At 40.5% G+C, this 72,089-nt stretch overlaps 1 pseudogene; it reads right to left on the bottom strand.

The window, feature by feature from the left end:
- Nucleotides 1-45,596: 45,596 nt before the first annotated feature.
- Nucleotides 45,597-47,457, bottom strand: LOC145099741 (uncharacterized; annotated as a pseudogene).
- Between the last annotated feature and the right edge of the window lie 24,632 nt (nucleotides 47,458-72,089).

The following is a 72,089-nucleotide window of genomic DNA, read 5'->3' as shown; positions in this document are numbered from 1 at the left end:
TACTTCGGAGAAGGACGCTGACTCCTCTTCGGATAATATCCGAATTTTGAATTAAATAAATAATTAATTTATTTAATAAACTTCAAAAATCCATATCTTCTTCATACGAACTCCGTTTTCGATGGTCTTTATATCCACGCGTAGGTGAGACTACGATCTACAACTTTCGTTTAGACTCCGTTGGCAAATTCCAAAATTATTTTTATTATTTATTTTATAACTAATCGTTTTTAAGGAATTTCTTTGAAAAATCTTAACTTCCTCATGCGAAGTCAGATTTGGACGTTCTTTTTGTGTACGCTCACGGTTTAATGTTATCTATGACTTTCATTTAGATACCTAAGGCTAAATGTTATCGTATTGAAACTTTGCGTTTTTCGTTTGATCGGTGTTGTCGGTTTTGACAGAAATCTTAGAATGGTCATAGCTTCTTCGCCATAACCCAGATTTTAGTGTTTCTTTATTTATTTGGAACCTTTAAGACGATATCTACTACATAGCGTACTCCAAATCAGAGCTTTTGAACAATTCATTTATCGATGATATTCCCATTACATTCAAAAGGGGTTACAAGACTCGGTTTATAATGCCCGGGATAACGGGTTGTTACATCATCCCCCCGTTAAACGGGATTTCGTCCCGAAATTTAATACAAGGTAAGAGTTTTAGGGGCTGAGGAAGAGATGCGGATACTTCTGTAGCATTTGGTCTTCCCGTTCCCATGTGAATTCGGGTCCTCTCTTAGCATTCCATCGAACTTTTACTATTGAAATGCGACTCTGCTTGGTCCTTTTAACTTCCCTATCCATGATCTCGACGGGTTCTTCCACAAAGTTGAGATTTTCGTTTAACGCGATTTCATCGAGTGGAATTACAAGTGTTTCGTCGGACAAACACTTTTTCAGGTTCGACACGTGGAATACTGGATGCACTTTGTTAAGCTCGATTGGAAGTTGGAGTTTGTAGGCCACTGGACCAACTCTCGAAATGATTTCGTAGGGTCCAATGTACCTGGGATTTAGCTTTCCACGCTTCCCAAAGCGTATCACGCCTTTCCAGGGTGAGACCTTCAGTAGCACACGGTCGCCAATCTGGAATTCCAAGGGTTTACGTCTCCTGTCGGCATAGCTCTTTTGTCTATCCCTTGAGGACTTCAGTCGTTCTCGTATTTGCACGATCTTTTCGGTAGTTTCTCTGATGATCTCTGGACCAGTAAGGGTGCTTTTAGTGACTAGACCTTTTGCCAATTGGGTGTCGCCCACTTCTGTCCAGCACAGGGGTGATCTGCACTTACGGCCGTAAAGGGCTTCGAACGGAGCGGTCTTGATGCTAGTATGATAACTATTGTTATAAGAGAACTCGACCAAAGGCAAGTGAATATCCCATGCCTTGCCAAAGTCGATTACACATGCTCGCAACATGTCTTCCAAGGTTTGGATCGTCCTCTCACTCTGTCCGTCAGTTTGAGGGTGGTATGCTGTACTCATGTCCAACCTTGTTCCCATGGATTTTTGTAGTGATTGCCAAAATCTGGAAGTGAACCTGCTGTCTCTATCTGAGATGATGGACATTGGTACTCCATGAAGTCGTACGATCTCCCGGATGTAGGTTCTTGATAGTTTTTCCATCCTATCGGTTTCCTTGATAGGTAAGAAATGGGCTGACTTGGTTAATCTGTCGACGATTACCCAAATAGTATCTTGGCCACTCTGAGTTTTGGGCAGTTTGGTTATGAAGTCCATGGAAATCTGCTCCCATTTCCACTCAGGTATTTCAGGTTGTTGGAGTAGGCCTGAGGGTTTTTGGTGTTCTATTTTTATTTTGGCGCAAGTTAAACACTTGCCCACGTACGTAGCGATCTCCGCTTTCATGTTTGGCCACCAGTAGAGTTGCTTGAGATCTAGATACATCTTGTCTGACCCTGGGTGTACGGAGTATGGGGTCCTGTGTGCCTCGCTCATAACTACCTCTCTGAATCCCCCAAACTTTGGTGTCCAGATCCGGTTCATGAGGTAGCGTGCTCCGTCACTCTTGATTTCTAAGTTCTTGTCCATTCCCCTAAGGGCCTCACCTGCCACGTTTTCGGGTTTCAAGGCCTCTAATTGAGCTTCCTTGACTTGCGTTGATAGGTGCGAATGGATCGACATAGCTAATGACTTCACTCTCCGGCCTGAGTACTCCTTTCGACTAAGGGCATCGGCTACGACGTTTGCTTTTCCCGGATGATAGCGAATATCGCATTCGTAATCACTGAGTAGCTCGACCCATCGCCGTTGTCTCATGTTGAGCTCCTTCTGATCGAAAATGTGTTGTAAGCTCTTGTGGTCGGTAAAGATAGTGCTCTTCGTTCCATACAAGTAATGTCTCCAGATCTTCAGGGCAAACACTACTGCTCCTAGCTCAAGATCGTGGGTCGTGTAGTTAACCTCATGTGTTTTCAACTGTCTCGAGGCGTAGGCGATGACCTTACCTCGCTGCATCAGAACACATCCGAGTCCTTGGTTTGATGCATCGCAATAAACTACGAAGTCTTCTATTCCTTCGGGAAGGGATAGTATTGGTGCGGTGCACAAGGCTCGTTTGAGCGTTTGGAACGCTCTTTCTTGTTTCTCTTCCCAGTCAAAGGCCACACCTTTCTGGGTTAGGGTTGTAAGAGGCTTCGCTATTCGTGAGAAGTTCTGAATGAACCTGCGGTAGTAGCCAGCGAGACCTAGAAATTGGCGAATTTCTGTAGGAGTCTTCGGTGCTGACCAGTTCTCAATGGCCTTAATTTTGGATGGGTCCACGTGGATTCCCTCTTCGCTTACCACGTGTCCTAAGAATTCGACTCTTCGGATCCAAAATTCACATTTCGAGAACTTCGCATAAAGTTTCTCTTTTCGTAATATCCCTAGAACTTGTCGCAGATGATCGCCATGCTCTTTCTTACTTCGGGAGTAGATCAGGATGTCGTCAATGAAAACGATGACGAACTGATCCAAGTAAGGTCGGCATACTCTATTCATCAGATCCATGAAGACTGCGGGCGCATTGGTCAATCCGAATGGCATCACCACGAACTCGTAATGTCCGTAACGAGTTCGGAAGGCGGTCTTCGGCACATCCTCCTCTAGCACTCGTAACTGGTGATACCCGGACCTCAGATCAATCTTAGAAAAATAGTTCGCCCCTTGCAGTTGGTCGAATAGATCATCTATACGCGGTAGAGGATAACGATTCTTGACCGTCAGTTTGTTGAGTTCTCTGTAGTCGATGCACATTCTGAACGATCCATCTTTCTTTTTCACAAACAACACGGGTGCTCCCCATGGTGAGAAGCTCGGTCTGATGAATCCTTTTCCCAGTAGTTCATTCAGTTGACTGGATAGCTCCTGCATCTCTGCCGGGGCTAATCGATAGGGTGCTTTGGCTACTGGGGTAGCTCCGGGAATCAGATCGATTCTGAATTCGACTTGTCTTACGGGTGGTATCCCTGGAAGGTCCTCGGGAAATACATCGGGAAAATCGCATACGTCGGGCACATCCTTGATGTCCCGGACTTCGCGTTTCACGTCTACAACATGTGCAAGAAATGCGTGACACTCCTTTCGTAAGTGCTTCTGAGCTTGGATACTTGAGATGATTCTAAGAGTGGTACTAGGTTTGTCGCCCAAGACAAGGAAGGTTTCGCCGGTTGGCAGATTAAGGCGAACGGCCTTATCGTAACATAGAATGTCCGCACGATGTGAACTCAGCCAATCCATGCCAATGATGACATCGAAACTCTTAATCGAGACTGGCATGAGGTTGATTTGAAAGGGATTATCGTTTAGAGTTAGGGTGCAGTTTAAGTATATCTCTTTAGTGCCTTCAGTTTTCCCGTTGGCCATTTCTACTATGAACGGTTCACTTAATGATTGTGGTATTGGTTTTAGCATGCTTTTAAAGTCGTGACTCACAAAGCTCCTTTCTGCTCCACTATCAAACAAAATGCTTGCATACGAGTTATCGAGAAGAAACGTACCCGTAACAACAGTAGGGTCCGCAATGGCTTCATCTTGTCCCATTGCGAAAACTCGGCCTCTTCCGCCGGTATTCCTGTTGTTTGCCTTCGGGCAGTCCTTGCGGTAGTGCCCTGTGCTCCCGCACTCAAAGCAAGCGCGGCTTACTCCGGTATTAGCAGTGGGGGCGGATTGTTGGGTTGGCTCCTTGCAATAGCGGGCTGTATGACCCTTCTTATTGCACCTGGTGCATTGAAGGCCATGACAGAGACCGTGATGGTGGAAGTTGCACTGGTTACATTTCGGTAGCTTTCCATTGTATGAACTTGTGGGGGCAGAGTTGGTAGGTACAGTAATAGCGTGGGTCGCTATCACTTGTTGTTTCTTGGGGTTCTCCTGGAGGATTTGTCCCCTCCTCTTGTTCCAAGGCCTACTCTGTCCCTGAGCCTCCCTAGGTGGATTTGCGGCTGTTGTGATGGTACTCTGTTTCGCTCCGTGATCGATGAGTCGTTGCGCCAGGCGTTTAGCGCTGTTGTAGGTGATAGGGTTGGAGGCTAGGACATGCCCTTGAATCTGGGGTGACAACCCCCAAATGTACCTTTCGACCTTCTTTGATTCTGGGTTGACCATGGTAGGGCACAAAGCAGCGAGATCGTTGAACCTAGCTGTGTAAGTGACTAGGTCAGACCCGACCATTTTCAAATTCCAGAGTTCCTGCTCAAGCTTTTGCACTTCACCCCTTGGGCAGTATTCTTCCAGTAGTAGTACCTTCAGTTCTTCCCAACTCATGGCGTTAGCGACAGTGAGCGTCACTGAGTTCACATGGCTTTTCCACCAAGTGAGGGCTCGATCTATGAAGGTGCAAGCAGCGAACTTAACCTTGCTTGTTTCTTGGCACGAGCAGATCTCGAAGACCGTTTCGGTCTTTTCGAACCATTGCATTAGTGCAATGACTCCTCCTGTTCCATTAAAAGTTTTTGGTTTAGCGTTAGAGAACTCCTTGTAGGTACATTCTCTTCCTTGGCCATGACCAGTGCCATGATTTGGATGATTCGTGCTGCTTCCCGCCCCTCCATTCCCTTGGGAGTTTATTTGCGAGAGGGCTGCGGTTACCGCTGCTGTGATAGCAGCCTGAACCATGGCCGGATCATAAGCTGGTGGTGGAGGTGGTGCCGTGCCCGGCCTGGGCCTTAAGTTTGGACGAGGAGGCATCTTGCTGCCAAAAGAAAAATATGGAAGAAAATTATAAGTTTTGGCAGTTCAAAGTTGAATGATATTGAATGAACTTCTAACAGTTCTAGGAAGTTGAGTTTAATTGACACAATATTTTAAGCTTGAAGGTAAAGTTTGAATAGATGCACCAATGAATCGAACTATTTGCGCAAGATTAACAACGGTAAGAAAAGCGGTATACCCTTATATATTAAACATATAGTTGTGTTACAGCGGGGTCTAGACAAAATTCCTTGGCCTCTCTAAAGGCCTCCGGTTACGGAAAAATTTTAAAGAAAGTAATACTTTTATCCGAAGTCCTAGTTTATAACAAAATTTGAGAGTTGGGCAAGTACTACTTGCGGTGCGCCTTGCGTTTAGAGCTCGACTCTGTGTCGGACTGCTTCGACTCCATGAGGCGTCTGTCAAACGCAGCCTGTTGTTCTCTTAATTCTGCGAAGGCCGCGTTTGCTTGTGCTTGAAACGCTTCGGCGCGAATGTGGATGTCGTTCTGCATCAACTCTAGGCGGTTGATATCGGCCGTGTGAATTTGCACATCCACATTGATCTCTCGGATTCGGTTGGCTTGCACTCCAGATTGATAGCACTGGTTGGCGAGTTTGCCAACCATGACCGGAAGTGCGCGATCGGCTGATCCCCCGCCTCTCACGTCATAGAAGTCTCGGCACATGCCATAAGGAGGGCGTAAGCTTTGTTGTTGGCTCCAATGATGGAGGTGACTTCCCCACACTGGAGTGGGTCCTTGGAAATTTCTCACGTGGACAGGAGGTTGTAGAACTGGTGGATTTATAATTTCTGGCTCCGAATCCGTACCAGAGTCGTCCCCTGCCTCCACATTTATAGGCTCTTCGTCTTCTTCAGAATCTGCTTCGATCCATCCACCATTACCTTGGTTGGGGTAGTAGGGGTCATTGGGGTGATGGAATCCCGCCATTTAGACTGTACGAGAATAGGGTTAAAAGTTTACTATAAGTTAGAGCACGTGAAACTTACTCTCGAGTTTAATGGTTGACGGCACCCGAATACACCCTCAATATTCTTTATGCTTTTGGAAATTTTAAAAATTTGTTGTCCATTACAGACACTCCTTGGCATATGTTTAGTCGGCTCTTGGACAAATATAGTTGATCAGGCTATATCCTTCCCAGTTCCGATTACATGTCCCAAGGCATACCTGCACTGCACAACTGATATATAATACTTCAACGTTGTTTTAATTATGATACTGACCATGTTGTTGATGTGCAATGAATGCATGCCTACTTTACAAAAACTAAATAAAAATTTTATTTTTAAAAGTACGAATCTTACTCAGAGTGTTTTTACCCAGTTGAGTTTATAGTTGTATAACAAAAAGAAATGGTTTTGATATACTTAATTCCCTATAAACAATGCTCTGATACCAATCTGTCACACCCCCAAACCAGAACGGCGGAATCGTTCGGGGGCGGAGGACGTCATATTCAGTATCATAACAGTTCATAGAAAGGAAAGTACACACCACCATAATATAAATATGTTTGAAAAGTTTACATGATTGCAGGTGTTACATGTTTGCAAAAGAAATCAAATATAAAATGGCGATCCAAAATATGTTACTAACGCCAGTGCGTTAGTCTTCAGAAGTAGTTGCTACCTGACTAGCGGTTTCCTGTGAATACAAGTTATTTCAAAGAAAAAGTGTCAACATTTAAGTTGGTGAGTTCATAAGTAGTGTTTTGAGAAGATGTATGCCATTCGAAAGTGTTTGCATGTTTTCCAGAAAAAAAACCCTTATTTTCCCTATAAAAGTATGAGATGCATATGGATGTTCATGATGTAAATTGCAACTATTTGTACCGAGAAAATCCCTTATTTTCCTATTAGTTGTTTGTTTTGTATACAGGAAAAACCCTTATTTTCCTGACATAACTGGCAGTCTTGAAGACCGAAAATTGCAAGCAAGCGACGTGCTTGTAAGTCGTGTCATAGTTTTACATAGTAAAGCTATACGAAAATCACCCTTATTAAATGAAGAGTAGTTTTAATGACTACTTGTTCATAAAAGCATAATACCATAATAATTGTATATCCGATGAGTTTTATAACCATACTAAACATAATATGCCTGTAGCGACGTTCTTCAGGCGTCGTAGCGTTATGACAACTGTCACCCCAAAAGACGGACTGTAGCTAACAGTCAGGGCGCGGGATCATGACTTCCCGTATAGATCTATACACATTTGACACGTTCTCCGAACGGGAGACTCTGGTTATAGACAGGACTTGTAGCATTATTTTCTAATAAAGAAAGTAACGTTTGAAGATATACACGACTCATGGATTCTCAACTAAGTCCGTAATAAGGTAGTAGTTTGTATGCAAAGTTTAACCTCTTTCACAATGTTTGACAAAGCATAATCATAAGTTCTTTGAATGCATGAAATGACTTAGTAAAGAATGTTACCCTTGATATGATGTGTTTGTATGTAAACGTATAAATAAAACATATTTCTATTCATAAACATATTATATCCCAAAGAGGGTAAAGCTGTGTTGTGAGGGGTTTTGTATCATAATAACTTCACAAGATAGTTAAAACAACAGTATGAAAAGTATATCAAAAGGTTAATGTTTCACACGAATTTAGTCATGTGTTAACTTGTATTCCTCCCCAAAAAGAGTATAAAACATTTAAAATGTATTTAAAGAGTGTTCAAAGGGGATATGAACTCACTTGATAGTTTGAAGATTGTGAGGTGGAAAACCGAGCAGAGTTTCGTCTCGGGAAACTGATTTTTCTTGGGATTCTCGGGAATCTCGGGAGTAGAATCGGCCTTCGGGACTTGAGCCAAAAAGACCAGAGCTTCGGGTTTGAACGGACACGGAAAACGAGGAAATGCTGAGAGAGAGAGAAGAGAAATGAACCCTTTCTTTGGAAACCCTCGCATTCTATTTATAGGAAGGCAGGTCTGCCTCGGTACGCGGGGCGTACGCTCGTACGCGCTGCGTACGCGTACGTCATGCATGACCGAAGCCTCGACTGCCTCGGTTCGGATGGGACGGGTTCTTGGGTTCTCGGGTCGGATGGGACGGGTTGCTGGGGAGGAGGGTCGGATGGGACGTCGGGTCGGACGGGTCGGACGGGTCGGCTTCCTCGGATATGGCGACGTGGACGATCCGAGGCCAATCCTCTCGGTTACGCGGGGCGTACAGGAGTACGCAGCGTGTACTTCGGAGAAGGACGCTGACTCCTCTTCGGATAATATCCGAATTTTGAATTAAATAAATAATTAATTTATTTAATAAACTTCAAAAATCCATATCTTCTTCATACGAACTCCGTTTTCGATGGTCTTTATATCCACGCGTAGGTGAGACTACGATCTACAACTTTCGTTTAGACTCCGTTGGCAAATTCCAAAATTATTTTTATTATTTATTTTATAACTAATCGTTTTTAAGGAATTTCTTTGAAAAATCATAACTTCCTCATGCGAAGTCAGATTTGGACGTTCTTTTTGTGTACGCTCACGGTTTAATGTTATCTATGACTTTCATTTAGATACCTAAGGCTAAATGTTATCGTATTGAAACTTTGCGTTTTTCGTTTGATCGGTGTTGTCGGTTTTGACAGAAATCTTAGAATGGTCATAGCTTCTTCGCCATAACCCAGATTTTAGTGTTTCTTTATTTATTTGGAACCTTTAAGACGATATCTACTACATAGCGTACTCCAAATCAGAGCTTTTGAACAATTCATTTATCGATGATATTCCCATTACATTCAAAAGGGGTTACAAGACTCGGTTTATAATGCCCGGGATAACGGGTTGTTACATCATCCCCCCGTTAAACGGGATTTCGTCCCGAAATTTAATACAAGGTAAGAGTTTTAGGGGCTGAGGAAGAGATGCGGATACTTCTGTAGCATTTGGTCTTCCCGTTCCCATGTGAATTCGGGTCCTCTCTTAGCATTCCATCGAACTTTTACTATTGAAATGCGACTCTGCTTGGTCCTTTTAACTTCCCTATCCATGATCTCGACGGGTTCTTCCACAAAGTTGAGATTTTCGTTTAACGCGATTTCATCGAGTGGAATTACAAGTGTTTCGTCGGACAAACACTTTTTCAGGTTCGACACGTGGAATACTGGATGCACTTTGTTAAGCTCGATTGGAAGTTGGAGTTTGTAGGCAATATGGTTGAAGAACTTCATCGGTGATCTTGGAGTTGTACCTGCCATAAAGGAGCCCATAGAGATTTTCTGTGATAATGAAGGAGCGGTTGCCTTGACCAAGGAACCGAGGGATCATGGTAGATCTCGACATATCGACAGAAAATATCACTTTATTAGACATCGTGTAGAAGAAGGATAACTCGTAGTGAAGAGGATATCATCAGAAGATAACCCAACAGATCCGCTTACGAAGGGATTGAGTAGGGTTAAGCACTTGCAGCATGCTAGGAGTATTGGGCTGAAGGATGATATTAGTATAGATTAGATAGTAGTAGAAACGTGTAATAGATAAATGTAATTAACATTTGATGATTAAATAAAGGAGTATTATTTATGAGTAACGTTACTATCTTATGTTAATTGTTTAGCTATTGTTTCACTTTGCATGTTTTGACTTCCAGAATAATTGAGTTTTGTAACACCCAGATTTCCAGAAAATAAAATTTTCATTTAATTAATCAATTTAATATAAAATAACACTTGTTTAAAATCTTATTCACATTCAAATTACAAAACGTAGTTTCATTTTCGTTATAAAAGAAGACCAGGATCCTCCAAAACACAATTCTTTCTTCGGTGTGTACAATCGAACCGTTGCCATTCCGCGTTACTGTAAGAACCTGAAACAACGTAACATAAACAACGTAAGCACGAAGCTTAGTGAGTTCCCCAATATACCTTACGCACATACGCCTTCCGGCCCGGATCTTTCGATCCACATAATTTCTCCTTCCGGCCCGGATCTTTCGATCCACATAACTTTGCCTTCCGGCCCGGATCTTTCGATCCACATAACATCGCCTTCCGGCCCGGATCTTTCGATCCACATAACATTGCCTTCCGGCCCGGACCTTTCGGTCCACAAGATAATCGCCTTCCGGCCCGTACACATATATAACACATAATACAAATACTCTAACACATAAAGCACATATATCACATATCATACCTGACCTTTCTGTCACATAATACCTTGCCTTCCGGCCCATATATAAACATGTATATCACACGTAGCAGCTAACTTTCCATTCATAGCATATAAACAGAACACACAACATACTTGACCTTCCGGTCACACAATCAAACCATCATAAATCATACCTGACCTTTCTGTCACATAATACCTTGCCTTCCGGCCCATATATAAGCATGTATATCACGCGTAGCAGCTAACTTTCCATTTATAGCATATAACATAACACATAGCATACTTGACCTTCCGGTCACACAATCAAACCCTTCCGGGTGAGGTATAGTGAGAAGACTCACCTCACGGACACTGGAAGATAGCAACTCCTAAAATCCCTAGCACTTGATCCTCCGAGCTACAAGCTCCCTGTAACATCATATATCCCTTATTTAATACTTCTATCTTCCACGTTAACTGACCCTAAGAATCACACCAGTCAACTCTGGTCAACAGTCCAATGTCAGCTCGACTGGACTCGGCGAGTTCCATGGCGACTCGGCGAGTCTAGTCGTCCTTCAATCCTCTGAGATTCCCCTTCTACTCGTCGAGTATCCTCTTTGACTCGACGAGTCACTCCTGGAAGAATCGCGGGGCCACCCCGACTCCACTCGCCGAGTCTGAAGAACAACTCGGCGAGTCCCAGTGAATCTTCAAGCTACTCGCCGAGTCTGATCATCCGACTCGGCGAGTCCACGCCATGCAGTCGATCCAACTGCTTCCTGAGATACGTTTATTCCCGAAAAACACACCAATGGGACTTCTGGACCTCTAATCATTCTATTACTAGGGTATAAACTTTTGTATAACAACATAATAATCCATCAAATCACCAAATGGGTTTCATAAACCCTAATTCCATAACACATCAACATAGCAGAGGATAATTCGAAATATTACCTGAATAACACCCTCTCTGTGTCTCCAAACCTCAGAACTCGATCCCCATGCTCTTCCTTTGATCACCACCTAGCCTCTCCTTGCCTAACAACCTCTTTAAGCTTCCACTAGCCTTCACCCTTGCTCCAGATGCCCACAGCCGTTTAGGTTATCTTCAATCGGCCAAAAGACGAGACATGACGGCCCTAAAGACATTATATACGATCCAGAATCGAAACGGCTAGGGTTTCTGCTGAACAGCGTCGACTCGCCGAGTCCATACCTGGACTCGTCGAGTCCAGTCGCGAACCCACGATCAAATCTGCGACCCTACTCGGCGAGTCTGGCTCCAACTCGCCGAGTCTCCCCTTTAAAACACCCCCAAAATGCAATTTAGCAATACTTGAGATTTTGGGCTGTTACAAGTTTATTGAGAATAATCAAATTATTCAAACAGTCCACGATCGTTCATATGTTGGAAGTAGGTATGAATGAAGATTGTCATGAATTGGTGTGTAGATTGTCTAAATGGTATTAGACATAGCAAAGGTTTGCTGCAACGTTCATGAGTGCTTATGAACTAGTTTTGAGCATTGGAACAAACCCGCGCTTGCTGGAATCACCTTATGGAATGTGATAAAAAGGGTGATCGCAAGACGATAATATCATATGGTCTTAAAACCTAGATATATGGTTTGTTATTTGTTAATTGGTTGTACATTGATAATGCGAAACCGCATCAGTAACTTGATGTTATAAAACACATTGTTGTGTATAGTTGATTAATGAATAAGTAAATGCATTTAAGTTGAAGTTTATCTGTTACTTTTATCCTAAAAGGGTAAAAGCGATATCTCGGCCGCTCGATGATTTGATTTGACTTATGTGTCGGGCCCGGTCAGAACTGAATTGATGTGTTCGATTAAGTTCTATGTCAAATGAATCGGAGATCGAGAAACCAAATGCTAGACAAATTGTTCCATAGAATTGTCAGCATGATATCTGAACAGAGGACTGTACGATCCCTTATCTAAAAGACAAGATTGATTAGTTCAGAGTTTGATAGCGTCTTTGAGAGCTACGATTGCTAATCAGATTATACTTGTATATAGTTACTAGACTTATCCAAGTGGGAGACTATTGGAATAGTGTCTAAGGCTGCAACTATATTAGGCAAGTATTTGACCCGATTGTGCATGGTCCTTTTGGGTTGCCTTCACCATAGCAACTTGACAGGATGATTTATTATGAGAGAAGAAATATTATTAATATATTATGAGAATAATATAAGGAATAATAATATTATTATTTGATTAATATAAGTCATAAATTAATTAGGAATTAATTTGGTGACTTAAAGAGATTAATTGAATAAAGGGGCATAAACTGTCAATTGATTGATATTTATACTTTGGGCTATAAATCCCTTATGGATAATGGTGGACGATTTCTAGGGCTTTGGATAGGCTTAGATTTCGTCCAAGGCTTATCAATTAGGGTATTGGATTGCTTAGGGCCTAAGTTATCCAATTAGGGTTTAAGGGTGAAACCCTAGGAGCCTCATTAGCATAAATAGACCCTAGGGGTCAAGGGAAATCGGCACTTGTGCTTTAGAAAGAAACCCTGGCCGATTTTCACTTCCCTCTCCTCTCTCTCAAATCATCCTCTTGCTAGTTGGTGTTTGTAAGCCATTAGAGGAGTGACAATTGTGACTCTAAAGCTCCAAAAACAAGAAGATCAAGCAAGTGATTCAAGGTAAACTTCTAATTCTAATTTCATGTTGTTATTATAGTTTATTAGCCATTAGAAGTCTTGGATTGAATGCATGTTCAATTAGAGAAACCTAGATCCAAGCATTAGGGTTTGCATGTGCACATAGGAATGTTCATATGGATAAAAACCATCATATACTCATCAGGCCCCGCCCGATATACATATTGTAACACCTTAAGTTTTAGACCAATTTTTTTCATTTTTAATTTACCAAAATTAAGGTTTCACAAGCCAAGTTATGAAATACATAATTATCCAAAACAACCATTATCACAAAACATCAGAGTTCTCAAGTTTTCCCAATAGTAAATCTCCCAGCGAGTGTGTACAATCAAGCCTTTGCCTTCTTGCGGCCCTCAGAAGTACCTGCCACATATAAATCAACAACTGTAAGCACGAAGCTTAGTGAGTTCCCCAAAATACCACATACAAAACAACATAATAAACAACTATGGGTTATCAACAACCCTGGGGACTATCAACAGTCCTAGTGGGCTAACAACACGTCCTATGGGTTGTTAGCAACTTCGGAGACTATCTGCAGTCTCAATCACATATAAACATCATAACATAATAATAACAGCTAGACCTAACTGGTCATCACAGATATAACTATTCTACCACACAAGTGAGAATAAGTGAGGAGACTCACCTGATACTGACGACAAGTAAACCTCACATCCAAACTGTCGGAGCCAGACTCCGCCTAATCAACGGAATAATTAACCCTAATTAATAATTAAGTTTCAAAAGTCAACTCGCAAGTCCAAATCTTATAACTAAGTCCTCTAAGGGAAAAAAGACTATTTTTCCCTTCCCATTGTCCAAAACCCCAAATTTTGACCAAAGGTCAAAATTTAACTACCTAACGCGTACGCTGGGCGTACCTCTTCTTACGCGGGGAATACAACTCAAACAACATATGTTTGAGGTCGGAACCGGCTACGCGGGGTGTATCCAGAAGTATGCATGGCGTATTCCGTCTATCTCAACTTGTCAACTTTGTGTCTTAATCCATTAAAACATCTAACCCCAACTTAATATCTGACCATCCTAAGGTGTCTTATTCCATAAAGTCATCGACTTTAAGCCTTTGCATGGCTAGAAAAGTCCCAATGCAACAAAATTTAACTTCTAACACATTTAAGCTACTTTGCTCATGCATGAGCCAAAGGCATTGATTAAGCAATCACTTTTATGAATCTATAAGTCCTATAATGCATGAAAGGACAACTACAAGCCCATGGAGTGCTCCAAACTCATAAAGGTCCAATCTTGGGGACAAAAGTTCATAAAACTTCAACCATGTAGATTTAATGGAAAACTTATCTAGGTATAAACTTTATACTTGAAAATAATGCACCAAGAGGAAAAGGTTCCTGGATCTATAATCATGCTAGCACCCACTCCTTCTTCTCCATTCTCCTTCTTTAACTAGATGTACCAAAAACACCCAATAAGCTCACAAGACTCACACAAGCAACTTAAACTTGGAATTAGGGTTTAGGGAGAGAATGGTGGCTGATAAGGATGATCAAATGGGGACATAATGTTGTCTAAATAAGGAGAAACCATTAAGATTAGGGTTTGGAGTCTGGGCTAGTACGCCTGACGTACCTTACGTACGCCCCGTGTACTAGCGGATCACATGCGATTCTGTAACGACCAAAAATTTCAACCAAATTTAAAACATTTTCTTTCATTCAAAAACCATTAAGTTCATACATTTCGTTTTCAAAATAGTTTAAACATCAGAGCATCCGCAGAACCATATCACATAAATCATAAAACATGAGGAGCGGTACGATCACGCCTTCGCCTTGTCACGATCTCCTGAAGTACCTGAAACATAACACTACAACTGTAAGCCCGAAAGCTTAGTGAGTCACCCCCAAAATACCAACCACACATAACATACTCATATCATATCACAAATAGAACAACCGTTCACATCAGGTCTGTTGTGTGACTGGTCCGCCCGCACCGGGCCTTCAGTCCACCTGGTCCACCCTCCGAGTCTAGCCATATACATCGAGTCTACAGTGTGATTGGTCCGCCTGCACCGGGCCTTCAATCCACCTGGTCCACTCTCTGAGTCTACAGTATGACTGGTCCGCCCACTCTGGGCCTTCTGTCGGCCTGGTCCACTCTCCGAGCCTCAGCACGTCTGGTCCGCCCTCTTGGGGCCTTCAGCCTATCCGGACCGCTCGCTGGGCCTTCGAAATATCCGTTCCGCCCTGGGTATGTTGGCCTACAGCACTAAGCAGGACCCGCCTCAACCGAACCCCCGTCAAACAACCATGAGCACATAAAACAATCAATCACATAACAAATCTCTAACCAGACAAGCAGTCTAACAAATCACATAGCATATCAACATCCTAACCAGGATTCCGACCTAACCGGTCACTAGCATAACATTACCCTATATCTCGGGTACCGACCTTAACCAGGTCACTAACATAACACCATCCTAAATACCAGGATGCAGATATAGCAAAACAATAACGTAACAAACAATACTCGGATTTCCATCCGATAAAGGGCCGTCCTTGGTGCTGTAGACCCTGTCGATATAGTGAGGATAACTCACCTTGCAACTGTCGAAATCCTGCAAATCTCCGACCGCTGACTCCCCGGGACTCCCAACTCAAAAGGGCTCCAAAAGATGTGTTATTCCAGATCTATAAGCTCCAACTTCCCAAGTCCTTCTTTGACAACTTCCTCTTTTCCTCTTCCAAGCTTAAACCACCAAAATGAGCTTCCCAAGGTCAAGATCTCACAAAATGGAAGGATGAGGCATTCTAGGGTTTCTCTGAGGTTAGGGAGGCTGATAATGAGGCTAGGGTTTGAGCCATTATGTTCTTTATATAGTGGCTCACCCTCAAATTAGGGTTTAAGGACTCTGAGCATATGCTGGGCGTACGCATCCTTGCACCCGCGACCAACACATGTCCCAATTGCATGCATGGCCTACTTCGACAACTTTGTCCATTAAGGGCCATAAATGTCACTTTCTTTAAAATGTCATAACTCCTTCATTCTAAGTCCGGTTCCGACGAACTTTATATCCACGAAAAGGTGGTGAGAAGCCCTATGCTTCTAACGACACACCCCGGTCCGAAACCTTCTCGAATGAAACCCCTTGCCCACAAAAGACCGAAATGCCCTTTCTCTTGATCTCAGAAATTCATAAATGAGTACTTTTAGAACAAGGTGTTACAAATTCCAAGTTGCATGAATACGCTGCGCGTACTCTTAAGTACGCCCTGCTTATGACAAAAAATGCAAGCCTTTTTCCTCAAGGACCACTTATGCAAATTTTGATAAAAATAAAAGCATTTAAAAATACATGATATTAGGATGTTACAATTCTCCCCCACTAGAATCAGACTTTGGCCTCAAAGTCATCCTTAGGAAACAACTCAGGATATTGCTCACGCATCTCAGACTCGTGTTCCCATGTCGACTCTGAGCCTCTCCGATGTTGCCACTGAACTTTGACCAAGTTCACTACCTTGTTCCTCAAGGTCTTCTATTTCCGATCCATAATTGTCATAGGCTTCTCAATGTAGTTCAGACGATCATCAATTTGGATGTCCTCCAAAGGGGCCACAACTGTCTCATCACCTATACACTTCCTCGGCTGGGAAACATGGAAGGTATCATGAATCTGACTCAACGCCTCCGGTAGCTCCAATCGGTAAGCCACCTTCCCACACGGGTCAAAACTCGAAAAGAGCCAATGAATCTGGTGCCCAGCTTTCCCTACTTCCTGAAGCAGATAACCCCCTTCCAGGGTGACACATTCAGAAGCACTAAATCCCCCACCTGAAACTCTAGCTCCGAGCATCGCCGATCCGCATAACTCTTCTGGCGGCTCTAAGTTGTCAGCTATCTCTGTCTAACCTGCTGTATAAGCTCAGTCATCTTGAGCACTACCTTCGTGCTCCCCATGACTCTCTGTCCAAACTCGCCCCAATAAATAGGAGTCCGACATCTCCTTCCATATAGAAGATCGAAGGGGGGCATACCGATATTGGCATGATGGTTGTTGTTATAAGAAAACTTAGCTAACGAAATATAGGAGTCTCAACTCCCACCAAAATCAATGACACAAGCACCCAACATATCCTCGAGCATCTGAATAGTCTGCTCACTCTGCCCGTCTGTCTGTGGATGGTACACAATACTGAAATATAGTTGGGTCTCTAACTCATCATGAAATCTATTCTAGAACCTGGGAGTAAAATGCACATCCCGATCCGACACAATAGAAGTTGGAACCCCATGCCAAGCCACCACCACTCGAACATAAATCTCAGCCAACTTCTCTGCAGAAGAGCTTTCACTAATGGCTAAGAAGTGAGCACTCTTTGTCAAACGATCCACTATCACCTAGATAGTGTCAACACCCCTCATAGTCCTAAGCAACTTTGTAATAAAATCCATGGTGATTTGCTCCCACTTCCATAGGGGAACCTCTAGAGGCTGTAACTTTCCATGAGGGAACTGGTGCTCGGCCTTGACCTTCTAACAGGTCAAACATCGCTCTACAAACCACGTCACATCTCTCTTCATACATGGCCACCAATAATTATGCTTTAGGTTGAGATACATCTTGGTAGCTCCTGGATAAATGGAAAATATCGACTTGTGGCCCTCCTCCATCAGAACCTGTCGAGCCCCACCCGCATATGGTACCCATACCCTCCCATGAATTGTCAAAAGCCCTCGGCTGTTAATATCAAAAGATGAAATCTGGCCGATCACCCGCTCACTTATATGCTTTTCTTCTTTCATGGCCTCCAAATGTGCTTCTTTGATAATCTCTAAAACTGGAGTCATCACAATCATCCTCACGTACACATCTCGAATCGGGGCACTCACCGCCCTCCGGATCAGGCGTCAGCCACCATATTGGCCTTGCCCGGGTGATATAGAATCTCACAATCATAGTCTTTCACTACATCCAACCACCTTATTTGCCTCATATTCAGGTTAGGCTGATCCATAAGATATCCCAGGCTCTTATGGTCAGTTTAGATGGTACACCGAACACCATAGAGATAGTGACACTAAATCTTGAGGGAGAAAACCAACACCCCAACTCCAAATCATGTGTGGGATACTTCGCTTTGTGAGGCTTCAACTGCCTTGAAGTGCATGCTATCACATGCCCCCTATGCATCATAACAACACCCAACCCTAAAATGGATGCATCACATTAGACTAAAAAGTCCTCAACTCCCTCAGGGAGGGCAAGTACCGGCGCCTCACACAAGCTCTGGCGAAGAGTCTCAAATGATGCATGCTGCTCAGGCCCCAACTAAAGACTACACCATTCCTTGTCAACATGGTAATATGGACAGTAATCTTCGATAAGTCTCTAATGAATCTCCGATAATATCACGCCAATCTAAGGAAGCTCCAAATCTCATATGGAGATCTCAACACTTCCCACTGCATCACCGCCTTTATCTTGACCGGGTCGACCAAAATACCATTATGATTGATGAGGTGTCCCAAAAACTGAACCTCAGGCAACCAGAAGTCACACTTGGAGAATTTGGTGTAGATCCTCTCCATCCTTAAAACTCCAAGAACCTCATGTAAATGTTCCTCGTGCCACTCTCTGGTCTTCGAATAGACTAAAATGTCATCGATGAAGATGATCACTGATCGATCCAACATAGGCCTGCACACCTGGTTTATGAGATCCATGAATGCCACCAGTGCATTGGTGAGCCCAAAAGGCATCACCACAAAATCGTAATGACCATAACGAGTTCAGAAGGTCGTCTTCTACTTATCCTCCTCTCGCACCCTCATTTGATGATAGCCGGACCTCAAATCGATCTTGGAAAACCAAGATGCCCCCTAAAGCTTTTTGAAAAGATCATCAATCCTCGACAATGGGTAATGGTTTTTCACCGTCAACTTGTTCAACTCCAGGTAATCAATGCACATCCGACATGAACCATCCTTCTTTCTGATAAAAAGGATTGGTGCCCCCAAGGAGAACTGCTTGGCCATTAAACCTTTTTCCTAACAGCTCCTGCAAATGAGAGGATAACTGCTGCATCTCAGAAGGTGCAAGACGGTACGGTGCCTTGGCGATCGGCGGCGCACCTGAAATCAGATCTATTCGAAAATCCACTTGCCTCGCAAGAGGCACACCCAGTAACTCCTCGGGAAAAACATCAAGAAAATCATATACCACTAGAACATCAGAAATATAGGTTGATCCCTTCTCCTCAACCCGGGAATCCACTACATATGCCAGATAACCCATACACCCATGCTACAAACTTTGTCTTGCTCTGGCGGCAGAACATAAGGCTAATCCCGACCTAGTACCCTCGCCGTAGATGGTCAGAACTCCCCCTAGGGCTTCAAACCGTCACCAAATGACACTCACAGTCAATCAAAGCCGTGAACCGGCTCAACCAATCTATACCCATAATTACACAAACACCTCCCATCGCAATAGGGATAAGATCTATCGGATAACCAACACCGAAGATCTCCAATACACAACCCCGATAGATATTAGTAGTAAAGACTAGACACTCATCAGGTATCGATACTCTCAAGGGCATGCTCAAGACTTCTCGCATAATACTGAAACTGCGACAAAATGATGACGACACAAACGATCGACTCGCACCTGAGTCAAACAACACAAGCACATGCATATAATTCACAAGAAAAGTACATACACAACTGATAATATAAGCAACATAAATAAATCAACAGAAATATAAAGAACACGTACCAACCATGACGCCTGGAGTTGTACGAGCCTCCTCTGCTGTCAACTGAAATGATCTCCCTTGAGCCCTCGGTACCTCGACCTTCCCCTGCTGGCCATCATTGATACACAGGGTCACGAGGGCCAGAGTCTGAACCAACCTAGATGCAAACTGAGGACACTCCGCCCTCATCTGACCCATCTGGTTGCAATTGAAGCAAACCCAAAATCCATTGGGGAAATGGGTGTGATGGATCAAATATCTATCCCTCCCTAGCCAAATGCCCCTCCTTGCCACACAGGTAGCAAGCCGATCCTGATTGACAGGATCCCTCATGTCCCTTTCTGCACTTTCCGCAAGTGTGGCCCTTGTGGCCTCTAACTCTCTGATCAGCGGTCTTGGGACGCTTACTCGCCAACTGCAACTGTACTGGCCTCCTATCTCTCCCATAGGTCTCCCTCACTTCTCCAGCCTGGGTCTCCAACTCAATCTCTCTCATCCTAGCATTGGTCTATAGCTCATGCAATGTCCGATATGTGGTGTTCGCCACAAACTCACATATATTTCTCCTCAAAATACTCAAATACTGAATCACGTGGGCCTGCTCTATGGACACCTGCTCAGGGCAAAACAAGGCCCTCTCATGAAACATCCTGGTGATCTTAGTCACCGTGTCTGTCTTATGCTTGAGAGACAAGAAGTCTTGGGCCAAACTTTCCCGCTCAACCACAGGTACAAACTCATTCTTGCACATCTCAGTAAACCTCTCTCAAGTCACCGTAGTGTGCTCTGTAATAGTGTAATTAGATGTCACATACTTCCACCAATCCTTCTCCCCCAAACGAAGTAGGTTCAGTACGAAATGAACCCTCAGATTCTCCGAACAGGAGCAAGTATAAAAACATCCCTCAACGTAATAGATCCATACCATAATAGTAATCGGATCCTGGGTCCCATCAAACTCGGGTGGCTTCGTGCTGTTGAACTCTCGGTACCAAACGAATCACCCCCTGTGGTCTCACAGCAGCAACAACTGTACAACAACAACCTCAATGACAGCAACATAGCGCTCATCAAAAGTCTCAATCAGTGTGGTCTTGATAGACCCAAACATCTCTGGAATAGCCCATCTAATTGTTGCAGCCACCTCCGCGGCTATAATCATGTGGATCTCATCATCGCTGGCACTCGGCTTCTCGGGGTTGCTGGGGCCTAAACCTCGGGTAACCACCATACTGATACACACAAGAAAATCATTAGAAATCAGACTAAAGCCCATAACTGACACCCACACACTCTTATAAGCTCCTTAACTCCTTGAGGTTCCTCCTCGAGCTGCGTATGAATCCAGTGCTTCCAGTAGTATGGGCCCAATACTATCTTCTACACCAACCCGTATTTGTCTCAAGTCATCCCCTCCGGACCCTAAGTCATAAGGACTTTACTTCCTCAAATAAACTATTGACTCACCCTGCTGGTTCCCTAGAACCACGACTAAACATCTAGATACTAACTCTAGACTACTCTCCTACACTGCTCTGCCTCAAGAGATCTCCGATGTCATCGCCATTTGCTCCGTGTATGCCAATTGTACTTAATACGAGACTCAATAGACATTCGAATAAATGATCCAATCTCAAATCCACAACCAAGCAAGGAACAGGAAGAAAGGCTAAATCAGGCATTCTAAGGCTATAAAATTGTAACTATGTACAGTTATTTAGCTTACACTAAGCAAATAATAATGACAAATTCAATCTTATAAAAATGAACTCCTAGGCTAAGGCATCACAAACCAGGAAACATTACCACACCATTTCTACATGCTTCCTTAGCCTACCACTAACTAGCATGCAATTTTACTAGCTAATAATATATCTGCTCTGCACTACTCATAATATAGATTGGGGTATCTTGGAATCACCCAGAGGATCATCCAGATCCCTCAAACTAGGGCTCTGATACCAAATTGTAACACCTCAGATTTTAGACCATTTTTTTTCATTTTTATGTTAGCAAAATTAAGGTTTCACAAGCCAAGTAATCAAATACATAATTATCCAAAACAACCATTATCGCAAAATATTAGAGTTCACAAACTGTCCTAGTAGTAAATGTCCCAGCGAGTGTGTATAATGAGACCTTCACCTTCCCGTGGTCCTTAGAAGTACATGCTACATATAAATCAACAACTGTAAGCATGAAGCTTAGTGTGTAACATCCCAAAATTCAAAGCCAAAAATTTCATTTTTTAAATAAGTTATTACATAAATCCATCAGTATAAAAACATTCATAATAATGTCTCGTGTCAAACCAAAGTGTCAGTAATCAACATATTATCATAAAACCATATCAGAGTGTAATCCCAAGGATCTCATATGCGGAAAATATAGTGTGATGCGCTGCGATTGAGCCGACTCCTTTCCTTTGAAAACCAAGCGCCTGAAACCAAAACTACAAACCGTAAGCACGAAGCTTAGTGAGTTCCCCCATCATACCACATACAACATAATACCATCGGTATCTTTCAACCGGTAACTGCTATCGGTATCTTTCAACCGGTATCCGACATCGGTATATTTCAACCGGTATCCGCCATCGGTATCTTTCAACCAGTAACCGGGGACTATTTCACCCCTACCACCATCACATAATAATATATCATAAACATACTGTTCACATACTAATATCATAACATACTGATCACATACTAACATCATAACATATCGATCACATACTAACATCATAACATACCGATCACAACTAACATCATAACGTAAAGAAACAGATAAGCATTGCATGGGTTCTGTATACCCCTTCGGTATCTTTCAACCGGTAACTGCCATCGATATCTTTTAATTGGTAACTGCCATCGGTATCTTTCAACCGGTAATTGGGGACTATTTCACCCCTACCACTATCACATAATAACGTATCATGATCATACAGCTAGGCATGCATGGGTACTGCCTACCATTTTGGTATCTTTCAACCGGTAATTGGGGCTATAACACCCCTACTATTACTAACACCTGGCATCCTAGCATATAAGGCATATCTCATAAGCATATCACATAAGCATATCACATAAGCATACCAAGATAATTATCACAAAGACAATTATCTACCAACTACCCCTGTTGGTGGGCCGACATTGTGACCTTAGACCCACCCCTGCTGGAAGGTAACTCACCTCACCCTACTGACGTCCCGCAGACTCAATCCCACACTGCTGAAGTCCCGCAGACCCAGCCCCAGCTGCTGGATGACAGATTCCCGAACTTTCGACACCAAAATAACACCCAATTAATAATTGGGTCTTAACGCATAACCATAAATACATACTTGGATAATTACTACATTACCCCAAGGTTGGCTTTATTCAAGCCCAAGGCCCAATCCAAAGGCCCAAAAGTCAACTATGAGTCAAAGTCCCAACATATGGCCCAATTTTCCAAATTGGGCCCAAACCTTTATAAGGTCTTACCATAAGGCCCAACCAAAAGTCCAGTCCAACATTTGACCTTCTAATGGCCCAATATCACATAATCATAAAGGCCCAAACAATGGCCCATCCATGGCCCAATTTTCCAAATTGGGCCCAAACCCCTTACATGGGCCTTACCCTATGCCCATTAAATATTCTAGTCCATTTGCTTGACTTTGGATGGCCTATTAATGACGCAATCAGCAAGGCCCAACAATACACCCATGTGAAATTAGGGTTTCACATAAAATGACGATTAGGGTTAAGTGTTTCTCACTTAACCCATTAAGGACTTAATCCATTAAGGACTTAATCCATTAAGTCCATCATTCTTCTAAATAAATCATATGGTATGATTGGGCTTAATCACACAATTCCATTATTCCAATGGCCCACAAGTGGGTCTCAATAAGTCCAAGCCCATAAATCCAATATTAGGGTTTTCTAAACCCTAATTAGGGTTTCCAACCCCATTTTAGCCCAATAGGCCCAAAACCAAGTCCTTAAACCCATAAGGGTTTTCCTTAGGTCAATTTGGCTTATTACACCCATTAGTCACATGTTTGGGCTTTTGGGTCCATTAGGGCTTTATTGGGCCTATTAGGCCCACTAGAATATCATTGAGTCCATTAGAATTTGCATTGGGTCAATTTGAGTCCATTAGACCCATTAGGGCTTTCACTAAGCCCATTAAGGATTCTTTGGGCCCATATGAGCTTACAAGGCCCATTAGGGTTTCAAGCACCCTTCCCAAACGAATCAACTCACGAGGCAAACACACCGCCACCCGCCATGGCGGTCGGTGGCGGCAGCCACCACCCTATGGTGGTGGTTAGGGTTTCTTTCTCATTATTCCATTTCCAATTACATTTTACAAGGCTAAATCTGAAGATGACACACACACTTAACAAAATAAGCACACACATGGTGGCAGCCACCACCTTACGGTGGTGGTGGTGGCTATTCTTGGTATTCCAACATGACAAAACACACTCACATAAACTTCAGATTGCATCCAACACTCCAGCCACCCACCAGACGGCTCAAGGTGGCGGCAACAACACAAAAACGATAGCAGCAACAGCGGTTATGACGACAGCCACCACCTCACGGTGGTGGTGGTTTTTCTTCGTCCCTAGCCGAGCAAACGAACAACAACCACAGCCCACCCCCCAAGCTTGCAACCCACGAGCTGAAGCACACCAAAACTGCCTCTTCGGATTAGCAAATGATGACGGGCAGGGGAGGAGAAGAAGAACTAAGTGACGGCGGCGCTTCGATGGTCATGAAAATGGACGCAACAGCGACGCTTTCGATGGAGAAGAAGTGAAGACAGCAAGGTTGTGCATGTCAGCGCTCAACAACGTAAAAGGTGGGACGGCGGCGGTCGACTTGGACTCGTCAGATCAGAAAAGCACGAAGAAAGGGAGTGGCAACAATGTAACAGTGGGACGGTGGTGCTCCGATCCCGGCTTCTCTTCTCGTCGGAATGATAGCAGCGACCACAGCAAGGCGGCACGGCTGTGGTGGCAGATGAACTGAGCCATCGGACTCGGTGTAACAACCGACGACTGATGAGGGATGCATAAGGGTGGGTGACGGCTGCCTCTCATCTTAGGGTTAGGGTTTGATGACTAAAGGATTTATATACCCGATCCATACACATCTTTCCCATACTTACAATCTGGTCCCTCCCCTTGGGATCTTTTCAAATCTAATCCAATAATTAGCCTTTAGACCCCGACTTCTAAAATTCTTTTCATAATAAACCCCCAAAATTTCTAAACAGCCCCTAATATCGTAATTATGTCATATTCAGCCCCTCCACCTCTTTTCCTTTTTAATTATATCCAACTAATTACCATGGGGTCCCTGTCTTCATATATATTTATAAAATGAGTCCCAAACCCACGCTTTTAACCCCCTCAAACCCAACACATTGAATATATAATTATTTATTTTAGGCTACCATTCGTTCATTAATTTATTTATTTAACTAATAAATAAACAGGTGTTACGACTCTGCCCCACTTAAATTAGATTTCGTCCTCGAAATCATTCCTTATCTTTCCTTACACACCCAACCACTCTAGTATCATGTTCACCATTCTGGGCACACCCTAGCCTTCCCAGGGTAGCCATGGCCAACCCTCGTAAAGCCCTACAATCCGCAGGTGAATGAATTCCTTGCAACAAGGTAACATTTACTCGATCTGAATCTACTGTCTTGAGATGGTCTGAATCCCTGGCAGACCACTCATATTGAATCATTATCGTTGGAACCAGTCCACTTTATCCTTCAATCGGCTACTCAATTTACGATAACTCGAGGTTCCGATTATAAAATAGGATCACCGACCTAATTATCGCTGCAGATCACTTGTACCTGGCCAAGGCTTAGATACTCCTGCTGTGAGTGACTTATCATTCCGCAATAAACCAGCTATTCCGTGTGTACTTGTAACCTAAGACACAAGTACTAATACTGCCCAGACGCTGAAACTGCCCGAACACTGAAGTTCCTGAAGCAGTATGTTGCCAGACGGTTGTTTTCCAAAATCTAATGAGACCTCCCTGGTCCCCATTCGTTCACTAATTATCTGAAATATCGGGTTCCTGCCCGGCTGTGGAGCCAACGGACTCCCACTTAGTCGCCTTACACGACTTCTGAACGAAATCCTTCTCTGGAACTAGTTGCCACCAGTTATCATGCCACCGAGGCTCTAACAACCTCCTAATCTAACCAATCGGTTCCATGCGTCGCATCCTGTCATCATCCCATCCAAGTCTAAAAGTGATTGCTACCTAACCAATGGTAGACTCACATCACAAACGCCCTTAAGCAGTCCATTACTTCCCTGATCTCATAATTGTAGTGGCGTTCATACAGTCTTATCACTTGCTCAACCAGATCTAATCCATCTGAGTAATACCGAAATCCAATAGGTGGATTTCCATATCCTCACTACTACACCCGAACTGGTGTGTACTACTGTTCCTTCCGCGTTCTAACAACACGCTCATGCCATCTACCAACCTAGTGAATGCTACGGCTACACCCGCAGTCTCACGATACTATCACTATCTGACTGCTAGTGAATGCTACGGCTACCCCCGTAGTCTTACAACACTTCCCATGCTAACTAACCACTGGTGGATGCTACGGCTACCCCCATCGTCTTACAACACCTCCCATACTAACTGATCGCTAATGAATGCTACGGATACCCCCGTAGTCTTACAACACTTTCCATGCTACCTGATCGCTAGTGAATGCTACGGCTACCCCCACAGTCATACAACACGTTCCAAACCGGTTCGAACACGCACTCGACCTAACACACCACTACACTTGAGTCCTAACCAGAACTCTAACCTGGTTCCCAAAACCTGCTATCACGTGACCCCACTACATCAGTACCACACCCACTCCCGTGATCAAAGCGTCACAGTAAACCACAAAATCATCTACACCCTCTGGCCGGGTGAGAATCGGTGCCTCGCACAACCGCTGTCTGAGAGCCTCGAAGGCTGCCTGTTGTCCAGGCCCCCAGCGAAGGGCCACCGACATCTTAGTCAGTCAGGTCAAAGGACCCACAATCTCGGAGAAGTCCCGTAAAAACCTCAAATTATAACTCGCTAGACCCAGGAAACTCCGAATCTCGGTTGGAGACCTCGGAATCTCCCACTGCATAACTGCCTTTATCTCAGCTGGATCAACGAGAATGCCCTTCTGGTTGACAAGGTGCCCAAGAGATTGCACCTCGCGCAACCAGAACTCACAGTTAAAGAACTTTATAAAAAGTCTCTCCCCCACTTATATTCGACTAAGTCTTCACATTACATGAGAATTGAAGGATTTCCAATCCTCCTCGCTTTCTAATACCCCACTGATGACAACCTGTGCCTGCCCATGCTAGCGTTTAATCACCGATTAAACCTTGAGATCTCCCATCCTTGGAAATCTAGATGAGTACTCTTGAAATCTGATCCCCTTCTGCTGACATGACCAACCCTGCTACCGTGTAGCAGCCTAAACCCTTGGAGTGACAAACTCCCTCGTGTACCTTCTCGTACGTGTTGCACTCACTCAGGCCCTGCTGACCTTTCACCCGATGATCAGAAGTCATGGGTCTCTTCCCGGGACCCTCTATTATACGCACCTGGCACGCACCTCTCTTTCCAAGGTGCTCCCAAATCGATTCCGCATCTGCAACTCTTGGAAATCATATCCTTCAGGGTCTGACACCCTGTCCCGCTCACTAACTCGCTTGCCAATGGCTAAGCTGCAACAACTAGAACATCCTCTGTCCCCACACTGGGTCACAAACTCTTCCCTGAAGCTTCTTAGATTCTCCAAGACTCTCACTGATTCGAGTATGGATCCTGTGCTTTCAATAGTACGGGCCCAATACTACCTTCCACACCTATCCATACTTTCCTCAGCAATCCTCCCGAATCCTCCAAGTCACTTCCTCAACTGGTACACCTAAGTCTCACTGAACCTCACTACTAACCCACTAAGCATATCCTAGGCTTTCTTACGTTCCCGTACTCACCCAGTCCTCAGCTGCTAAAGACTTCCCATTAATGTCAACTACTTACCTCATGAATATAGCCATTCGCGACTTAGCATATTCACTTAGTAGCTAGCTCTCATTACTAAGAGTCCCTCAAAGCACCAAGCAAACAACTTTCAGACAATGGAAAATCTCACCAACATATTCCAATCAGATTAGTCTATCCTCTTGTTAGGGATCTATACTAGCATGTAACTACAAAGGCTCATACAATCAGGCATAACCTAAACAAGCTATCCTATCACTGACTGATCAGTACTATCATGTAATTCAACAAGCACATATAGCAGGCATATAAGGTATCTTCCTAGATCCTTAGCCCTAGTCTAGCATGCACTTCTCATAATCATATCATAACAGAACATTATAGGTATCTTGGGGAAAAACTTACTTGAGCTTGGCTGATTGCACGCATCACACACCTTGTTCTTTTCAAAGCTCTTTTCTCCGTCAAAATTCTTTTTATAAAATGATTTTCTTTTGACAAATTTAATACCAGGCCCTCAGTTTGAGTCCAGACACACCCGAGAGTGTGTCTGAATCCCTCAAACCAAGGCTCTGATACCAACTTGTAACATCCCAAAATTCAAGGCCAAAAATTTCATTTTTAAATAAGTTATTACATAAATCCATCAGTATAAAAACATTCATAATAATGTCTCGTGTCAAACCAAAGTGTCAGTAATCAACATATTATCATAAAACCATATCAGAGTGTAATCCCAAGGATCTCATATGCGGAAAATATAGTGTGATGCACTGCGATCGAGCTAACTCCTTTCCTTTGAAAACCAAGCGCCTGAAACCAAAACTGTAAACCATAAGCACGAAGCTTAGTGAGTTCCCCTATCATACCACATACCACATAATACCATCGGTATCTTTCAACCGGTAACTGCCATCGGTATCTTTCAACCGGTATCCGACATTGGTATCTTTCAACCGGTATCCGGGGACTATTTCACCCCTACCACCATCACATAATAATATATCATAAACATACTATTCACATACTAATATCATAACATACTGATCACATACTAACATCATAACATATCGATCACATACTAACATCATAACATACCGATCACATACTAACATCATAACGTAAACAAACAGATAAGCATTGCATGGGTTCTGTATACCCCTTCGGTATCTTTCAACCGGTAACTGCCATCAGTATCTTTCAACCGTTAACTGCCATCGGTATCTTTCAACCGGTAATCGGGGACTATTTCACCCCTACCACTATCACATAATAACGTATCATGATCATACAGCTAGGGATGCATGAGTACTGCATACCCTTTCGGTATCTTTCAACCGGTAATTGGGGCTATAACACCCCTACTATTACTAACACCTGGCATCCTAGCATATAAGGCATATCTCATAAGCATATCACATAAGCATACCAAGATAATTATCACAAAGACAATTATCTACCAACTACCCCTGTTGGTGGGCCGACATTGTGGCCTTAGACCCACCCCTGCTGGAAGGTAACTCACCTCACAGTGCTGACGTCCCGCAGACTCAATCCCACACTGCTGAAGTCCCGCAGACCCAACCCCAGCTGCTGGATGACAGATTCCCGAACTGTCGACACCAAAATAACACCCAATTAATAATTGGGTCCCAACGCATAACCATAAATACATACTTGGATAATTACTACATTACCCCAAGGTTGGCTTTATTCAAGCCCAAGGCCCAATCCAAAGGCCCAAAAGTCAACTATGAGTCAAAGTCCCAACATATGGCCCAATTTTCCAAATTGGGCCCAAACCTTTATAAGGTCTTACCATAAGGCCCAACCAAAAGTCCAGTCCAACATTTGACCTTCTAATGGCCCAATATCACATAATCATAAAGGGCCAAACTATGGCCCATCTATGGCCCAATTTTCCAAATTGGGCCCAAACCCCTTACATGGGCCTTACCCTAGGCCCATTAAATATTCTAGTCCATTTGCTTGACTTTGGATGGCCTATTAATGACGCAATCAGCAAGGCCCAACAATACACCCATGCAAAATTAGGGTTTCACATAAAATGATGATTAGGGTTAAGTGTTTCTCACTTAACCCATTAAGGAATTAATCCATTAAGTCCATCATTCTTCTAAATAAATCATATGGTATGATTGGGCTTAATCACACAATTCCATTATTCCAATGGCCCATAAGTGGGTCTCAATAAGTCCAAGCCCATAAATCCAATATTAGGGTTTTCTAAACCCTAATTAGGGTTTCCAACCCTATCTTAGCCCAATAGGCCCAAAACCAAGTCCTTAAACCCATAAGGGTTTTCCTTAGGTCAATTTGGCTTATTACACCCATTAGTCACATGTTTGGGCTTTTGGGTCCATTAGGGCTTTATTGGGCCTATTAGGCCCACTAGAATATCATTGAGTCCATTAGGATTTGCATTGGGTCAATTTGAGTCCATTAGACCCATTAGGGTTTTCACTAAGCCCATTAAGGCTTCTTTGGGCCTATATGAGCTTACAAGGCCCATTAGGGTTTCAAGCACCCTTCCCAAACAAATCAACTCACGAGGCAAACACACCGCCACTCGACATGGCAGTCGGTGGCAGCAGCCACCACCCTACGGTGGTGGTTAGGGTTTCTTTCTCATTATTCCGTTTTCAATTCCGTTTTACAAGGCTAAATCTCAAGATGACACACACACAAACTAAACAAAATAAGCACACACATGGTGGCAGCCACCACCTCACGGTGGTGGTGGTGGCTGTTCTTGGTATTCCAACTAGACAAAACACACGCTCATAAACTTCAGATTGCATCCAACACTACAGCCACCCACCTGAAGGCTCAAGGTGGCAGCAACAACGCAAAAACGGCAGCAGCAGTAGCAGCGGTTACGACGATAGCTACCACCTCACAGTGGTGGCAGTGGTTTTTCTTTGTCCCCAGCCGAGCAAACGAACAACAACAGCAACCCACCCCCAAGCTTGCAACCCACGAGCTGAAGCACACCAAAACTGTCTCTTCGGATTCGTAAGTGATGACGGGTACGGGCGGAGAAGAAGAACTAAGCGAAGGCGGCGCTTCGATGGTCACGAAAATGGACGCAGCAGCGACGCTTTCGGTGGAGAAGAAGTGAAGGCAACAAGGTTGTGCATGTCAGCGCTCAACAACGTAAAAGGTGGGACGGCGGCGGTCGAATCGGACTCGTCAGATCAGAAATACACGAAGAAATTGAGTGGCGGCAATGTAACAGTGGGATGTTGGTGCTCCGATCCTGGCTTCTCTTCTCGTCGGAATGATAGCAGCGACCACAGCAAGGCGGCACGACTGTGGTGGCGGATGAACTGAGCCATCGGACTCGGTGTAGCAGCCGACGGCTGATGAGGGAAGCATAAGGGTGGGTGACGGCTGCCTCTCATCTTAGGGTTAGGGTTTGATGACTAAAGGATTTATATACCCGATCCATACACATCTTTCCCATACTTACAATTCAGGTCCCTCCCCTTGGGATCTTTTCAAATCTAATCCAATAATTACCCTTTAAACCACGACTTCTAAAATCCTTTTCATAATAAACCCCCAAAATTTCTAAACAACCCCTAATATCATAATTATGACATATTCAGCCCCTCCACCTCTTTTCCTTTTTAATTTAAATCCAATTAATTACCATGGGGTCCCTGTCTTCATATATATTTATAAAATGAGTTCCAAACCCACACTTTTAACCCCCGACTTCTAAAAATGTGGCAATTAACTCCTCGAACCCAACACCCTGAATATATAATTATTTATTTTAGGCTACCATTCGTTCATTAATTTATTTATTTAACTAATATATAAACGGGTGTTACATAGTGAGTTCCCAAGATACCACATACATCACAACATAATAAATAGTTATGGGTTATTAGCAACCTTGGGGACTATCAACAATCCCAGTAGGCTAACAGTACCCCCTATGGGCTATCAACAACCCTGGAGACTATCAGCAATCCCAGTAGGCTAACAGTACGCCCTGTGGTCTATTAGCAACCCTGGGGACTATCAGCAATCCCATTATGATAACAAATAGATCCAACTAGTCATCGCAGATACAACTATTCTACCACACAAGTGATAATAAGTGAGGAGACTCAGCTGATACTGACGACATGTAAACCTCACACCTGAACTGTGGGAACTAGACTCCGCCTAATCAACGAAATAATTAACCCTAATTAATAATTAAGGTTCAAAACTCAACTCGCGAGTCCAAATCCCACAACTAAGTTCTCTAAGGGAAAAAGATCGTTTTTCCCTTCCCATGGTCCAAAACCCTAAATCTTAACCAAAGGTGAAAAGTCAACTGCCCAGTGCATACTCTGGGCGTACCTCTTCTTACACGGGGCGTACAAATGGAAAAACAAATGGTCGAGGTCGGAACCGGCTATGCGGGGCGTAGCCAGGAGTACACACGATGTACTCCGTCTGTCTCGACTTTTCAACTTTGTATCTCAATCCATTAAGACATCTAACCCCCAACTTCAGATCTAACCATCCTAAGGTGTCTTATTCCATAAAGTCATCGACTTTAAGCCTTTGCATGGCTAGAAAAGTCCTAATGTAACAAACTTAAGCTTCCAACACATTATAAGCTACTTTGGTTATGCATGAGCCATATGAATTGATCAAGCAATCTTGGGACAAAAGTTCATAAAACTTCAACCATGTAGATATAATGGAAAAATTATCAATGTATAAACTTTATACTTGAAAATGATGCACCAAGAGGAAAGGTTCCTTGATCTACAAGCTTGCTAGCACCCACTACTCCCTAGTCTCCTTCGTCAACTAGATCCACCAAAAACACTCAATAAGCTCACAAGACTCATACAAGCAACTTAAACTCAGAATTACGGTTTAAGGAGGGAATGGTGGCTGATAAGAATGATCAAATGGGGACATAATGTTGTTTAAATAGGGAACAACCCTTAAGATTTGGGTTTGGAGTATGGGCTAGTATGCTCTGTGTACGTTACGTACGCTCAACATACTAGTGGATCACCCGTGATTCCAAGTTGCATGAGTACGTTATGCATACTCTTAAGTACGCCCTGCCTACGACCACAAATGCAAGCTTTTTTCCTCAAGGGACTAATTGTGCAACTTATGATAAAGATAAAAGCAATACTAAAAATATCTGATATTGGGATGTTACACATATCATATAACATACATGCAAGAGTCACACAGATAACTAGCATCCTGATCGTAATAAGCCTTGTTTCGACATTGGTGCCTTCGACCCACCAAGCACAGTGAGGAAACTCGCCTCAAGCTGTTGAATATCTCAAATAAAAGCTCGGACCGTCGATCCGGAAAAATCCTTGTGCTAACCAATCAAATAAAATCCAATTAATAATTGGTCCATATCATATAAATGGAATCCATGTCCGATTGTCCAACACTCAGGGTAAAAGTACATTTTCCCTTTCCTCACTTGGCCCAAAATCTAAGGCCCAATTTAATAAAACCAAAAAGCCCAATATGGCCCAACTTCCTAATTGGGCCCAAAACCCATCATGGGCCTAATCCAAGAAGGGCTAATGACTAGAAATGGCCCAAAATTAGAAGGCTAATGGCCCAATAGCGCTCAAAACTCTTCTAGCCTAAAAGTGACCCAAACCGAAAAATCAATCGAAGCCAAGGCTGCTGAGTACCCCCGACATATTCAGGCTTACACCCCGTGTTCTACCTCGATGGCTAGTACACACAAAATACAAGTTGGGTACGCCCAACGTACGATGTAGTTGACAACCTTCATCATTAAGTGCTTAAATGATTAAGCCATTACGTCCAAGTCTCATATCTAGTCCCTAATGATGTCTTAACACGTAAAGTTGGCAACTTTACTCCCATGCATGATTTAATGGGTCCCATGTGACATATCCATTTTTACGGCCAGAAAGACCGATTTCGTTTATGCTTTTTTAATAAAAATCAGAGTAACTTCTTAAAAAAATGTTGCGGAATTTGTTCCCAAAACAAAATATGATATAAATTTATCAAAGCATTTCTTAAAGAAATGTATTTTCATTACATTAGAAAAACTTGGGATTTCAATCATCGATACAGACCATAATCATAAACCAAAAGAAATAAACATCTTAGGCCACAAAACATAATCTGGCCTCAAATCCATAATCACTCGTCAAGTCATCCAACTATGCTTTTTTCCACTACCTGTAATACAAGAAACTGAGTGGGTCAGGCTGGGGAGCCTGGTGAGCATATAGGGTTTTCAAACCACAAAATATAAGTTTATTATTTTCAATAATCATTAACCCGATTACCCGTTCCCGTTATCCTCACCTTACGTCCCTAAAGCATCTATCATAAGGGACCTATCCTAATGAATTTCATCGGGATGGACACTACTGCTAAGGGGATACCTCAACCATAAGTGTCCGTAAGGCAACCATGGGGGGGGGATGGAGTACACCGGTGAACACTTCGTTCACAAACACCTACAGGTTGCGAGCCTGCTAGCGTTCCACTAGACTTCCTAGAAAAGTCTGTGGTTGTCATCCATACTCCGCTAGATGACTAGAACAACGTCAACATTAAGGCCTCTCATCATTTTATTTCACCACACACCAACCATTTTATCTACCCATGTTCTACCCAACATTTTTGTAGATATAAAATACATACATGGTCCAGATCTGTAAAATAAAGCTTACATCTTTTATCCAGCATAACTTTTAAAGCATAAAATACATATATAGTCTAGATCTGAAAAACAATGTTTACATCCTTCATCCAACATAACTTTCAAAGCAAAAAATATTTATACGGTCCAGATCTGAAGAAAGAGTTCAGATCTGAAGGAAAGAAGTTCAGATCTTTCATCCAACATAGATCGCAAAGTATACAGTTTAGATCTGAAGAAGAAGTTAAGATTTGAGATGAAAAAGTGTAGATATGAAGGAAAAAGTTTCAGATCTGAAAGAAAGAAGTATATATCTTTCATCCAACAAACATCTCAGGTAAACAGTTAACATATATATATATATATATATATATATATATATATATATATATGTATGTATGTATATATATATACACATAACACATAATTTATATATAAATACTTCATATCTATGTGTAACATGAAAGTGACTATACACTCACTTGATACGGGGTGATTCGGACAACACTTTGCTTCTTAAAATAATCTTCTTTGACAAAACCGAGAAGTTTGCTTGAAAACCGGGCTCCGCACGGGAAGAGTTTCAATCCGAAAAACTCTTTTTCTCGGAGCCTTCGGGCTCTCTGAGGCCTTCTTTTATTGCTAGGAGGTTTACATAGGATTAGTAGGGGGTTAAGGAGGTAGTGAGAGAAAGTATTGAGAGAAAGGAGTGGTAAATTGGTGAAGAAATATGGCAGCCCTCGGCCTCCTTTTATATCCTGCGAGGCCTCGGTACGCTGGGCGTACCTTGGACCTACGTTGGGCGTAATGCTTGATCCGTACACACGTGGCAAGACTTCGGTGGGGCGACGTGGCTCGTTGTGGACCGAGGAAAAAGTCAATATGCGGGGCGTACCTCCTTCGTATGGGGGGCGTAGTGCGAACGCTGAGCATCCGAAGGTATGCTGGGCGTACCCCTTCGCACAACGTTCGTGATTTCCCACTCCGACTTCAAAAATTCATATCTTTCACGTACGAGCTCTGTTTTCGACATTCTTTATATCCATGCATAGGTGTGACCTTACTCTACAACTTTCGATTCGATTGCTAAGGCTAAAACTCGCTTTACCGTAAATTCACTTTTTACGTCTCCCGGTGTCGTGCCGGTTCCCTCGCGAAACTTCGACGGGTCATAACTTCTTCGTTATAACTTGGATTTCGGTGTGCTATATATCCCCATAATCCTTGTTTCGACCACTACAACATTATGTAAAGATATCTAGCCGATCTCGTACTTTAATTTTGACGCTTATTTTTATTCTTTATTAATTATACCTTTATAATTAACTATAAAACACATAAATTCACATAATTCACATAATACTCAAATATTTCATCCTTATTACTTCAAAAAGAGTTACAATAGTTGACCTAGACTATTACATCATCTAATAATGCTTAGCCCCGAAACATGGGCGTTATAATTCTATCCCCCTTAGGATGATTCCGTCCCAGAATCATGCATCAGTAAACAGATGCGGGTAGCGACTCCTTATGTCACTCTCCGTTTCCCAGGTGAGATTTGGCCCATTTGAATGTTTCCATTGCACAAGCACTAAGTTGACCATCTTGCGTCGCAACTTGTTTGTCTTTTGGCAACAATCGCTTTGGGATCTTCAATCAACCTCTTATTCTCATGCATTCTTAACTCTGAGATTGGAATTATGTTGGGAACTTCTCCCGTGAATTTCCTTAAATAACACACATGGAAGGTGTTATGAATACCTTCTAGTTCTTCGGGCAATTCGAGCTTGTAAGCTAAGGTTCCCAATCTTCTGAATAACTTTCAACTGTCCAGTAAATGATGGACTCAACTTTCCTCGTTTCCCAAATCTTATAAGTCCCTTCCATGGTGAGACTTTAAGCAAAACTGAATCCCCAACTTCGAATGTCACCAGTCATCTCTTCTTCTCAACATAGCTCTTCTGACGATCCTGAGCTGCTAACATCCTTTCCCTGATCACTTTCAGCTTTTTGGCAGTTTGATGGACTATCTCGGGGCCCATAAACTACTTTTCTCTGGCTTCAAGCCAACAAGACGGCGTAGGACACCTTTGTCCATATAAGGCTTGATAAGGTGCCATCTTGATGCTCGAATGGTAACTATTGTTGTAGGAAAACTCTACTAGAGGTAAGTGTTCATCCCAATTACCTTGGAACTCTAGGGTACACACTCTTAGCATATCCTCCAGCGTTTGAATCGTTCTTTCTCTCTGACCATCGATTTGCGGATGATAAGTTGTACTTAAACATAATTTCGTACCCAATTCCTCTTGTAGAGTCCTCCAGAATCTTGACGTGAAACGACTATCACGATCCGATACAATCGTAAGAGGAACACCGTGAAGTCTTACTACCTCCTTCACATAAGCATTTGCGAGCTTACCCATAAACCACTTCTCTTTGGATGCTATGAAGTGTGCACTCATAGTGAAACGATCCACAACCACCCAAATCACGTCGTGAACGTCCCTTGTCCTGGGCATTTTAGTGACAAAATCGATGGTAATGTCTTCCCATTTACCCATGGGTACAGGTAAAGTTTCTAAACTCCCATACGGTTTTTGATGTTGTGCCTTAACTCTCGCACATGTCACACACTCGGCCACATACTTCGCAACATCGAGCTTCATAGTCAGCCACCAGTAGTAGAGCTTTAGGTCCCTATACATTTTAGTACTACCAGGATGAATCGAGTACATGGTCTTGTGTGCTTCCTCCATCAGAAGATATCTTATTCCTCTCGTCTTAGGTACCCAAATCCTATCTTGGAATACCTTTAACCCTTGATTGTTTGTACCGAACACTAGCGTTTTTTCCCAAATGCTCTTCTTTCGGTCATTTTTCTCTAAAGCTTCTTCTTGAGCTTTCTTAATACTTTCCATGATCGTTGAGACAACTTCAATTCTTAACGCCCTTGGCCTTCTCCTTTCTAGGCTCACTTTTCAGCTCAAGGCATCTGCTATGACATTTGCTTTACCACGGTGGTAAAGTATCTCGCAATCGTGATCCTTAAGCAACTCTAGCCAACATCGTTGCCTCATATTCAACTCTTTTTGATCAAAGAGATACTGAAGACTCTTATGATCAGTGAAAAGCTTGCAGTTCGTGCCGTAAAGATAATGTCTCCATATCTTTAGTGCAAATACTACCGCCGCCAACTCTTAGATCATGAGTGGGTTAGTTCTTTTCGTGTCCTTTCAATTGCCTCGATGCATATGCTATCACCTTATCCCTTTGGGTTAGAACTCATCCCAACCCGACTCTCGACAGATCGCTATACACTGCGAAGTCTTCAACTCCATAGGGTAGAGAAAGAATCGTGCTTCACACAGCTTCTTCTTTAACTTCTCAAATGCTTCTCTGTGCTTCTACTCCAAGTATATGTTGCTCCTTTATGGGTCAAAGCTATCAATGGTGCACCTATCAAAGAAAAGCCTTGGATAAATCGTCGGTAATATCCGACTAATCCCAGAAAGCTTCGAATCTCCATGGGGCTTTTCGGTCGCTCCCACTTCATTACAACTTCAATCTTCGCTGGGTCAACCATGATACCTTCCTGGTTAACCACATGACCCAAGAATTGGACTTTTCGAATCCAAAAATCACATTTGGAGAACTTTGTGTAAAACTTCTCCTTCTTCAAAACTTCTAGCACTTCTCGTACATGCTTGCCGTGCTCCTGTTCGCCTTTTGAGTAAACCAGAATGTCATCTTTGAACACTATCACAGATTTATCGAGGAATGGTTTACAAACCCTGTTCATCAAATCCATGATTGCTGTTGGAGCATCGGTCAGTCCAAACGACATAACCAAGAGCTCATAGTGTCCATATCTTGTTCTGAACGCGGTTTTCTCAATATCTTGTTCTCGCACCTTCAACTGATGATACCCTGACCTAAGATCGATCTTGGAGAAATAACTCGAACCTTGCAGCTGATCGAGAAGGTCATCAATCCTCGGCAATGGGTACTTGTTCTTCACTGTTGCCTTGTTCAGCTCTGTGTAATCTATGCACATCCTCATGCTTCCATCTCTCTTCTTCACAAATAACACCGGAGCTCCCTAGGGTGATGAACTAGGTCTAATGAAACCATTGTCCAACAACTCCTGAAGTTGCGTCATAAGCTCCTTCATCTTCGTTGGTGCTAATCGGTATGGTGCTTTTGCTATTGGTATTGTTCCTGGTAACAAGTCTATTCGGAACTCCACCTGTCTATCAGGGGGCAATCCAGGAAGGTCTTCGGGAAAGACTTCTGGATAATCACACACCACTGGTATTTTTTGCATCTCCTTCTTCTCTTTCTTACCATCGATCACAAATGCCAAGTACGGTGCACATCCCTTGGACAAACATTTCCTGGCTTTCATCAGGGAGATGATTCCAGAATTCACTCTACATTTTTCCCCATAGACCACAAATGACTCTTTACTAGGCAGGTTCACTCTTAATATCTTCTTCTTGCACAAAATCTCGACATCGTTGACGCTAAGCCAATCCATTCCCAGTACGATGTCGAAACCATTCAGCTCAATAGGCAACGACTCCTCATGGAATTTGTTTCCGTTTAAGTCAATGATGATATTCCTAATGCAATCACTAACAGGTATGAATTTACCACTGGCAACTTCTATAACTAGAGCATCATCAAGTTTTTCTATAGGCAATCCTAGTCTTCCACTAAATTTATGTGATATAAAGGAGTAATTTGCTCCAGAATCAAACAATATATTGGCGGGAAATCCATTTACAAGAAAGGTACCTGAAGCGACATCCGCTGCTTCCTTTGCAACTTCCAATGTCATCTGGAAAGCTCTGGCTTTTGGCTTCGGTGGGACATTGGGCCTTGCCGCTTCCTTCTTCTTTGGGTAGTCCCTCAAAAGGTGCCCTTCCTCGTTACAACCATAACAAACTTTCTTGTTGAACGTACACTCGTTGGCTTAGTGCACAGGCTTCCCACATTTAAAACAAGTGATCTCCCCGTCACATTTCCCATGATGTTTCTTTTTGCATTTTTCACATCATTTCGCTTCGCCTGCTCCTCCCCTTGAATCAGACTTTGAGGATTTACTTTTCTTGTTGGATCTCGAAGATCCCTCAAACTTCCTCTTCTCACCACCTCAGTTCTCTCCAGACCCCTTTCCTTTAACTGGGTCTCAACATTCTTGGCTGCTCTAACGGCTGCCTTCAACGTGCTTGCCATTTTCACTGTTGGTCCAAAGTCTGACGGTAATCCATTAGCAAAATTTTCTATCTTAGCGAGCTCAGTCGGCACTAGGTATGGAAATAGCTTCATCTTCTCGGTAAACGCAGTAGCATAGTAATCAATGCTCATTTTCCCTTTCTTCAAGTTTTGGAACTCATTGTTTAGATCGATCAGATCTATCTCGGAGCAATATTGCATCTTCAAATGCTCCAGGAATGCTTCCCAATACATCTTCAAAGCTTCCCCTCGTGGCATCGTATCCGCCAGCAATTTCCACCAGCTCAAGACTCCGGTCTTCAGTTGTCGAACTGCAAAGGCGGTTTTCTGCTTATCACTACAGTTGCAGCTTTCAAATACCATCTCCATTTCGGAGATCTAGTCCCTAATCTCTACAGGCTTTGGGTTTCTAGAAAGACTTGGTGGTTTGGCACCCAAGAAGTTCTTATACATATGTCCATCTCGGTCGATTTCCCTCTCCGGGTCATTCCGTCTCACCACTGGGGGTTCCATTTGACTGACAATGCGGCTGTTATTCCCTTCTTCATACTCTCTGTCATTCAGTTCTGGTTGTTCAACAGGCATCGAAGGTCCATTTATGTTATTCTGCAACAGTTGTCTCATTTCTTCCCTCTGTTTAGTCATCATAGCCCGAATCATGGCTTGAACTCTATCCATTGTGACTGGCTCAGGTGCAACTTCAACTATCGGCACCTGCTCAATCACTTCAGGACGAGGCTGCTAATTCCTATTTTCATTTGCGTTTCCAGCTCCACTTCGGGTTGTTTCCATTTTGATCTATACACCAAATTAGGTGAATTTAGATCTTTACTCACGATAGACGTTTAAATTCTCCTATCAATCCGAAACGTTACATGCTAGTTCTAATACCGTAATCTAACACTTAGAATCCTAAACACATAAGGTTTTCGAATCCGGTCGGCAACAGACCATAGATCCGAACAATAATAGCACATAAGGAAAGCATAAAGCATTTAGTACATAAAAACATTTTAAACATCTTTCCTAAAATAAACTAGTGCTCGTGTCTAAAATATGGAAGACACTCATCTCACAATCATCGCTTAACATTCTAAGTTTAAATCTAGAAATCCTACAAATTCCTAGTTCTCTTAAACTAATGCCCTGATACCAACTGTGACATGCCCATTTTTATTGCCAGAAAGACCGATTTCGTTTATGCTTTTTAATAAAAATCAAAGTAACTTCTTAAAAAAAATGTTGCAGAATTTGTTCCCAAAACAAAATATGATATAAATTTATCAAAAGATTTCTTAAAGAAATGTATTTTCATTACATTACAAGAACTCGGGATGTCAATCATCGATACAAACCATAAGCATAAACCAAAAAGAAATAAACATCTTAGGCCACAAAACATAATCTTGCCTCAAATCCATAATCACTCGTCAAGTCATCCAACTATGCTTTTGCCACTACCTGTAATACAAAAAATTGAGTGGGTCAGGCTGGGGAGCCTGGTGAACATATAGGATTTTCAACCCACAATAAATAAGTTTATTATTTTCAACAATCATTAACCCGATTACCTGTTCCCGTTATCCTCACCTTACGTCCCTAAAGCATCTATCATAAGGGACCTATCCTAAGGAATTTCATCGGGATGGACACTACTGCTAAGGGGATTCCTTAGCCATAAGTGTCCGTAAGGCAACCATGGGGGGATGGAGTACACCGGTGAACACTTCGTTCACAAACACCTACAGGTTGCGAGCCTGCTAGCGTTCCACCGGACTTCCTAGAAAAGTCTATGGTTGTCATCCATACTCCGCTAGATGACTAGAACAACGTCAACATTAAGGCCTCTCATCATTTTATTTCACCTCACACCAACTATTTTATCTACCCATGTTCTACCCAACATTTTTGTAGATATAAAATACATACATGGTCCAGATCTGTAAAATAAAGCTTACATCTTTTATCCAACATAACTTTTAAAGCATAAAATACATATATAGTCCAAATCTGAAAAACAATGTTTACATCCTTCATCCAACATAACTTTCAAAGCATAAAATATTTATACGGTCCAGATCTGAAGAAAAAGTTCAGATCTGAAGGAAAGAAGTTCAGATCTTTCATCCAACATAGATCTCAAAGTATACAATTTAGATCTGAAGAAAAAGTTTAGATCTGAGATGAAAAAGTGTAGATTTGAAGGAAAAACTTTCAGATCTGAAAGAAAGAAGTATATATCTTTCATCTAGCAAACATCTCAGGTAAACAGATAATATATATATATATATATATATATATATATATATATATATATATATATATATATATACATAGCACCTAACTTATATAAAATAGTTCATATCTATGTGTAAGATGAAAGTGACTATACACTCACTTGATACGGGGTGATTTGGACAACACTTCGCTTCTTAAAATAATCTTCTTTGACGAAATCAGGAAGTTTGCTTGAAAACCGCGCTCCGCGCGGGCAGAGTTTCAAACCGAAAAACTCTTTTTCTCAGAGCCTTCGGGCTCTCTGAGGCCTTCTTTTATTGCTAGGAGGTTTACATAGGATTAGTAGGGGGTTAAGGAGGTAGTGAGAGAAAGTATTGAGAGAAAGGAGTGGTAAATTGGTGAAGAAATATGGCAGCCCTTGGCCTCCTTTTATAGCCTGCGAGGCCTCGGTACGCTGGGCGTACCTTGGACCTACGTTGGGCGTAATGCTTGATCCGTACACACGTGGCAAGACTTCGGTGGGGCGACGTGGCTCGTTGTGGACTGAGGAAAAAGTCAATACGCGGGGCGTACCTCCTTTGTACGCGGGGCGTAGTGCGAACGCTGAGCGTCCGAAGGTACGCTGGGCGTACCCCTTCACACAGCCTTCGTGATTTTCCACTCCGAATTAAAAAATTCATATCATTCACGTACGAGCTCCGTTTTCGATGTTTTTATATCCACGCATAGGCGCGACCGTACTCTACAACTTTCATTTAGATAGCTATGGCTAAAAGTCGCTCTATCGTAAATTCACTTTTTACGTCTCCTAGTGTCGTGCCGGTTCCCTCGCGAAAGTTCGACGGATCATAACTTCTTCGTTATAACTCGGATTTCGGCGTTCTATATATCCTTGGAATCCTTGTTTCGGCAACATTATGTAAAGATATCTAGGTGATCTCGTACTTTAATTTTGACGCTTATTTTTATTCTTTATTAATTATACCTTTATAATTAAGTATAAAACACATAAATTCACATAATTTACATAATTCACATAACACTCAAATATTTCATCTTATTACTTCAAAAAAAGTTACAATAGTTGACCTAGACTATTACATCATCTAATAATAGTTAGCCCCGAAATGCGGGTGTTACAACCCAAAACTCAAAGAGAACCATAATAAGGATCCTAACACATGCATGGACCAATATAACTTATAAAGATTGCATTTTTATGGACAAGGGACCTCAAAGGTGCTAAGATCTACCATCCATGGCTTCACATCCAACCCTCAAGCCAGTACGCCCAACATACTCATAAAGTACACCCAGCGTAGTTGGCTAGGGACCAAATTGTAAAGATTTATAAAACGAAGGGCTCAAAGGGAAAAACCTGAATTGAAGTGTTACAGTGGAGGCAGGTCACAATCATTGGAGATCGAACTGTAAAAATCACAACTAAAATATTATTCATCAAATTTTCGTTGATTCTGATGACGCTTTAGGAAGGGGCGATTCCTTCATTGGATATGGGTGAATCGAAGGTGGAGCAACAACATGTATGTTCATTTTGTGTACCAATTGTTGGTGGTTCTCAGGGAATAGCTATAGAAGGATATGTCGGTGGACAGATGAACAATTGATTCATCACAAATGTTCATATCAATGTTTTGGAAGAAGATGGGGAAGAGAACAAGAGTAAGGGGTGGGAGTGCGGCCCATTTATATTATCTTTATTATAAAAATAAACAAATAACAAAAATAAAAGTAAAAATAAAATGAGAAATGGTATAAATGTCTTTTTACATCAAGGGACCAAACATGCAATAATTTTTTTTATAGAGATGGTCCGAGTTAAAAATTCTTTATAAGGACCAAACGCACAGACTACCGAAAACCACAAGGACAAATCGTGTAATTTACCCATTATTTTACTTAGAAGAAAAATGTTAGAGGATTTCTATCTAATTTCTATTTGCCCATTACTCTATTCATCCAACCTATTTAGCTCATACTATAATTAAAAGAGAAATCCTCAGACCTAATTTCTCTATTAAGAAAATAAGAAAATGTCATGGTACAATTAACTTCGTATTTTGTCTCAATTGGTCATTAAAATTACTTTTTATGTAATAGAACATTAATTAAATTTGCAAAAAAAAAATCGATTAAGACATTATTGAAACTATGAAATAGATATCCGATGACAATGCTTATGTGGCAATAAATTCCGCCATTTGTGTGTACAACTAGTCAACCGCATAGGAGATTTACAAAGAAAAAATCTTATGTTCAACATCATTTTTTCTTCACCGAGTTTTTAAAAGACATTTCATAAATACCATAAGATTGCCAAACTTCGTTTCCAAACCAAAACCATAGAAATCAACATATCAAAAGCTTAGTGAGTTCCATCCAAAATACTCAATACAACAATACATATACAATTCATGTACACTGGGCCTAAAGTATAAAACTGGGCCTACATTATAAAACTGGATTGCCATTGGTATTACATCCCCAAATTTACGGTCATTTTAAAACTTTTTGTTTATGTTTATTAAATTAGAGTATTCTTTTAAAATGATTAATTTTGCTGAATTGTCCTAAAAACATGATAATAAATATTATCAAAGCATTTATTAGAGGTGTGTTTTATTTATAAAACTCGGCATGTCATCGTCAATATAGAAACATAAACATAAACAGCACGTTACATTAATTTACACTAATGATCTACATCTCCTTTAATCTCTCAGTGTAATATATCTTCGCATCGATACGTGTGATAAAAATCAACCGAGTGGGTTAGGTTGAGAAACTTGGTGAATACATAAAGATTTCAATCCCACAATGTTACCAAACAATATATATTTCAATAATATTGTAAAACAAATTGTTACCAAACAATATAAATGTTCCTCCGATTTGGATATCTATAGACCCTCATACCTAAAACTACCCGCCCAATCGATCCTCACATATCTAGTTTACGATTATCAGGAGGGATTATCTTGCCGGGTGAACCGTGTAGAAGTGATTGTCATCTGGAAGATGACCATATGTAAGTATGTTGCTATTTTGGGTAAAACAGTGGGTCCCGCATTTGGCTACCTTCTTGGGATGAAAGGTCTATCAAAGTAAGGCATAGGTTGAGCCTTTGGTATAAGCTCCTTCCTTAACCTCTTTAATTCTTCCTGTTCTTCCAATTACAACAAAATTAAAGATTCATCAATGGGGTTGAGTTGATTGATTTCAGTTTTTAAGCATTAAAACAATACCAAAAATGATGGATCAAAATCAAACCATGATATAAGATTTTATACCTTTTGCAGCTTTTCTCTTTCCAGCTTATATTGCTCAACATAAGAGAGCTTTTCTTGCATATAATGATCAAACTCAACACGCTTAACTGCCCTCACATCACTATGCAACACAAGATTGATGCGTTTTGTCCTTACTTTTTAAGGTGGTTTCACCAGACACTGACATTAGTATTAGTCAAATTTTTGAGATAGTTTTTCAGATGTGATTGTAAATTAACTTGGAGAAATGTTCTTACCTCTGGTTCATTTGTAGTAAATGGGAGGCCTTGAGCAATGGGAATCCGTTGCTTTTGTTGTTGAATTATCTTCTCCTAGACTTTCTTCATGAACTCTTCTTGTTTTGTTCTTCCTCTTTGCTATAGATTCACGAGGTAATGTGCTCAATTCAAGAGGTTTATAAAAGATACAAGAAGTGTTGGAACATATAAGTGAACTGTAAAATGCAAATGCCAACCTCTGTTCTAAGCTTGAAAGGTCGCTGGGAGGTAGCCTTGAGTGTTCTTTTCCATCTGCTGCCTCCAAAACTTGAATCAGAACTTTGCATAGTAAAATAAAAGCTAATAAATCAAAATAAACAAGAAGGAACGATCTTGATTTTAGAAAAACCGTGATGAACGATGACTTATGTTTCTTCTGCTTTGACAACCACCTCCTGAAATCCTGTTTAAAGTGCTAAAACGTAGAAATAAACCCATTTAGAATCAAAATTAATCATGTTAACAGAAATTTCATGGCAAAGTTTTTAGATGATGATCAACCAACCTCCCATGGTTGCCATCAAGTGAAGAACACAACCCTAGATTTTCTGCAGTGAGTAAGGTGCTGCTTGATTTTCTGAAGCAAAAATTTATGAAGTCTGTGGACCACCTCTGCAACCCTTTGCAGTAGAAGAGGTGGACCAAACGGCTGCAGACTGTAATAAGAAGCCTGTTTGTTTTTTTTAACATCCGCATACTGCTGCAGATATTAAAAAATTAAAATAAACTAATTTTATAAACCGAAAATAGCTTTTTAATACGTAAAATTTAATAATGTATAACATTCCGGTAAAAATTAATGATATTTCAGTAAAAAATAATGATATTTAAAAAAAAAAGATATTTTCGTAAAAAATAATGATATTTCATCAATAAATTATCATTATTGAATATAAAAAAACGAAAATTAAATTCAACAAGAATAAACGAAAAAAAATGTGAAATAAAATTTTAACAACATATAATCAAAATTTCAGCAATAAAAAAAAGGAAGAAGAGGTTGGAAGAGGCAGTACAAGTGCTGCGCCAAACAGAGCACGCGCAGAGGTTTTTGACTCAGAAGACTTCTAAAAAACAAACAGCTGCGAGACGAAAAGTGTTGCGCGTGTGCTGCGTCGCACAACAATAAGAGGTTTGAGGAGGTTTTTTTTTTTCAAAAAACAAACATCACCTAAGAGATCAGATGGGTTAAATGAAGTGGAAGAGAATCGTCTCTTAGGATTGTTGTTTGTCTGATCTTCGAGTTCGTCCTCATTTGAATCTGGTAACGTGAGAATATTCTCGAAGGCCTTGACCAAATGCAAAACTCTTCCAGATCCAGGTTTAGGAATACTCTTTCTTGCTTCATCTAATAGTTTCTCCCTTCTCCTCTTATCACCGGACGTCTAAAAAACGTCATCTTCTTCGGATTTTCCTTGAACACCTAAAGGTAAAATAGAGTTTTCTTCTTGTACAATAACTTCACTCCGATTGAAAAACCTTTCCTGAGAAGCCCTAAGAGTCTCATAAGCAACATACAAACAATTGTCCGAATTACCATTAACCTTACACTTACAATCGACTGAAATTAGGGATTTATCCTTGTCTCTCTTCGAATTCTTCTTCGCCACCACAAACTTCCTCTCCCGAATCTTGTTCTTAGGAGATGGCAAAGAGATCTGATTAGGTATCTTCGTCGCCGATTTTTGGACTTTAGTCGTTGACTTGACTGATGTAGAATGCAAGGCCTACAGATTAGGGCTAGTAACGTTAGGGTGTACATTCTCTGGTAGCTGTGACTTGCTGGAATGCTTTGACTTTGACGGTGTTAGTGGCACTGCTCCGACGTTCTTGCCGTTCGGTTCCATTGGAAAATCGCCAGAATAAGGAGGAGCTTTGTTGTGGAGAGAGATGACGGGGCTTGTGGGATTCAGTTTATCAGATGATCATCGATGGCAGGGAAAGAGTGGAAGAAAAAGAGAATGTTTGAGAGACATTGACGCCCTTTGTAACGGCTACTTTTGGACTTTTGGATCTTGGTAGGGATTTCTTGAAGTGTTGTCGTATTAACATCTTTATTTTACTTAGAAGAAAAATGTTAGAGGATTTGTATCTAATTGCCATTTCCCCATTACTCTATACATCCAACCTATTTAATCCAAACTATTATTAAAATGAGAAATTAAATATCCTCAAACTTAATTTCTCTATTAAAAAATTAGGAAAATGTCATGGTACAACGAAATTCGCGTTTTGTCTAAACTTGGTCATTATTTTTTTTTAATGTAAATAGATAATTAAATTTGCAAAAAAATGTCAATTAAGACATTATTGAAAGTATGAAGACAATCATCCGGTGACAATGCTTATGTGACAATAAATTCAGTAATCTGTGTAAAACCAGTCAGCCACATATGAGATTTACAAAGAAAAAGTCTTATGTTCAGTATCATTTATTCTTCCCCGATAAACACAATAAACAGTCTCATTTTCATGATAAACAGTCTCATTTTCATCCGTTCTTCACTAAACAAACTTTTTTTTTTCAAACCAACTACCTTTTTTGGGATCACCATCAACAATTTTTGGTTTAGTTGTTCATGAAAAAATTTGAACAAGTCTTTTGATTATATTTAGACTAGGTTTTGTCGTTCAAAGATGAATAGTCAGTTTCGACAATATTGTAAAAATCACTAGTTTGTACTAAGTCGTTAGACTAGCAACTAGAGATTATTAGACTAACAACTAAAAAACTCATATAATATGATTTAAGTGTAACTTTTAGTTATAGTCATAGTCGTTATTATGAACCCATAATCAAGATTTATCACTGATTACAAGTCATTATACTGATTGATATACTTACGAGGATGATGTATAGGCTGGATTTAGTAAGGTGTTTAAAGTGAGATTTCCAAACAGTATACTCTGTATACCAAACAGACCCTACCTCTAATATGATCCTAACTGGTTGTTCATTACTTGATAGATCTGGATGTAGACATTGGGATTGTTGACGAATCTAGACTATCATTAGTCATAAGGGATATCACACTAAGACTTAGTATGATCATACTTAGGTCACGTCAAGGGGAAAAGTCAAGGTGCTAGTGAAGCTCTGCTCAAATCATTGTCACCCACTTTATCAAGTGAGTGCATAGTTACTTTCAGCTTATACATAGATATGAAGTATCTATTTACTGCTATATGTTCTCACCATCTATGTACTTGATATTTGTGTTATACTATGATATGATTTTATTTTTATAAATCACTTTATCATATTTATATTGGGTAGTGAGGGTTTGGGGGAAAGATAAAAAAATGGGTTGGGTAGTGTAATACCTATTTTTTAAAACATGCATCACCCCGAGAGTTATAGATTGTTATGAGACGAATAGATTAAATAAATTCTTGAGTTGCTTTATTTTAAGAAATGTTATTTAATAAAAAATAGTTAGAAATTTTTGTAGTTCATGTGATGGGGATTCCATGGATATAAAGTTTGCTGAAAACAAAGTCCGTATGAGAATGTTATGACTATTTGAAGTTGAGATGAAAATACATTGAAGGTATAATTATTTATGTTATCTCGGATTGGAGATAATGGTATTAAGTGGTTCGATTGGTCTTGGTGTTATATTTATTTATATGTATTATCTCGGATGGGAGATAATGATATTTGACTGGTTTGGCCTTAGTATCTTACCAGTTAAGATTATTATGTAAATCTGTTGTTGGATGTTTTAGGAGATATTGAGGATATCCGTTGAATGGATTATCTGTGATATTTATTTGCTACTTGATCATTCTGTTATATGTTATTGTATCTGTTATTCACTAATCCATGAGGCTTACATTGTTTGTTTGTGGATGTTTTGCATGTTAAAGATTGTAGCGCCCGACTCGATCCTGTGCTTGCGGCTAGTACGATCCTAATGATAGCTTCTTGTGCTCCGGTATGCCAGTGTATACCAAAATGTTTTGTAAAACTTTTATGTATGAAATGTATTTTGGGGTATACCTTGTGTGGAAATCTGGGCGTTACAAGTTGGTATTAGAGCCGTGGTTTAAGTGAATTAGGTGCTTATAGTAAATACCTAAACTTAAACCTTAAGGTGGAAAATGTTACTTGTTTGTACCTGCTTTATATAAGTTGGAACAATTATGGTTATGTGATATATAATTCTTTATAAATAAATCGTGATGTATATTATGAAAATAATTTCGGTGCGGGACGTAGTACCCGTGCTATACACGTCAGACTGGGGTCACAATTTATGGGTTTTATGTAAAACAAAGAAACTAGAAAAAACAATTCCTAGGTTTACATGCAACCTACTTTGGATCTATGTTTTAACTATTGCACATATAACTTTGAATTGCAAAACAGAGCCCTAAGGGAAGAGGCTATTTTCGAAAATAACTAATTAGGGTTTAGAATCACATACCTTTCAATTGTTAAAGTAAATAATTGATAATCCTTTTGATCTTGATCTTCTTGGAATCCTAGCACCATAATTGTAATGCCTCTAATGGAATCACACCCAAGAGCTAGCAAGAAGGAAACTAGAGAGAGATAGAGATAGAGAGAGGAGTATGCAATTTTGGCCTAGGTTTTCTTCAAGAAGGAGTGGCTGAATTTAGCAGCTATAAGGCTCCTTTTATACTTGAGGTAGCTAGGGTTTTAAGGGATAACCCTAATGTTCCTTTGCTTAAGGCCCAAGCTAATCTGGAAGCCTTATCCAAGGCCCTTGGATGAAATCATTAGGGTTTCCCCTAAGAATTTCGTCCACCTCCTCCAAGGAGGTTCTGGAATGTTCGTTCCAACTATTTAATAATTGCAAACTAGTCTCTATACTTTACAATTAATACAATCAACCCCAAAATTAATTCCATTTAACTTCTGGTTAACTATTAATAAAATATTATGATTTCTAATTAATATATTATTTTCATAGCACATTAATAAATAATTTATATTAATTTATTAATCTGATAATAAATTAATTTCTCTCCTTTCATAATTTCCTTGTCTAGTTGCTAGGTTTGAGGGCAACTTAAAAGGACTGTGATGCTATCAATTCAAGTACATACCAATTATAGTTATGGGCTTAGACACATAATCCAATAGTCTCCCACTTGGATAAGTCTGTAACTATAATTGCTAGTATGACTTCCAAACCGACCAACAAATTATAGCTTCCATGAGCTGCTGCTGGACTCTGACCCAGTCAGTTACTTGTCCTAAGATAAGTGTGATCATATAATCCTTCATTTTGCAAGATATCCCCGGGCATAAGACATGGAATGGACTCAATCTCTTTGTCCATAATCTATGTTTCCTGATTTCTAATTTGTGATGATATAGGACTTCAATTGAACACATCAATTCAGTCATGGCTGGGCCCATCACATAGGTCAACACCAAATCATCGAGGGGCCCATAGATATCGCTTTCCCCGTTAGGCAAAAGGAACAAATAAACTTTGACTCATATGCTTGTATCTTTTACTCGTCAAACCATACATGATAATACGTTTTATAACACCAAGTTACTGATTTGTTTTTGTATCACCAATGCATAACCGACTTGTAAATTACAGACTCATATTTCTCCGTTTCAAGATTATAAGATATTATCATCTCAGTATTACTCGTGATGAATTCCATGAAGTAATACTCTAAGCGATGGTTTATCCAATACTCAAATCTCCATTTCTAAGTACTCATGAACATTGCAACAATTCTATTGCTATGTCTAACTCCCTTAGACAATCTGCAATCCAATTCACGATAGTCTCAGTTCACTACTTATTTCCAAAAATATGAATGACTGTGGAGTTTGAATAATCATGTTATTCGGGAAGTAAAACATGCAAAATATGAAACACAATAATAAATAACTGACAAAAGGCAGTAAACAAACTCATAAACAATACTATATCATTTAATCACCAAAAGTCAATTACATTTACTTTGTTACAAGTTTTAGAATAAACTAATCTAACTGCTAAAACTAATACCATCTCTCAGCCCAATGCTCTGAGCATGCTGAAATTGCTTAACCCTACTCAGACCCTTTGTAAGGGGGTCTGCTGGGTTATCCTCAGATGATACCCTCTTTACGACAAGATGACCATCTTCTACTCTATGTCTTATAAAATGGTACCTTCTGTCGATATGTCTAGTTTTACCATCATCTCTGGGTTCCTTTGTTAAGGCAACCGCTCCTTCAGTATCTCAGAATAGTTCCATAGGTTCCTGAATGGTTGGAACAACTTTGAGATCTCCGATGAAGTTCCTCAACCAATCTTCTTCTTTCGACGCTTCACTCGTTGCTATGTATTCTGATTCACAAGTAGAATCAGCCACCGTATCTTGCTTGGAACTTTTCCAAGTAACTGCTCCTCCGTTCAGTAAAAATACCCAGCCAGATTCAGAATGGAAGTTGTCTGTATCCGATTGAAAGTTGGCATCACTGTAACCATCTGCTCTCAAAGTATCACTGCTACCAAGGACAAGGACCCAATCCTTTGTCCTTTGCAAATACTTAAGTATATTTTTAACCACTATCCAAGGAGTTCTACCCAGACTTCCCTAATAGCGACTGACCATGCTTAAAGCAAAGGCCATATCAGGACGAGTACATGTCATATCATACATGATCGATCCGACAATGGAAGCATAAGGTACATGACTCATGTCAGCTTTCTCCTCATCTGTACTCAGGCATTGAGTCTTACTCAATTTGGTATTGATCTAGATTGGTAGCTCTCCCTTCTTGGAATTTTCCATAATAAACCTTTTTAGTACCTTGTCGAAGTATGTACATTGACTAAGTCCAATTAATCTATTCTTTCTATCTCACAATATTCTATCCCAAGAATATAGGCAGCTTCTCCAATGTCTTTCATGGCAAAACACTTTCTAAGCCAAGACTTAAAATCTTTCAACGTTGGAACGTCATTACCAATGAGTAATATGTCATCAAGATATAACACCAGAAAAGTCACTATACTCCCACTAGCCTTGATATACACGCATGACTCATCTTCACTCCTAGAGAAACCAAACTCTTTAACTTTCTCATGGAAGCAAAGATTCCAGCTGCAAGATGCCTGTTTCAATCCATAAATGGATTTCTCAAGCTTGCACACTATATTGGGAAACTTTGCATCAATAAAACACTATGGATGACTCATGTAAACATCCTCAACTAACTTCCCGTTAAGGAAAGCAATCTTGACATCCGTCTGCCAGATTTCATACTCATGAAAGGCAACTATGGCAAGCAATATCCTAATAGATTTAATCTTGGCTACTGGTGAGAAGGTCTCATCATAGTCAACCCCTAGGGTTTGAGTGAAACCTTTTGCAACCAGTCGAGCCTTAAATGTATGTATATTTCCATCCATTTCGGTCTTCTTTTTGAAGATCCATTTGCACCCAAATTTCTTTCGGCGTAGTGCATTATCAACCAAATTCCAAACTTGGTTGTCATACATGGACTTTATCTCGCCGTCCATTGCTTCTTTCCACTTGGAAGCCTCTGAGCCTTCCATTGCTTCCCTATAATTAGTTGGTTCATCCAGATTTACCAGTGTCCTATCACTGATAAATGTGTCACTGTTTGAAGTAATATGGAAACCATATAACTTAGGTGGCACACTAACCCTAGTGCATCTTCAAAGAGGTAATGAGTTATAAACTGGTTCAATAGGAACTACTTCCTTTGGTTGAGTGCTAGTATCATCTAAGGTTCCTTCATTGGTTAATTCTTTAATTTCTTCAAGGTTAATGGTACTCCCACTGTCCTGTTTGAATATGAGCTCTCTTTCTAGAAGGACTCCTCTTCATGCTACAAAGACCACATTTTCACTAGGTCTGTAGAACAAATATCCAAAAGACTATTTTGGGTGACCAATGAAAATACATTTCACACTTCTAGTTGCTAGGTTGTCGTGAGTCTCTCATCTTATGAAAGCTTCACAACCCCAAACTTTAATATGTGCTAACGAGGAAACTTTCCCCGTCCACATCTCGTGAGGTGTTTTGGCAACCTTCTTTGTAGGGACAAGATTGAGGATGTGGGTGACTGTCTCTAAGGCATACCCCCATAAATGAATAGGAAGTGAAGCATGAATTATCATAGAATGAACCATGTCTAACAAATTTTGATTACGCCTCTTAGCCATACCATTTAACTGTGGTGTCCTAGGAGGAGTTAATTGTGAAACTATTCCACATTCCTTTAGATAGTCGTTGAACTCAATACTAAGATACCCTTCGCCTCTAAGTATCTTTATCTTCCTGCCCAATTGATTCTCGACCTCATGTTTGAACTGTTGGATATAGTGTCCAAGTCCATAACTATATTTGGTATGTACTTGACCCGACCCGACATGGGCCATTTGGGTTGCATGGCATTGCAACACTTGGATATACAAAATGAGAAAAGGACACTTAAGGTTTATTAATATATTATAAGTTCTAATATATTAATAATATTATTTAATTAGTATTGGTCAAGAATTAATTTAGAATTAATTTGATGATCAAAAGGAGACTAATTAAATATATGGGTTTGATTGTGTAAATCATCCATTCTTATATAGTGGGCTAATGATCCATGGTTTATGGAGTTGGGCTAAAACCCATAAGGTGCTCCATGGATAGTCCATGGGGGTTATAAACCCATGGATCATGGTAATGAAAAGCCATGCAATTAAGGTTTAAATGTGGTAACCCTACTTATGACACAACTATAAAAGGACCCCATAGGCTTCCAAAATCGGCACTAAGTGCAAGAATAAGAGGCCAAGCCGATTTTGTGTCATAGTGAACTTCTCTCAAGTTATTCCAAGTTTTGTGGTGCTGTGTCAAGCATTTGAGGCATCACATTTGGGGTGCTAGCCTCACAAAGTCATCAAGGAATGCAAGCTACTAAAATGTATGTTATTCTACTTGATTTTTGTATTACAAGTTCCCCATAACATGCTATTTAGGATGTAAACCTTGGAAAATCAAATTTGCATATATATATATATATATATATATATATATATATATATATATATATATATATATATATTAGAGAAACATAGATCCAAGGTTTCTAGGGTTGCATGTACACCATAGGAGTGTTAGAATGCTCAAAACCCATCATGAACTCCTTGAACTTTTCAAAGGATCCTGACTTATGCTTCATTACGTAGATATAGCCATATCTGCTATAATCGTCAATGAAAGTCACATAGAGTCGATTAGCATATCTTGTAGTTGATCTGAAAGTTCCATACACGTCAGTATGTATGAGGTCCAAAAAACCTTCACCTCTTTCACAAGATCATGTGAAAGGTGATTTTGTCATCTTTCCCAAAAGACAAGATTCACACGTATCATCTGATTTTAGGTCAAATGACTCCAAAACTCCATCCTTTTGGAGTTGGGCTATGCGTTTTTTGTTATTGTGTCCAAGACAACAATGCCACAAGCATGCCTTGTCTACACTATTAGACAAGTCAATATTAAACACACTATTACCTAAGCTATCCACACAAGTCACTGTTTCATACACACCATCACAAGGTAAAGCTTCAAACATAAAAATTTCATTCTTATAATTAGAAATTGAACCATTCAATTCACTAAAAGAATACTTAAAACCTTGTTTGAACAATGCATGAAATGAAATAATGTTTCGCGTCATCTTTGACGAATAGCAACAATTCAATAAATCTAATCTCATATCATTATTAAGCAAAAGTTGATAAACTCTGATCTTGGTTACTGGTGAAGACTTTCTATTTCCCATGATCAAGTTTATCCTCCATCGCTCCACCTCCTCACTTTCTTTTAGCCCTTGCAAATCAGAACTTATGTGAAAACCACATCCTGTATCAAGGACCCAAGAACGAGAAGATAATGAGTTATTAGAGGAAATAATGTAAATACCTGCTAAAGATGGCTTCACTTTGCCATCCTTGATGTCATGCAGTTACTTTGGGCAACTTCGTTTCTAGTTCCCCTTGTCATTGCAATAAAAGCAATCAACATCTTTGGGTCAGAAACATGGGGAATGATAGCATTGGGCTTGGCCTTTGGACCACTACCAGATGACCCAGCTTGGGCCTTACCCTTCCAATTTTGATTAGGAGGACCTTTCCTCTTTTCCCCTTTCCTTATCCAATATCCAAGACGGGGGAACTAGCAGGGTTGGAAGCTATACTTTTACCCTTTCATCCTTGCCTCAGCTGTCTCAACAAATTGTGCAATTGGGCCAATGTCTATTCGGTGTTGGTAAGTTAGGATGAACTGACCATAACAATCAGGCATTGAGTTCAAGACCATGTCAATGGCCAATTCCTCATCAAAATGCACATTGAGCTTGACCAAACTCTCTATGTAGCGTTACATTCTTTGCACATGACTAACAACCGAGTCCCCTTCCTTCATCATGCAAGCCATGAGTGATTTAACTACGTCAAAATTTTCTCGACGAGCTCGCTTATGGTACTTTTCCATAAGGGCCTTGCTCATCTCAAAAGTCCAGTAGTTCTCATAGTACCTCTACAGTTCTGGGGACATGGTTGCAACCATGATGCAAGCCACATTGGTTGCATCATCATAGTGCTTCTTGTAGGCAGCATATTCTTCGGGAGTAGCTTTGGTTTCATTAATCTCTTTGAGACCGTTCTTAATGACATACTATTTGTCCTCAAAGAGAAGCACCATTTTAATATTATGCATCCAATCGTTATAGTTTGAGCCATCCATAACGACTTTGGAGAAAATAGAGAGCAAAGAGAAGTTATGGTTGGAGGATGATGAAGCACAAGTGTTTCCAGGAGCAGACATCTGCAAAAGAAGATAATTTTAGTTAGATTTTAGGATACCTCAATATAATAACCCAAAGATATAATATTAAGGTTAGGATCTAACTATGAGGATTTACAACTTAGAAATGGGATGTCGAGATCCAAGTGTAAATTTCATAAAGGTAGGTGAATGAAGATTCACCAATTCTACCATTAGACGAAATGAAATGAAGTAAAATTCCTAATTCTTTTGAGATACATTTAAACTATTCAATGGCATGTTTTAATCTCAGATTATGCTCTTCTATTTGTGACTGGGATGCCGAGGATCACAAACAAGATGTGAATAGTAACCTCATTGTCTTTTATCATATCTATTGGTGTACCAGTAAATCACACATGCTCCATCAACGATGATAATTATGAGATACCCATTATGACTCTTTATTAGTCCTAATTAGTGTGTCGGTTAACCACATACACTCCACTAACGATTTACAAAGTGTAATGTGCAATTTCATGGGTTAGCATACTATTCACATTTTTTCCTAAAGTAACTAGAATTGGGATTTTGTAAAAAGTAATGTTCTAGTACTTTATTAACATCATTATACTTTTAATGAGATTAACTTGTCCTATCAAATCTGTTATGCTAACGACCCTTAACTAATCAAGGAAGCGGTGGGTGAGAGTGGACACCCATTCAATTCCACCATTTTATAGCCAGTTTCCTTATAGACTAGCTTTGTGAATGAGATATAATAGCGATTCGACTGACCAATTCTTATACATATATAATATTTAACTTTTAACTATAATATATATAAGTTGTGTTTTAAAATTTTTAAAACTTTAAGGTTTATATAAATTTTTTGAAAATTAAACTATTAATTTCAAATTTAATATACACCAAAAACTAGATTTAATAAATATTTATTAATTAATTTATTAAATCTTGTGAGGATTATCTAATTAAATTAAACAATTAATTTAATCATAATCCTTATCCCTCTAGATTTTGAAAGTTTAGGGTATAGGATAATTTCCTTATTTATCAATTATCTAATTAATCCAATTAAATAACAATTATCCAAACAAGGAGACCTAAAACCCTAAGGAAATTTCGAAATCAAGGGAGGGAGGATAGGGTTTTTCAAAAACGTAACCCTAATTTCGATTAGGGTTTATGGAGGCTAGGTATTTTCGAAAACCCATGAAACAAAACCCTAAAAACGAAAACTTTGGCCTTTAGGGTTTCATAGCTATAAACCATAATTTTCAATTCCACTATTATAGCAGTTCAATTTAAAACAAAACCAATGACTCTGATACCACTTATGGGTTTTATGTAAAACAAATAAACTAGAAAAACAATTCCTAGGTTCACATGCAACCTACTTTGGATCTATGTTTTAACTATTGAATATATAACTTTGAATTGTAAAACAAGAACCCTAAGGGAAGAGGCTAATTTCGAAAATAACTAATTAGGGTTAAGAAGCACATACCTTTCAATTGTTAAAGTAAACAATTGATAATCCTTTTGATCTTGATCTTCTTGGAAGCCTAACACCACATCTGTAATGCCTCTAATAGAATCATACCCAAGAGCTAACAAGAAGGAAACTATATATATATATATATATATATATATATATATATATATATATATATATATATATATATATATTTATAGAGAGAGAGAGAGAGAGAAGGAGTATGTAATTTCGGTCTAGGATTTTTTCAAGAAGGGGTGGCCGAATTTAGGAGCTATAAGGTTCCTTTATAGTTGAGGTAGCTAGGGTTTTAAGGGATAACCCTAATGTTCCTTTGCTTAAGGCCCAAGCTAATCTAGAAGCCTTATCCAAGGCCCTTGGACGAAATCATTAGGGTTTTCCCTAAGAATTTCATCCACCTTCTCCAAGGAGGTTCTGGAATGTTCCTTCCAACTATATAATAACTTCAAACTAGTCCCTGTACTTTACAATTAATATAATCAACCCCAAAATTAATTCCAATTAATTTCTTGTTAACTATTAATCAAATATTATTATTTATAATTAATATATTATTTTCAGAACACATTAATAAATCATTTATATTAATTTATTAATCTCATAATTAATTAATTTCTCTCCTTTCATAATTTCCTTGTCTAGTTGCTAGGTTTGAGGGCAACCTAAAAGGACTATGCTGCTATCAATTCAAGTAGATACCAATTATAGTTATGGGCTTAGACACCTAATCCAACAACAATATGGTTGGAGCATGATGTAACTATAATGTGTTTTAAGTCACCCTGATGCGATGGAATTTGTCATAATATGGGTTGAAAATAGGATAATTGATATTGATTGTGATGATATCAGGAGATGTAAAAAAGAAAAGTTTTGGGAAGGAGTATGACCCTTGACCTAAGAAATTGATATTTCAGATATTGATCGTGGGTGGCTATCTCGGATTGGAGATACCACTGTGTAGCACCTGGTTCCTGGTACGTAAATCTTATTTGAGTATTTCTCTTCTTTTAGCCTTGGACTCGGCGAGTCATAGGTCCGACTCGCCGGGACCCAGGACACGTTTAAGTTGGCGACTCGGTGAGTCCATATCCTGGACTCGGCGAGTCACAACTGTTGGATGAAACCCTAAGTTCCAGGGTTTTGCACCCTATTTAAACAACATATCTGCCCCAAGCCAGCCTAGATCTACCCTTTTGAGACATTTTGAACCCTAAAATCCATATTGGTGAATATCTACACGTAAACTTGGAAACTTTACGTGTGATTCGTGTTCTAGGAGTCCAGATCTGTGAATGGCATGGACTGGAATCGAGCAAATCTGTGTATTTAGTGGGTGCATGGCAACGACTCGGCGAGTCGTTCATGTGACTCGGCAAGTCTGTTCGCGAGTCTCCGAGTTTGTCCCCTTTTTCGTAGTGTCGAGTGAACAGTGAGTCACGGGGTGTGACTCAGTGAGTTGGAAGCTGAACTCATCTATGGAGGAACTCGGCGAGTCAATGCCCTGACTCGGCGAGTTCAAGGCAATCTCCTTAGATCAAGAACAGGCTCGGCGAGTTGTTCATACAACTCGGCGAGACGAAGCAGCAAGTGTTCTTCGGATGAAGACGAACTCGACGAGTTGTTCATACAACTCGGCGAGTAGGATGAAGGACTTGAATATCAGTTTAGAAGGAGAACTCGTCGAGTCATCGCCTAACTCGACGAGTAGGAATGGGATTCAGGACAATCGTTTGGGTAGGACTCGGCGAGTTGGAAAGCCAACTCGGCGAGTCAGGTCAACTGAAAGTTGACTCTGACTTTGACTTAGGGCATGATCAGGGGTAAAATGGTCATTTTACCCAAAGGACAGTTAGCAGTGTTTGATTGAGTATGTTGTGGGAATTGCAGCCAGAGGATTTCCGGAGCAGCAGCAGCAGCAGTAGACGGTCAGTTCCCGATCAGATCAGCAGCTACTTCGAGGTGAGTTACCTTCCAGTAGCGGTGGGTCTACGGCCACAACGCCGGCCCACCAGTAGGAGTCATATGTTAGATGATTGTCTTTGTGATGTCATCTAGGTTTGCTACTACCTGATATGTTATATGCTAGCATGATATGTTATATGAGATAGAATTAGAGATCGGTCGATAGGACCAAAGGGTAGTCAGACACCCCAGAAATGTCTGACAGTACATGATGATATGTTTACATGCTGGCTTGTTATGTTATATGCGATAAGGTAGTAAGAGGGGACTAGTCCCCGAGGATCGGTTGTTAGGACCGACGGGTAGTCAGCACCCCAGAATGGCTTGACACGGGTAGTCAGCACCCCAGAATGGCTTGACACGGGTAGGACGGCACCCCAGAATGCCCGTACCGGGTAGTCAGGCACCCCAGAATGGCCTGGCAGTATGTATGTTATGTGTTTGTATGGTATGTTGTACGATGGGGAACTCACTAAGCTTTGTGCTTATGGTTTTCAGTTTTGGTTTCAGGTACCTCCTCAGCTAGGGGAAAGGAGCCGGCGCGGTAGCAGCATGTCACACACACACTCTCTGGTTTTCGCATTTACGAGATTCTCTGGAATTAATTATACTCTGATATTTTGATTGGTTGTATGATTTGGCTTTTAGACATGGTTTACGTTGTGTCATGGTTTGATCAAACAATGTTTTTAATTATTAATGTTTTCTAAAGTAATGTTTTAAAACGAAATTTTTGGACGTGAAAATTGGGTCGTTACACACTGGAATGGAACATGTAAGATATGTTGGTTGTCTCGATGTGGAGATAACATGGAAATGAGAAATGATACGGTGGTTGTCTCGGATTGGAGATACCACATGAATGAGAAAAGATATGGTGGTAATCTTGTATTGGAGATACCATAGGAATGAAATGATACGGTGGTAGTCTTGGATTGGAGATACCACAAGAACAAGTACAATATGGTGGTTATCCTAGACTGGAGAACCACATGAATGGAAGATACATACATACACACACACACACAGATATATATATATATATATATATATATATATATATATATATATATATATATATATATATATATATATATATATATGGGAAAAGTGAATATACCCTTAAGGGTATATAAGCTTAGGTACCCAAACTCACCATAATACGTCGTTTTGTTTGATATATTCATTATAATGTTCTTAAAATTCAATCCTTAACTTGATTTATTTTCAAAATTTTCAAATTTTCAATATTATCTTCCTCTTACATCACATTTTTTGACGAACACCTACAAAGTTATATATATATTGTAGTTGAAAATGAAAATTATATAAAAGGAAGATAAATGCGAAATTTATAAAAATCTTTGAAATAAATCAATTTAGAAGTTGAATTATAAGAACATTAGACAATTACAATGTATATAAATGATACAAAACGACATAGTATGGTGAGTTTGAGTACCTAAGCTTATATACCCTTAAAGGTATATTCACTTTTCCCTATATATATATATATATATATATATATATATATATATATATATATATATATATATATATAGACATACATACATACATACATACATAGTATGTGTATTGTAATCTCGCATTGGAGATTTACATGAGAATAATAATGAATTAATAATATTCTGGATTGGTATAATATATCTTGGGTTAGTGTCACGACATAAGATAGATGGATAATATTCTTTGGTAGTTAGATTGATACAAGATTTATGGAAACTTCATAGATTGACGTAATGAGTTGATAGTGTCACAAGGTGGCATGATACGTTTTATGTTGGTATAGTGATTGGTTGATGTCACAGGTTGATAGTATAGAAAAGGATCGTTGGGGAGAGAATGAGATGATATCTTTGTAGTAGTTATTGAGCAGTGGACAAGTGTCGTATTGATTAGTGCGTTTGTAGAGTTTATTACACCAAGGTGTAAAGCTGGGGTAATATGAAAGTATTTCTATGATGAGTGTCACAACTAGCATTTTAGCTAGGAAATTCTATTCTTGTGTAATCATTCAACTATTGTAAAACCTATACTCTAAGTAGATATCACTCATTGCTCATTTAAATTCACCTTTTTATGTTCAACAAAGAATCTGAAAACCCTAAGAATCCCAGTTTGAGTCCATATTGGACTAGGATTTCCTTATTGGGCCTAATGGACCAATAAGCATCCAATTCAACCATTTTGGGCTTGGAAACCCTATTTGGATTCTAAACGGACCCAATTCACAAATCTATAAAATTTTGGACCATTTGGGCCTAAAATGATTCATTCTAACCCTAATGGGCCTTATTGGGCCAGAACAACTCCAATTAACCTTAATGGACCTTAGAACCCATTCTTTTATACTATTGGGCTGTGAACTACCCTAAAGGCCCAATGGGCCAAAAGTTTTATGATTAGGATCTAAAAATCCTAACTAAAGTTTAATGGGCTCAAACTATTCCATTCCTACCTTCTTGGCCTAAAATCTCGGCCCAACACCATTTAACAAAAAAAAAGAAATGAATTAGGGGGGTTGACTATGGAGATGCCACCTCCATATTGTTCACCATGTAACAATGAACGGTCTCCCATATCTCCATGCAAGTTACCTCATCCTTCTCTCGCCTCTCTTCTTCTTATCTTCGGCCGAGAGTAGGCTAGCACACACACACACACACTCAAAAATTCTCTCCAAAACATCTCTAAACCATCCTCTTCTTTCATCAAAGATCTCAAAGTTTTGCTTATGCTTCAAGAGTAATATTTAAGGTTTCAACTTCTTGGTAAGTGTTTATTATATATAAACGCATGCTATCCATCTTAATGCCAAAGATTCTTTCTTACATAACCTCCTTTCATGTTCTAACTCATTAGAATCACCTAAGTTCGAAAACTACTTAAGGGAGTTTGCTAGGGCCGAAAATCACTTCATCTCTTTCCATTCTTCTTCAGAAACTGAAACATCAAGAAAAGGTGTGTTCATACCCCCTTGTTTTTGGTTTTTACATGATTATTAGGGGAGAATACAAGTAAAATGTGTAGATATATGTGTTATATGCATGTCTTGTGTGATTTCTTAGTTTATGTTGTAAAAATACGTTAGATCTTGGCAAATCATGACTTCTTAAGTAACATTGAGTTAAGATCCACAAACTAAGACACCTTATACATCAAACTATCAAGTTAAAAGTGTTATATGTTTAAGATACAAAAATTTAAGGCAAAAACTTTGTTAAGGGTCAAAATTATCAAGAAAACAAAAGATAAGGGCAAAAAGTGACATTTATGTTTTTATAGGGACCAAACAGTTCCTACATGTATAAAAAGGGATTTTTATGTTAAACATACTTTAAAAAGGGCCAAAAATGCAAATTTGTGCTTAATGGGCCAAACATTTGGGCCTTACGGTTTTGGGCCCAAATTTGCAAAAAAATGAAGTTCTTGGGATTAAAAATGTTATTTGAGCAAAATTTTAGTCATAAATGTAAATAAAAAAAATTTAGGGGTGAAAATAACATTTATTTTCAAATTGGACCAAAAATGTAACTCATATCAAAATTGGGCCGGAAGTGTGAATTTTTACAAACAAAGGGCTGAAAATGCACTTTTCTGCGAAACTAGGTCTTAAATGTCAAAATATATATTTTTTGGACTAAAACTGTGAATTTCTAGTCATTTGGGACAAAATTGCAAATTTTTACAAATTATGGACTAAAGTGTCATTTTTACAAAACTTTGGGCCTTAATTGAAAATTGGAGGCTTTTGACCAAAAATGTTGTTTTATGAAAAAGAATACTTTTTTATAATAAAATTTTGTAAACCACGAGCTAAAATAAACAACGAAACAATACGGATGGACGAAATACATCGATAATAATTTTATTGGGCCTAATATTAATCTTACGTGGCCAATGGTCCTTAAAGGCCCATTCAAGTGTATATTGAGCCCAATATTTTTTCATGACATGTTTATTGGGCCTTGCGACCAATTCACATGTTAATTTGGACCTGAGTTATGAGTCACATGTTTATTCGGCATTTGTGGTCCATTTACATGCCTATTGGGCCCAAATTAACCACTTACATGTTATTGGGCCTTTGTGATCCATTTACATGCTAATTGGGCTGGGGATGAAATTCACATGCTTAGTAAATCGTAACTATACCTTTACATAACTATTGAACTTTGCATACTTATAAATGTACCTTTGGATGAATAATGCATAACATACACGTAAACATTAAAATAGTACGAAAGGTTGAGTGTAACATCCATAAATCAGGTATAGCTATTTGATCCCTCTTCTTTTCCAAGTTGTCAAAACTAGCCCATGGAAGGAAATTGTAGCAAATGAGTACGCTGGGCGTACTGAAGAGTATGCTACACGTACTTATGAATGTGATCTTGATGCGGATGCTACCCAGTATGCTGGGCGTACTGGGCTCAGACATGAAACCCTAAATGAGACATGAACACTATAAAAGGAATGCTATGGCCTCCATCCCAACCACCATTTCCAATGAGTGAAACCCTAAAAGAGCTAAACCTCCGTTCTAAACTTGTGCGTGTGTATTTGAGCTTCAAAGTGTCTTTGTGTGTTTGTGAAGAAGTAGAGAAGACCTTGAAGGGGAAAGATTGGAGTCCAAGCTTCTAGATATGAGCTAAAGTGAGTGGGGAGCTTCTCACAAAGGTAAAAAGCTTCAAACTTTACCACTCTTTTGTTATGAACATCATATAGGAGCATTTTTTAGGGTTTAAGTCCCAAAGGTTGAGACTTTTTGAGCAAAGGAACTCCATGGATCTTGATCTACGCCATTTTAGTGTATATTGTGTTGTAGATCCATAAAAATCCAATCTTGGATGTTAAGATTAAGTCATGCATGAGATTAGGGCTTAATGGGGAAAGAGGATACGTGTTTGAAGTGATTGGTGACCTTTACAACCATGCAAAAGCTTAAAGGTTTTGACTTTATCGCTTAAGAGACAGTAGAGTGCCTGGATCTGAGATATGAGCTTAAGTCTTAATCTATTCAGACAAAAAATCATGAAAGTATGAAACAGGGACTTATGCTGCGCATAATCCCAGTACGCGCCGCGTAGGGGGTCGAGTTCCTCGATTTTGGTTGACCACGGAGTACGCCCCGCGTACAGAGCTGGTACGCGCAACGTAACTCCCTACATTTGACTTTCGTTGACTTTTAACGTTTGGTCAACATGTGGACTTTTGGACCATTAGAGGGGTAAAATGGTCTTTTAGCCTTCTGAGAGAAAATAGGAAGGGATTGGTCTAGCCTTGAGAGCTGTTATTGATTTGAGATAATTACTTTATGTAATTAGGCGGGGGCTAGGTCATTGTTTCGACTTCGGGGATATCGATCATGTGAGTTAATAGACATCATACGAGTTGAGTCTTCTCACTATACCTTACTTAGAATGGTAATTATGTGTGACCGGAAGGTCTTATGTGCTATGACGAGTATGTGATCTATGTTTCTATGTGATATGTATATGTTATGTATGTTATGAGTAGTATGGTGTGGACCGGAAAGTCAACAGGGTATGGAACGGAAGGTTAGCAGTGGATGGACCGGAAGGTCAATATGGTATGGACTGGAAGGTCGAACGAGTAGGACTGGAAGGTCTACTCAGATTGCGGGACTGGAAGGCCCCTGAGACACATTGACCGGAAGGTCTCGTAGAGCTATAGCCTCGAGTGGCTTATGTGCTGTATGTAGTATTTTGGGGAACTCACTAAGCATTTATGCTTACCGTGTTATGTGATATGTGTTTCAAGTATCAGCGAGGATCGTGGGAAGGCGCCGACTTGATTTGTACACACTAACAGAGGATTTTGTATTTGAGATTATGGGATATGTTTTACCGTGATAACATTTGATACATTTGAGTTTGAGATGATTTATATGAGATATGTTATGTTTGAAAAACGAAATATTGTTTTAAATTTTCATGTCGTTACAAGTTAGTATTAGAGTCTTGGTTTGAGGGATTCGGATGCACCTTCGAGCGTATCTGAACTCAAAATGAGGATTTGAGAAAAAATTTCATAAAAGAAACAATTTTCTAAGAAGAGTAAAAGATTTTGAGAAAAAGCAAAAAGGAGCGATGTGTACGATCGACCAACACCCAAACGGCGATTTCCCAAAATACCCTTACATTATGTGTTATGAGATATTATGTGATGTGCTATGCATGCTAGAGTAGGCTAGGTAAATCGTATCTTAGGACTAGGGTGTCCTGATATGTGATGCCTTAGCCTCGGAGTTTATGCTGTTGTGAGTTGCTTTGAGTTCATGTACGTAGCAGAGAGTAGATTGTGAGAAGTCTGCTTGAGAGTAGGCAGAATTCAGAGGGTATAGAGTACTTGCGAATTGGGATCCTATGAGGAGGACTTGGTGTGGATACGGATACAATGTGGAAGGTAGTATTGGGCCCGTACTACTGAAAGCATCGGATCGGTAAACATTCCAAGTAAGAATCCTTAGGGTGCTAAGGAACAAGTAGGAAGGGTTGATGGAGTGTGAGTAATCTCGGCCGAGTCTCTGATTATTTTATGTCATATTTCAGAGGCATCATGGTGAGAACGCGCCACAACCCATGAGGCAGTGGTACCAGTGGTACTAGCGATGAGGAGATCCATAGGATGATTCACAAGGAGGTGGCCGCAGCCATTCAGGCAGAGATTTCGGAGATGTTTGTGTCTATCAAGACCAGGCTGATTGAGACATTCGACGAGCGGTATGCTGCTTTGACTGAGGCTGCTACTGCTGCAGCGACCGCAACTGTCGTCGCTGTTAGGCCGCAAGGGGGCGACTCGTTGCTGTACCGGGTGTTCAGCCACACGATGCCACCAAAGTTTGATGGGACACAGGATACGATAGCCGCGATGAGTTGGATCTCTGACGTTGAAGGATGTTTCTACACTTGTTCCTGTCCGGAACATTTGAGAGTACGGTTCGCGCTGAACCAGCTTCGCTTGGGAGCGAAGGACTGGTGGAAGTTTGTGACGACAAATTTTACTCCTGTAGAGCTTATCGCGGTGACATAGGAGAGGTTCACCGCTATGTTCAGAGACGAGTATGTTCCCCCAGTGGAGGGGGAACATTTGGCCCATGAGTTCTTGTCCCTCAAGCAGGGGACGGAGTCTGTGATGGTGATCACGCAGATGTTTCATGAGAGGGTGTTGTTTTGCCCTGAGCACGTGTCTACCGAGCAGGCATGCATGAGTCGATATTTGAGCATACTGAGGAGAGACATTCGAGAGTTCGTGGCGAACTCGATGTACCGAACATTTTCCGAGCTCCATGTAAATGCTCGGAAGAGGGAGATTGAGCTAGAGACTCAGGCCAGGGAGGAAGCCGAGTCTCAGAGGAGGGACAGGCGGCCGGTGCAGTCTCAGCCGGCAGGCAAGCGGGCAAAGCCCGCCGATGCGAGATCTGGAGGCAAGAAAGGCCGCACTTGTGGGAAGTGCGGTAAGGGACATGATGGAGTTTGTCAAGCAGGTTCTTGCTACAAATGTGGCAAGGTGGGGCATATAGCCAAGGATTGCCCCAAGGGATTCATGGTTTGCTTTCATTGCAACCAGACTGGCCATAGGAAGGCCGAATGCCAGCAGTTGATTCAGGGATCAGCGTAGGGATTTGCGCCTTATACCACTCGAGCTACAGAGAGTTGGACCATGAAGGCCGAGGCGCTTAAGGCTCGTGACAGAGCCTTCCAGTTGACCGCAGAGGAGGTCCGCACAGCACCTGATGTTGTGGCTGGTATGTGATCTTTTGCTTATTCTTTTTTTATTTATATGGTGCTTATATGTGATATGTTTAGGTACTTTTCTTGTGAATTTTGTACCTTCTTTGGTGGTATTTGACTCGGGTGCGGGTTGATCTTTCGTGTCATTAGCGTTTAGTCAACACATCAGTATACGACGAGAGGCGTTGAGTCGACCTCTACGAGTTTCTATAGCTGACGAGCAAGCGGTTTTTGCTACTGATGAGATACGAGGGTGTGTACTCGAGGTTTTCAATGTTGAGTGCCCCAATTCGAGATATATGTATAAGGATGACGGTGATGAATCTAGTATTGGATACCATCCGAGAGGCCCAGGCAGAGGCTGTGAGATCGGAGAACCACAAGAGAGAGCAGGTGATTGGGTAGATATCCGAGTTTGTTACTGATAGCCGAGGGCTTATGACCTTTCACGGTCAGATTTGGGTGCTGTTTATGGGCGGGGCATGTAGCATATTGATGGAGGAGGCACACAAATCGAGATTCTTGATCCATCCCGGGGCCACTAAGATGTATTTGGACCTAAAGAAAGATTATTGGTGGCCTTGTATGAAGTGGGATGTTGCGTGGGTAGTAGAGAGGTGCTTGATCTGGCACTAGAGGTTCCTCAGTGGAACTGGGAATGAATTTCTATGGATTTTATCACCAAATTGTTGAGAGTCGTGAGGGGTGTTGACACAATATGGGTGATTGTGGATCGGCTGACGAAGAGCGCTCACTTCCTTGCTATCAGTGAGAGCTCTTCTTCAGAGAGGCTGTCAGAGATATATGTGAGAGAGGTGGTGTCTCGGCATGGATTTCTGATCTTGATTGTGTCAGAACGAGATGTACGTTTCACTTCCAGGTTCTGGAAGAAGTTTCATGAGGAGCTGAGTACAAGATTGCCATTCAGTACAACTTATCACCCACAGATAGACGGGCAGAGTAAACGGACGATACAGACTCTTGAGGAAATGCTTTGAGCATGTCTTATGGACTTCGGTGGAAGTTGGGATACATACCTACCCTTGGCTTAGTTTTCGTACAACAACATCCACCATTCGAGTATTGGTATGCCCCCTTTGAGCTTTTATATGGGAGGAGGTGTCGGATCCCCATCTGTTGGGGGAGGTAGGGCAATGAGTGATGGGTAGCACTAAGATAGTGCTTAAGACGACGAAGCAGATTCAGTAGGTCAGAAATGTTGGAATAGTGTCTAAGGCTGCAACTATATTAGGCAAGTATTTGACCCGGTTGTGCATGGTCCTTTTGGGTTGCCTTCACCATAGCAACTTGATAGTATGATTTATTAAGAGAGAGTAAATATTATTAATATATTATAAGAATAATATAATGAATAATATATTTGTTATTTGATTAATATAAGTCATAGAATTAATTAGAATTAATTTGGTGACTTAAAGAGATTAATTAAATAAAGGGGTATAAACTGTCAATTGTTTGATAGTTAAGCTTTAGACTGTAAATCCATTAGGATATGCCTTGGACGAATCCTAAGAGCTTTTGGATAGCTAAAATCGTCCATATGCTTATGTATGGAATGGATTTGGATAGCCTTAAGAGAAGATTATCCAATTAGGGTTTAGGTTGTAACCCTTAAGGAGTCTACAAGTATAAATAGGCCCCATGGCATAGGGAATTCGACACCTCTGATTAAGTAAGAGAACCCTGGTCGAAATTCCTCCCTCTCCTCTCTCCTAAATCATTCTTCTTGCTGTTGGTGTTTGTAAGCCATTAAAGGAGTGACATTTGTGACTCTAGAAGCTCCAAGACCTCAAGATCAACAAGGAACTCAAAGGTATGATTCTAGATCTGTTTCAATGTTGTTATTTAACCTAATTAGTAATTAGAAGTCTTGGATTCAAAGCATGTTTATTAGAAAGCCTAGATCCAAGCATTAGGGTTTTGCATGCGCACATAGGAAAGTTCTTATGGCTAAAACCCATCAGTGGTATCAGAGCCTAGCTTGGTTTTCTTTAAATTGTTGCTTGATTAACTGAAACAAACCTCCAAAATTCGATTTTTAGGTTTCTGAGTCACTGACTCAGCGAGTCCCAAGGTGGACTCGGCGAGTAGGCCTGACTCGGCGAGTCCCCTTGTGCACTCGGCGAGTCCAGGCGTCAGGAATGACTAGATTCGGGATTTCTTTGTGTTTATCTTATGGAAACTTACCTTAATTATAATAGATCAACCTAAATCCGATTTTATGATATATATGACTATTATCTTGATCTAGAAAAAGATATTTATCAACTAATTAAATATTTAATTTCCTTATATGATAATTAATTAATTATTTTAACTATTTTGGTAATTATCTTTCAAAGAAATCTTGAATAAATCAAATATAGATAATTAGGATATTAATTGTTAATTGGAATTATTTGTTATTTGATCCTCCATGTTTTAAATGTTTAAAACCTACCCTCATGTTTTGAAATTTACTTTTGTGATTAAAAGTTTTAATTTAGACAACTTAAATTTCAAACCCTAGATTTTAAAAGTTTTAAAATACAACCCTATACTAATATGATATTACTAGAATAATATATATATGTATAACTAAATGCTAGTCTTACCGTTAGTAGGCCTCATTCATGAAGCCGATCTATAAGGTGGGTATAAGGTTGCGGCCTATAAAATGGCGCTTAATGGGTGTACACTCACACCTACCGCTTGCTTGATTGGTGGAGGGTCGTTAGCCGAACGGGTAGGATAGGGCAACCTCATCCTCTCATTAAAAGTATAATAAGAAATATAAAGTAACTACACATTTTTTTTAAAAAATTTCCCAATCCTAGTTACTTTAGGAAAAGTGAATTGATGCAATCCCATGAAATTACACTTTGCACCTTGCTAAGATGTTAGTGGAGCGCGTGTGGTTTACCGACACACTAATTGGTTCTAAGCGAAGGTGGCAAAGGGTGATTCATTGTTTATCATAGTTCGATGGAGCGTGTGTGGTTTACCGGCACATCAAATAGGTGATCGTTACAATGAAGGCACCATGTGAATTTGCATGGTAATTCACACCCGCTTTGTGATCCTCGGCATCCCAGTCACAAACAAGAGGGGCATATCGAGATTTAAACATGCCATTGACTAGTTTAAATGAATCTCATCCGAACCTAGGAATTCTCAAAACACTTAGGACTAATAGTTTAGGTTTTTGTGATGGAGAATTAGTGAATCGTCATTCACTTACCTTCAATTTATTTGCATGTTAGATTACGGCATCCCTTTTCTAGTATGTAAATGTTATTGTTGGATCCTGGCCCTAATTTTCTTATTGGGTGATAATTAGGGATTCTTATTCTAATCTATCTTTGTCATTTTCTAATTGTAGATGTCGAACGCAAACAACGCTGCTGCTAGTTCTTTCACATTGATGAGCCTTTGCCAAAAGGTCACCTTCGATGGAACGAACTTTAGCGAATGGATAAGATACATTCGCACCATTGCTCGCTATGAGGACAAAGAGTATGTCCTTGATGAGAAGCTCGAGAAAATCAACACCGAAATTGCTACTCCAGCCGAAATCACCGCCTTTGAAACTCATGAGCGAGATGCAACGAAGGTACATTGCATCATGATCGCCACCATGAACTCCGAATTCCAAAAGTCCTACGAGGACATGTACCCGTACGAGATGCACCAAGACTTATTGGAGAGGTACCACCAAAACGCGAGACAAGAGAGGTATGAGATTTTCACTAACATGATTTCCGCGAAGATGGGTCATGGAGAATCTCTTACCGTGCACTTGCAAAAGATGCAAAGGTATGTCGACCGCCTTCGCAAGTTAAATGTTGACTTCGGTGAGGACTTGGCGATCGACATGGTGCTTCACTGTTTACCTCCGATGTACAACCAATTTAGGATGACCTACCACATGAACAAAGAAGAGGTCACCCTAAGCAAGCTCCAAGGTCTCTTGAGGGTTGCTGAGAGCAACTTCAAAGACAAGTCTGTTGCACCTACTCCCAATCCGCCCGCTGCTCCTGTCTTGGCTATTGGACAAGGGAAGGGAAAGAAGAGGAAAGCTTCATCAAAGAACTATCGCAAGGTGAAAGCCCGAGATGGTGCCTCTTCTAGTGGGACCAAAGTTGATCCCACCAAGCCCTGCTCTAACCCGAAGGAGGCAGAGTGCCACCACTGCCACAAGATAGGACATTGGAAGAGAAGCTGCCCGGATTACCTGCAAGCAATCAAAGAAGGAAAGATCAAGCCATCTTTCGCAGGTATATACACAATCAAATCTAAAGATTCTAATCATGCTATTTCTTGGGTTCTTGATACCGGTTGTGGTTATCACATTTGTTCTAATGTGCAGGGACTAAGAAGAAGTAGGGATGTGGAGCAAGGAAGGATCAATCTAATCATG

The sequence above is a fragment of the Lactuca serriola genome, chromosome 4, assembly GCF_051521515.1.
Source record: "Lactuca serriola cultivar US96UC23 chromosome 4, Lser_US96UC23_V15, whole genome shotgun sequence".
Lineage (NCBI taxonomy): Eukaryota > Viridiplantae > Streptophyta > Magnoliopsida > Asterales > Asteraceae > Lactuca > Lactuca serriola.
The sequence above is the reverse complement of the archived record's forward strand: the minus strand, read 5'-3'. Positions and strand labels throughout refer to the sequence as shown.